The sequence below is a fragment of the Pelmatolapia mariae genome, linkage group LG23 (genome assembly GCF_036321145.2).
Source record: "Pelmatolapia mariae isolate MD_Pm_ZW linkage group LG23, Pm_UMD_F_2, whole genome shotgun sequence".
Taxonomy (NCBI): Eukaryota; Metazoa; Chordata; class Actinopteri; order Cichliformes; family Cichlidae; genus Pelmatolapia; species Pelmatolapia mariae.
In genome coordinates, this window is record NC_086246.1 from 35,472,363 (window position 1) to 35,530,418 (window position 58,056).

The following is a 58,056-nucleotide window of genomic DNA, read 5'->3' on the forward strand; positions in this document are numbered from 1 at the left end:
CCAAATATAATGTCTCAGAACACTCCAGCTCACATGTTAGTCTGCTCCAAGCATTTCCACAAAGGTAAGTGTTTTGTAGTAGTTAATACGTCATTTTTCATAACATAATTGGTGATATAGGTTACAAGCAAGTCTGGCGCTGAACAGAAATTGTCGCGCTATGCTCCTTTATTTATTGTGCATAAATAGTGAATTGTACTGACAGAATATTGCGTTTCGCTTCAGTTATTACCACGGTACATTGACAAAAACGTATACTTTTATTCACAGGATAAAACAGTTTTTTGTATCACTAATTGCCCAGTACGATTACAACATACAATATTATTGTCACTGCTACATTTCTGTAATGCGTACCAGAAATTATTTCCACTACTAATTAATTACCGTTGAGCTCAAAGGTTATATTAATAAACGGTTAACGAATGTGTATTTATGAAGACGATTTGTGAGACTGGTAAACTTACGATACGTATGATGGTCTTTCGTTCTACACGGTGCATTTCAAGGTCCTGTACCCATCCGTCGGTAAACTGTACCTGGGCTTGTTGCAGTGACCTGAAGTTACTAAAAGCTTCATGAGTGTATGCACTCACTCCAAGAACCGTATAATTATAAATCTGAGCGTGGTGAAAGTTGGGCAGCACGCTAACGTCTTTTGTCCACTCTGTGTGCTCCTAAGGGTCTGACCCTTTCACTCCTTTGATTTTTTCCTCGTACCTTTTCTTTGCCTTTTCGTCGAGTCTGTCTTTGTACGGTCCGGCATTGTTCTCTTTAGTTTTGTACATTCCTCTTTTGGGGGGCAAAGAAAAAGCAAGAAGGTACTGAAACCGGCGAATGAACGTTTTGTGGTGCTGCAAATGCTTGCATTTGATGCGGTACTTTGATTGTTTTGCCACGGGTTTCCGGCATGCAATGCGCGAAAGTCACGTGGTCTGTCAATCTCTATGGAGCAAAATATGGGTGTGTGTGGTTGGAGGATGTGTTTGTGCGTGTGCGTGCGCGCGAACATTTTTCTTGTAAACAAAGGGGGGCCCAGCAAAAAAAAGTTTGGGAACCACTGGACTATAGAAACATATGTTTTTACACTGGGTCTGCAAAAAAGGGACATTTTCTGTGAATTAACAGAGACTTTCTTTTTTAGATGATGAGCTACCAGGATTGTTTTTCTGTAATTTCATACTTTTATTTCTGGCAATTTAAGCCAAAATAGTCTTTCTTCCATTAATGAGAGCAGCATTTCTTTAGCATGTGGAAAAACTAAGTTGCACTGTTGCAATTACTCTTCTTTTTCTCATATTAAGATAGTTCTTGTTTAGTATTAAGATATTAAATGTTTATTTAAACTTATTTTCACTGACAGAAAGGGGAGTTTCACTGGTCTGGCCCTCTTAAGATCAAAGTGAGCTTGTGACCCATTATAACAATGAGTTGAAATTCCTGTTTTAAAACCATGCACGTTGGCTAGATTAATTAGTGATTCAAAACTGACTGTAGGTGAGAATGTGAGTGATTGTTTCTCTTTTTGTGTTTGTCCTGTGATTGATTGGCAATCTTACCAGGGTGTAGAAAATGGATGGATGAACAGTTTTTAAACTTTTGGGTAGTGTGGTATTAGCAAACATGATTTAGATGCAAAAAATCAAAAAGTTGGCTACAAGATGGAGGAAATTGGAATTTAGTATTTTAGGTAAGTATAAAGAAATTTGGACAATTATGAAAAAATATGGCAACACGGAAGGGCATCTTTATAGAAAAAACTCCAAGACTGCCCCTCAAGTACAATTTTGACCACGTGGTATGGGAATGTCCTGAAGTGTCCACTATTTGTAAAATGGTTAAGAAAAATCTCTCTGCATTGTTACATATTTTTGTGTATGTATATGCATTTTGAATTTTTTTTTTTTGGCTCGGTCGGATGAACCGGAAGTGCTTTTTCATGGTCTGACCTCTGCAGTAACGCTGACAGGGCTGTATGAAGCTGAAACTCAGCTCAGCGGAAGGCGGTCAGGGTTTATCTTTTGATATAAAGTAAATACTTTTCCTTTCTACGGCCGGGAAAACGGGACTTTGACACCATGAGTACCATGTTCGCAGACACCATTTTGATCGTCTTCATCTCCATTTGTACAGCGTTGTTAGCCGAAGGTGAGCCAAATCCGTCTGACAGGTCGAGGCAGGCGTTTTACCGTGCTCCAGAAAACAGTTATAGCTCAGAATATTACATTACTCTGGATTATATGGTAGGGAAACGTCTTCAGTGTTATTAATATTCATTAATTCGCAATTTTGTTGCTTTTGTTGACCTGTACTTTGTTAATGACTGATTACAGCTTAACGTTTGTGTCTTCCGGTTAAAATTTCGCAATAAAAGCCTTGACTTACGTTTGACACGCTTTCCTCGGGGAGAATATTGACTTCCTCGCTATCTACATCAATGACTGTAGAAAACAGTCAGACTAACCCTGTTTTCTACAGTCATTGATCTACATCAACAATTTGAAAAGAATAAATTTAAAAAAATCATTTGTTACAATTTAATTTTTAATGTTTAGTTTAGATACGGAAGTAAGACATTATTTAACCACATTTGTGTATGATTTACATTCCAGAGTAGACGTAGAGGTAGAAGTCTTTTTGTTGTATTTTGTCAGCATATTAGAGTGAGTGATGAAGAGAATAAAGAATTTAAAGATGGCTAGTCCAGAAGACATACCTGTGGCAGTATGGAGATGTCTAGAAGGGAGAGAGGGCAGTGGACTTTTTAAGTACATTGTTTAACACAATCTTAGAAAGTGAGAGGATGCCTGAGGATTAGAGAAGACGTGTACTCTACCAGTTTTCAACAACAAGAGTGATGTGGAGAGCTGTAATAACTGCAGAGAGATAGAGTTGATGAGACATGCCATTAATCTATGGGAAAGAGTTGGTAAAGCTGGTCTAAGAAGAGAACTGATCATCAGTGAGCTGTGTGGACCGTAGAGGAAGTCCATGGATAGAGTGAAGGAGGAATGCAGAGGGTGGGTGTGACAGAAGAGGATGCAAAGCTTATTGGATACTGTGGTTGCAGAAATTTCTTCTGATTCAGGAAAAGGTTTCAGAAATGTGCAAAAATTTCACATATGTGATCAGTGTGAACTGTTGGAAACTTCAGTGGCAGTTTTCAATGTTTTTTGGGTTTTTCTTCATTTAAGCAATCGTATTTTCTCCTCAGGGATTACCTGGGTTTTAGTGTATCGGACTGAAAAGTACAAGAGGCTAAAGGCTGAAGTGGAAAAGCAAAGCAAAAAACGTAAGTGACTCAAGTGTTGTCTTGTTAACTTGCTATTTTTCTTCAGATTGTTAAAAGATTAATTTTGTCCTCTCTGATACTAGTTGAGAAGAAAAAGGAAACCATAACTGAATCTGCTGGACGCCAACAAAAGAAGAAGATTGGTAAGAACCCTCTAAACAAACCGGTGTTCTGTGTTATAACAGAAAGACCTCAGTGGACTACTTTTATGATCAGCCCTTCTCCTCTGGATAACAGTGTTTTGTGTATGATTGTGTTGCAGAAAGGCAAGAGGAGAAGCTGAAGAACAACAACAGAGACCTGTCTATGGTGAGAGGTGTTTTGTTTCCAGTTAATATGCAGCCCGGGCTTAATGTTTGATACTGCAGTTGTCTAGTTATCTTAGTTAAATTGTAGTTTAGTGAGGTCATTCCATTTACAACTAACTGAATCTGAAAAAAAGTTCCCACATGACCCCTTCAGAATGACCATTTTGTTTTCATTTCAACAACTGTAGCATTTTTATTTTTTTTATTTTATTTTTTTTTAAATTTAGTAAGTAACAGACCCTTAAATCAGTTGAGAGGCGGGTCAAAATTTTGCCCTCTGATCATTCCAGTCAAACCTTATATATTTTAATTTAAGTGTTTATAGTTAAATGTATGTGTTTTAAATCCTGAGTGTTTGTTTTGTAGGTGCGGATGAAATCCATGTTCGCCATTGGTTTCTGCTTCACAGCTCTCATGGGCATGTTCAACTCCATGTAAGTTACTGCAGGGTAAAATACTGTTTCACATTTTGTTAAAAAGCTTTCTCTTTTCATAAAAAAAACAAAAACGCATCAGGCAAAATATAAGAAAGTAACTTGTAACTTGTCCAGTCCACTGTTTTAAACAAGTTCCCTTTTTGGCTTTTTATGTTACGTTCAGTTTCGATGGAAGAGTTGTGGCCAAATTGCCATTTGTGCCACTGTCGTATATCCAGGGACTGTCACACCGCAACCTGCTGGGCGAGGATTACACCGACTGCTCCTTTATTTTCCTCTATATCCTCTGCACCATGTCCATCAGACAGGTAAGTCTATACTTTTACTGTATATCAGTGGACATACTCACCAGGAACAAGTCTGACTTATTGATGGCAATATGGACAGAGCTCTCACTGCAGCTGTACAAGGACTAAATAGCTTACTGTTACTCAGATTCAGCATAAACACCTCCAGAGGATATTATCTGGTTTCCACAGGGAGACCAAGGCAGTTGAGTTAATTTAAGTAACATGCTGTGTTCTCTACTGCCACCCTTAGGACAAATTCTGTATTGTTTGTTAAATACACATCCAACTGTTCCATTGGTTAGTGGTGTTAGCAGGAAACTGTATGTGTAGAATAATATACAGCAATATATCAGGGTTAATATCGTGCATACTAAGTGTTATCAAATGTATATTCTGTGCTGGTTTGGGTATTTGTTTTAGAGTTTCTGCTGTTTTTTTGTTTTTTGTTTTTTCCTGTAGAACATTCAGAAGATGCTCGGTCTTGCACCCTCCAGAGCTGCAACCAAACAGGCCGGAGGCTTTTTAGGACCTCCTCCACAAGCAGCTAAGTTTTCGTAATCAGCAGCCCAGATGTTCCTGCACTGCTGCCTGCAGTCATAGCGCCCCCACCAGCGCACAGACAGAACTGCTCCTGCTGAGGTTAAAAGTCTTACCTGTTGCAGCTACAGTACCACTACTTTCTGTTTGATTTCTTATTCATTTTGTTGTTTATTTAACATTAAACATTACATCTGTTTTGGTTAGAATTATAGGAAAATTATAGTTCATTCTGTTGATTATCAAAGGTTACAAATGTCAGCTGTGCATTTAGCACAATTCATGGAGTGTTTGGAGATTTTAAATTAACGATTGACACAGTAACATCTGATCCAGTTTCAGTATTATTGTATGTCATTGTGTACTGTTGTGTCATGCATATTAATAAAGTTTTATGATTATATTTCAGGCATATCTTTTTTTTTGTTGTTTTTTTTGTCTCTTTGTACTGTCATCTAATTTAAAGGGAAGCTATGGAGTGAAACTCATTTGAGTGAACAAGATATTTTTAAGAGAAAACAAACAAGAGTATGCCGATGCTGCTGAACTAAATTAAGACCAGATCTTTTTTTTTTAAATGTCAGTGATTAAAAGTTGAAACTAAAAATTGTGGGATGTGGCACAAAAACTATCCTTCCCATCTAAAATCTTACCAGCTATTGTCAAGTAATTTTAATTTTCAAGAAAAGTGTTTACTGAAGTTGTACATTGAGTAGGATGATGGTCCCCCCCCCCATCGACTTCTATATGCAGTAACTGGCTTCTTTATGCATCTCCAGGAGTCACTTCCTGCTGGCTTTAAGAAAACGTGCAAGTTTAAAGCACCAATCAGAAGCCACGGCCATGTTTTGCATACAATCTGAGGTCCCGAAAAGTGATCTCTGGGATATTACATAAGCAGGTGTCCACCTTATTAAATTATCAGTGCATTCAGTTTAGCACAGGTGAACTCCACACAGGCTGTGGATACATTTCATGGTTGTATGAAACAAGCAAGATGCCACAATCTGGCCAGAAATTAAAGCAACGGCAAAAACATCAAACATCAGTTCTTGCTCCTTTCATAAATTTGCTAACAAAAATAAAGTAATGAAATTCTCAAAGTATTCCGGGTAAACACTTAAAACTAGTCTGAATAGTACTTTCATATAAAGCTCTTTAATCCCTCTAAGTTTACTTGGGCTCTGATTAACACAAATCTCTCTTTTATAATGTGCTAGTTATTATATTCTTTGCACCCGTCACACTGCGGGGTGGTAGCATGAAGGAGGCGTGGTCTTCTGGCCGCTAAACTGGCTGTGAAATGCTAGCGTTTGCCTTCATTTCCAGTCCTTCTGCGGGAGCATAAGCGGTAGTACTTCAGCTACTTTTACTTGTTTGCTATCATATTTAAAATCTGCACGCTCTGCCTTTCTTGTGCAAGTTTAGCTAACTTAATGTCGGAGCTAGCTTCACGTTAGCAAAGGGAGCGACCCGGTTTAAATCACTTGTCCTAAGTTGCACATCTGTTTTATAACTTTGCTACATAATTCCCAGCAGGCACTTTGTATCTGGAAATGGCCCAGTCAACCCTCGACACGATGCCCGGAGCCTCGACGGGGACCGTGGTTGTCACGGAGCCTCTGAACTTCTGGGGTGGAAAACGAGTGAAACCCAGGGAGGAGAAAAACGCTGAGCCCGTGTTTGAGCCTGCAACTGGTGAATATACTGCTCTTTAAAATCTGCTTTAGCCTTAATGCTCCTGTAAGGACACGTATTCTGGGGAAAAGAAGTGATGGTGGTGTAAAGGCCTGCAGTTTTTCTGGAATTATTTGAAAGAAGAGCACTACTGTTAGTGAGGGTGTTTTTACTGATTCAAGTTAAAAATGACAATTGTTAGAAATGGAAAAGAGATTTGGCGCATAGAAAAATGCATGGTGTAGAGCTCTGTAACCTGGTGTTCTTCTGGTCTCTGCAGGCCGGGTCCTGTGTCAGATGGTGCCCTGTGGGGCTGAGGAGGTGGACGAAGCCATACAGAGTGCCTACGCCGCCTACCAGAAGTGGAGCAAGATGGCAGGCATGGAGAGGGCTCGGGTGATGTTAGAGGCTGCTCGCATTATCAGGGTGAGACGGTCAAGCTGTTGTGTAATAACCACCAGCAGTCCAGGAAACTGTCTAGTTCAGTGTTTGCGCAATATAAATTGGAGTTGACTGTTGGAAGCCTGCAATAAGACATTAGTTATTCATTAAAATGCACCCCTCCCTCCACTGCTGGCCTACATTTGAACCAATTTAACCTTTTGTGTGTCTCTATTGTCTCTCTGTCATTGCATAATCTTAAAACAAGACATCTTGTTCCACAAAATTACTGATGAGTGTCAATTAAAATAGTTCCATGCTTTTTTTTTCCCCCTTTATGCATGTTAAAAAAATAGGAAAGGAGGGAAAAAATTGCAAAGCTGGAAGTGATCAACAATGGGAAATCCATCACTGAGGCTCTGGTGGATATTGACATTGCCTGGCAGAGCATTGAGTACTATGCCGGCCTGGCTGGTACACTTGCGGGTGGGTGCACCAATGCTTCTGTGTTTGTCAAAAGTTGCAAAAACCTCCATTTGGTATTGTTTTTAACCTTGTGCTGTCATTTTGGTGCAGGCCAGCACATCCAGCTCCCTGGGGGAGCATTTGCTTACACTAGACGGGAGCCACTCGGTGTGTGTGTGGGAATCGGTGCATGGAACTACCCTTTCCAGATTGCATCATGGAAGTCTGCTCCTGCTCTAGCATGTGGTGAGTTTTATAACAGCATGTATATCATCTGCTGTCAGTAATCTGTACAACAGAGGATTGCGACATATAGGAGAGCAGGGGACTGAAACAAGACAGGCTAGAGAAGACATACTTTTTCATAGATGGGGGGGGGGGGGCACAGAGACAAAACAACAAATGTCCCTCTTTGTCTGTGTGTCTGTTTTACAGACACACACAGACAAAGCTTAACAGAGAACAGGTTTATATCATATTTGAAAAACAAACAAAAAAAAACAGTAGGACATCCTCAGTGAGCAGTAATTGGTGAGGGTCTGTTTACAAGAAGAGCCATCAGCTTCAACTTGCTGCGAGTGTGAAAGGCAAGAAAAGAGTGGAGAAAAACAAGAGTGAGAGAGACAAAAGCAAAAGATTGGCAGTTTAAAATGGGAAGAGCCTGCTAAAAATAATGTAGCAGAGCCACAGAGCCTCTGTCACATCACTGATGAACACCAGTCCTATCAATCCACCTGTTGTACAGCTTGTTTCTGTCTGTTTGTCTTGTCTCATGTGACCATTCACAAAGATAGCTTTGCAGGATTTAAATTTGGTTGGGTTTTCAGGTAATGCCATGGTATTTAAACCCTCTCCAATGGCTCCGCTGACTGCCGTCATCCTGGCTGAGATCTACAAAGAGGCTGGGGTACCTGACGGGCTTTTCTGTGTGGTCCAAGGTGGAGCAGAGACCGGCAGCTTGCTCTGCCATCATCCAAAAGTTGCTAAAGTCTCTTTCACGGGGAGTGTTCCTACAGGCAAAAAGGTACACAGACCAGTACAGCATTGTTTCCCACACATGGACTGTAACTGGGCTGCCCAGATACACTGATGACCTTCAAAGTAATTTTTTTTTAACCCGTTTAATAAAGGAATGTGATCTGTTTACTAATATAGAATATTTTAGCTTAGAACATAGAGAGTATGATAGATGCACATAGGCACTGTGATGTCTCCACGTTAAGCATTAGCATATTGTCTGCTGCTATGATGTTTTTTGTTTTGACAGAAGACAGAAGTTGCCATATTTGGATAAGCAGGTAGAATGCTAAGTTAGCAATATACTAAAACGGAAACTGTCCATAGAAGTCAGTAGTAGTAGTAGTAGTAGTCGTCGTCATAATAATGATAATAATAATAAGAAGAAGAAGAAGAAGAAGAAGTAGTAGTATTTTATTTCATTCATTTATGTATGTTTCTCAACCATGATGTAAACTAAATTTAGTGCTGTGGACTTGGACATTTAAACATGGGAATTTAGGATGGCTCCCTTTTGGACTCACTTATTGGGTATTTATACTCCTGTGGGGAAATCTACACCGTAGCTATGTTGGAACCACAAACCCCTCTAAAAATCCTACAGTGCGACCTGATCTGCACCTCCCTAGAAATGTAGTGTTATGGAAATTTTAACAATAACCTGCAAACACCTCGATGAGCATTATTTGAAGTGAGTTTAATAACATATTTTAATATGAAGAGCACCACTCCAGTCAAGCACTAGGGTGATTTCTGAATTGTGGCCGCTGCCCTTAAATGTTATATACCCCATCACAGACACTCTTAAACAAAGAACATTCCATAGCATATCATACATCTCTATTCCTTCAGTCCAGCTCATCTCACGGGGGGGGCTATACCATCAGCCCCATCCTTAAACCCACTCCCTCACGGAAAGAATTATGACCTTGTTTTCTGCTTGGCCGTCACCTCCTTAAGAGTAGGATGTCTGCAGATCTTCAAGTCTACAATGAACCTTCTGTGAAGGTGCAATAAAACTTGAGGCCCAGTTGTGATAAGATTCCACATGCATGCATACAATTGGTGTCATGAGTTATCTTGCTATACTACCTTGCTATACTGCTTTACTAGCTATACCGCTATTGTGATTGGCCTGTTCAACAACTGTTAATTCCTCATGTGCATTTCAAGTTACTATTTTTTAAACTTGTCAATGAGAGAGTAACAGTCATCATCTCAGTATAAGAAAGAAAAAATCATAGCATCAAATTTCAGCCTGGAACGAGAACTGAAGTTATAGGAACTGACATGACGGAACGTACAAACAAGTGAAACAATGTCAGTTACAAATATGTTTGCCCCTAAAAAGAAAACTGACTGCAGAGAGAGAGTGGGGACCCAGGAGGATAAAAGAGTCCCAGTGTTTTGTTTCAGTCAACTGGTACTGCATATAAAACACCAGGATGCAAACACACTGTAGTTAACACATAATGTACCACACACAAGCATTAATGCCGCAGGCTCTACAAAGATTTTCTGCAGAAATCTAAATGAGTCGTCATCCTTAAGTGACCACCAGAGTTCCACCACTTCTGCATTGGCTTCACTTTTCATCTTTCAGGATGTTGTATGAATTGGACAGACTCAGAGTACACCGACCTGGAGGTGACAACAGTAGCCCTTGTTCTGCTCTGGAGATCTCCTGCAGGCTGGAGGGTCACCCTAACCAGCCTTAAAGATCTGCTGCTTTATTTTAAGCTAAAGGTGACTTTGTTATACAAGCCCACAGACCATGGCTGCTCTCTTTACTTTCAGGTCATGGAAATGTCTGCAAAGAGTGTGAAGCAGGTGACTCTGGAGCTTGGAGGGAAATCTCCTCTCATCATCTTCAAAGACTGCGAACTGGAGAATGCAGTGAAGGGGGCACTAATGGCGAACTTCCTGACACAGGGACAGGTGAGTCTGTACGTTGTACTTTTGTGTACTGTGCAGCCTGGTGAAAGACAGACTCTTGAAGGTTTTGGTGTATTAACTTTGTGCTGAAATATGCAGGTGTGCTGCAATGGGACCAGAGTGTTTGTGCAGCGGGAGATCATGCCACAGTTCCTAGAGGAGGTAGTCAAGAGGACCAAGGCCATCCCTGTTGGTGACCCCTTGCTCGAGAGCACCAGGATGGGAGCTCTGATCAGCAAACCACAGCTGGAGAAAGTGCTGGGATTTGTCAGTCAGGCCAAGAAAGAGGTGCTTTTCATTAGAGGGAGTGAATTAGCTTTAATAGTTTGTGGTTTCTCAGTTAAGCACAAAGAATCTGTATTACTGTGGGTGTTCTTTAACGTTGCTCTTGTAATTATTTATTTATTTATTTTTTTGCTAGGGAGCCAGAGTGCTTTGTGGAGGAGATCCCTTTGTCCCCAGTGACCCCAAACTGAAAGGGGGGTATTTCATGTCGCCATGCGTACTCGGTATGTCTGACACTTTGGTTAATGGTGGTACAGCACACGCACACTCAGCTTTGTTTTTTAACACACAAGGTCTCTCGACACAGATAACTGCAGAGACGACATGACCTGTGTGAAGGAGGAGATTTTTGGCCCTGTCATGTCCGTTTTGCCTTTTGACACAGAGGAAGAAGTGATCCAGAGAGCCAACAACACCACCTTTGGACTGGCCTCTGGGGTCTTCACCAGGTCAGTTTGTCACGAGTCAGCAGTGTGGTGCAACAGTTGAAGGCTTGCTCTTTTAAGATAATGAGTTTATTGCGTTCTGTTGGCTGTGGCTCAAGGTCTTCACAGTGCGGCCAATTCACTGCACAGTAGCAATTTCAAGTTGCATACTGACTGCTTTTCTCTGTATAAAAGTCAGTTCTTTTCCGCCTCCTACAGGGACATTTCTCGAGCCCATCGCGTGGCTGAGAACCTGGAGGCAGGGACCTGCTTTATCAACAATTACAACATCAGCCCTGTAGAGGTGCCATTTGGAGGATACAAGATGTCGGGTAAGATGCTGTGAGCTTTTCATGGTCCAGGTAAATGCTGCATTTGCTCAATAAATTAACCAGTTCTCTCCTGATCCCTGCAGGCTTTGGCAGAGAGAACGGCCAGGTGACCATCGAGTACTACTCCCAGCTGAAGACTGTAGTGGTGGAAATGGGTGACGTCGAAAGCCTCTTTTGAAGTTTTACACCGCTGTGCCAGAACTGTGACTAGAGCTCTTCACTTCTCCCTTCTTAGTGTGTTAGGCTGACACATAATTAATGCAGAGTGTGTGGAACATGATGTAGACAAGCATAGATGCCGAGCACTCTTTTTTCCCCCCCAAGTATTCAGTACTTTAGTACTTCATTATTACATCAGTAAGTGAAGGATACCTGGATTTAAAAGTTGGTCTTTTCTGAGGAAACACACAAGCGTGCAACATTGGGACCAGCATTAGAGGAAGACTTCTTTGTACTGTTGTTTGGACAGCTGCTCCTTTGTATCAAAATAAAATTGTAGAAGCAAATTCTTTTTCTTTGTTGCTTGTGAGTTGAACTGTGAGAATATGCAATACCACGGTGGCCCTGAGAGGCCAAACGAACTGCAACTTAAGAAAACACCAGCAATAAGAAAAACGCAGCAAAAGCACACAAAACACAACGGAAATAGAAAAAACGAAAACAGAAATGGGGAAAAACAGAAGAAGCTCCTCTTGAGTCTCTCTGTCCTTGCCCGGATGATGCGGAACCTTCTACCGGATTGCAGAAGTTGGAACAGTTTGTTGCCAGGATGGGACGGGTCCTTCAGTATCTGCGCTGCTCTAGTCCGGCATCTCCTGGTGTAGGTGTCCTGAAGCGAGGGGAGAGCAATCCTGCAGCAGCGTTCTGCTGTACGGATCACTCTCTGGAGAGATTTTTGGTCCTTAACACAGCTGTTCCCAAACCAGGATGTGATGTTCTGTGTGAGGATGCTCTCCACAGCGCCTGTATAGAAAATCCTGAGGATCTTTGGAGAGACCCTGAACTTCCTCAGTTGTCGTAGGTGGTACAGGCGCTGCCTAGCCTTTTTGGTCTGGACCTGAATGTGGCCAGACCATGTCAGGTCTGAGGAGATGTGGACACCAAGATACTTGAAGGACTGCACCCTCTCCACTGGAGCTCCATTAATGATAATGGGCTTGTAGTCTCTGTGCTGACTCCTTCTGAAGTCCACCAGCAGCTCCTTGGTCTTGCTGACGTTCAGTTGGAGGTGGTTGTCCTGGCACCATGATGCCAGATTCTTCACTTCATCCATGTAGGCCGCCTCATCGTTGTTGGAGATGGCACCCAACACCACTGTGTCGTCAGCAAACTTCACAATGGTGTTGGAGCCATGGGTGGCCACACAGTCTGAAATGTAGAGGGAGTAGAGCAGTGGCGAGAGGACACATCCCTGTGGTGCTCCTGTGTTGATGGTGATGCTGTTAGAGACGCATCTACCCACCCTCACCACCTGAGTTCTGCCAGTGGGGAAGTCCAACACCCATGCACACAGACGGCTGTTGAGTCCCAGATCCCTGAGCTTTGTGAACAGTCGGCTGGGCACTATTGTGTATTTTGGTTCCTGCAACTGGTCCGTCTGGTTATTGTCTCCCCAGAAACATTTCCCTTGTGCTTTTGGAAATCTGCTTTTTCCTATTTCAGTTTCCGTTTTTCCCATTTCTGTTTTCGTTTTTCCTATTTCCGTTGTGTTTTGTGTGCTTTTGCTGCGTTTTTCTTATTGCTGGTGTTTTCTTAAGTTGCAGTTCGTTTGGCCTCTCAGGGCCACCGTACTATACTGAAATCACGTCAACAGTCATCTCAAGGTGGTTTATATTGCAAAGTAAAGACTACAATATTAGACAGAAAATGCCAACAATCAGCGATCCCTCTGTGAGCGAGACGAAGAGCTTCCTTTTAACAGGAAGAGACCTCCATCATAACCAGGTTTTGGGAAGAGCAGCCATCTGCCTCAACTGGAAAGATCAAAGGACAGCAGACCAGAGGATGAAGTTAAACTACAACATGGTGCTGCTGCCTTATCAGTAAAGCGGTTATTGTTTAACTATATGGACCTTGTTGTCATAATCACAACATCATAAAATCACACTCGTTTTCAGAGAAAGTGTCACTTATTTATAGACTTAAGAAGACTGTTTAAAACAAATGTTAAAAATGCCAGACTGACCTGGACATGCCATCATCCATCCTAAAGGTAATACAGAAAGACCATTATTCATATACACAGACACACCAGTTAACCTAACATGCATGCTTCTGGGAGGAAGTGTAAGCACACAGGACCTTCAGGCTACGTCCACACGTACCCGGGTATTTTTGAAAACGCAGATTTTTCTATGCGTTTGCACCTTTCGTCCAGCACACAGTACACCGACCTGGAGGTGACAACAGTAGCCCTTGTTCTGCTCTGGAGATCTCCTGCAGGCTGGAGGGTCACCCTAACCAGCCTTAAAGATCTGCTGCTTTATTTTAAGCTAAAGGTGACTTTGTTATACAAGCCCACAGACCATGGCTGCTCTCTTTACTTTCAGGTCATGGAAATGTCTGCAAAGAGTGTGAAGCAGGTGACTCTGGAGCTTGGAGGGAAATCTCCTCTCATCATCTTCAAAGACTGCGAACTGGAGAATGCAGTGAAGGGGGCACTAATGGCGAACTTCCTGACACAGGGACAGGTGAGTCTGTACGTTGTACTTTTGTGTACTGTGCAGCCTGGTGAAAGACAGACTCTTGAAGGTTTTGGTGTATTAACTTTGTGCTGAAATATGCAGGTGTGCTGCAATGGGACCAGAGTGTTTGTGCAGCGGGAGATCATGCCACAGTTCCTAGAGGAGGTAGTCAAGAGGACCAAGGCCATCCCTGTTGGTGACCCCTTGCTCGAGAGCACCAGGATGGGAGCTCTGATCAGCAAACCACAGCTGGAGAAAGTGCTGGGATTTGTCAGTCAGGCCAAGAAAGAGGTGCTTTTCATTAGAGGGAGTGAATTAGCTTTAATAGTTTGTGGTTTCTCAGTTAAGCACAAAGAATCTGTATTACTGTGGGTGTTCTTTAACGTTGCTCTTGTAATTATTTATTTATTTATTTTTTTGCTAGGGAGCCAGAGTGCTTTGTGGAGGAGATCCCTTTGTCCCCAGTGACCCCAAACTGAAAGGGGGGTATTTCATGTCGCCATGCGTACTCGGTATGTCTGACACTTTGGTTAATGGTGGTACAGCACACGCACACTCAGCTTTGTTTTTTAACACACAAGGTCTCTCGACACAGATAACTGCAGAGACGACATGACCTGTGTGAAGGAGGAGATTTTTGGCCCTGTCATGTCCGTTTTGCCTTTTGACACAGAGGAAGAAGTGATCCAGAGAGCCAACAACACCACCTTTGGACTGGCCTCTGGGGTCTTCACCAGGTCAGTTTGTCACGAGTCAGCAGTGTGGTGCAACAGTTGAAGGCTTGCTCTTTTAAGATAATGAGTTTATTGCGTTCTGTTGGCTGTGGCTCAAGGTCTTCACAGTGCGGCCAATTCACTGCACAGTAGCAATTTCAAGTTGCATACTGACTGCTTTTCTCTGTATAAAAGTCAGTTCTTTTCCGCCTCCTACAGGGACATTTCTCGAGCCCATCGCGTGGCTGAGAACCTGGAGGCAGGGACCTGCTTTATCAACAATTACAACATCAGCCCTGTAGAGGTGCCATTTGGAGGATACAAGATGTCGGGTAAGATGCTGTGAGCTTTTCATGGTCCAGGTAAATGCTGCATTTGCTCAATAAATTAACCAGTTCTCTCCTGATCCCTGCAGGCTTTGGCAGAGAGAACGGCCAGGTGACCATCGAGTACTACTCCCAGCTGAAGACTGTAGTGGTGGAAATGGGTGACGTCGAAAGCCTCTTTTGAAGTTTTACACCGCTGTGCCAGAACTGTGACTAGAGCTCTTCACTTCTCCCTTCTTAGTGTGTTAGGCTGACACATAATTAATGCAGAGTGTGTGGAACATGATGTAGACAAGCATAGATGCCGAGCACTCTTTTTTCCCCCCCAAGTATTCAGTACTTTAGTACTTCATTATTACATCAGTAAGTGAAGGATACCTGGATTTAAAAGTTGGTCTTTTCTGAGGAAACACACAAGCGTGCAACATTGGGACCAGCATTAGAGGAAGACTTCTTTGTACTGTTGTTTGGACAGCTGCTCCTTTGTATCAAAATAAAATTGTAGAAGCAAATTCTTTTTCTTTGTTGCTTGTGAGTTGAACTGTGAGAATATGCAATACCACGGTGGCCCTGAGAGGCCAAACGAACTGCAACTTAAGAAAACACCAGCAATAAGAAAAACGCAGCAAAAGCACACAAAACACAACGGAAATAGAAAAAACGAAAACAGAAATGGGGAAAAACAGAAGAAGCTCCTCTTGAGTCTCTCTGTCCTTGCCCGGATGATGCGGAACCTTCTACCGGATTGCAGAAGTTGGAACAGTTTGTTGCCAGGATGGGACGGGTCCTTCAGTATCTGCGCTGCTCTAGTCCGGCATCTCCTGGTGTAGGTGTCCTGAAGCGAGGGGAGAGCAATCCTGCAGCAGCGTTCTGCTGTACGGATCACTCTCTGGAGAGATTTTTGGTCCTTAACACAGCTGTTCCCAAACCAGGATGTGATGTTCTGTGTGAGGATGCTCTCCACAGCGCCTGTATAGAAAATCCTGAGGATCTTTGGAGAGACCCTGAACTTCCTCAGTTGTCGTAGGTGGTACAGGCGCTGCCTAGCCTTTTTGGTCTGGACCTGAATGTGGCCAGACCATGTCAGGTCTGAGGAGATGTGGACACCAAGATACTTGAAGGACTGCACCCTCTCCACTGGAGCTCCATTAATGATAATGGGCTTGTAGTCTCTGTGCTGACTCCTTCTGAAGTCCACCAGCAGCTCCTTGGTCTTGCTGACGTTCAGTTGGAGGTGGTTGTCCTGGCACCATGATGCCAGATTCTTCACTTCATCCATGTAGGCCGCCTCATCGTTGTTGGAGATGGCACCCAACACCACTGTGTCGTCAGCAAACTTCACAATGGTGTTGGAGCCATGGGTGGCCACACAGTCTGAAATGTAGAGGGAGTAGAGCAGTGGCGAGAGGACACATCCCTGTGGTGCTCCTGTGTTGATGGTGATGCTGTTAGAGACGCATCTACCCACCCTCACCACCTGAGTTCTGCCAGTGGGGAAGTCCAACACCCATGCACACAGACGGCTGTTGAGTCCCAGATCCCTGAGCTTTGTGAACAGTCGGCTGGGCACTATTGTGTATTTTGGTTCCTGCAACTGGTCCGTCTGGTTATTGTCTCCCCAGAAACATTTCCCTTGTGCTTTTGGAAATCTGCTTTTTCCTATTTCAGTTTCCGTTTTTCCCATTTCTGTTTTCGTTTTTCCTATTTCCGTTGTGTTTTGTGTGCTTTTGCTGCGTTTTTCTTATTGCTGGTGTTTTCTTAAGTTGCAGTTCGTTTGGCCTCTCAGGGCCACCGTACTATACTGAAATCACGTCAACAGTCATCTCAAGGTGGTTTATATTGCAAAGTAAAGACTACAATATTAGACAGAAAATGCCAACAATCAGCGATCCCTCTGTGAGCGAGACGAAGAGCTTCCTTTTAACAGGAAGAGACCTCCATCATAACCAGGTTTTGGGAAGAGCAGCCATCTGCCTCAACTGGAAAGATCAAAGGACAGCAGACCAGAGGATGAAGTTAAACTACAACATGGTGCTGCTGCCTTATCAGTAAAGCGGTTATTGTTTAACTATATGGACCTTGTTGTCATAATCACAACATCATAAAATCACACTCGTTTTCAGAGAAAGTGTCACTTATTTATAGACTTAAGAAGACTGTTTAAAACAAATGTTAAAAATGCCAGACTGACCTGGACATGCCATCATCCATCCTAAAGGTAATACAGAAAGACCATTATTCATATACACAGACACACCAGTTAACCTAACATGCATGCTTCTGGGAGGAAGTGTAAGCACACAGGACCTTCAGGCTACGTCCACACGTACCCGGGTATTTTTGAAAACGCAGATTTTTCTATGCGTTTGCACCTTTCGTCCACACGTAAACGGCGTTTTCGGTCACTGAAAACGGAGATTTTTAAAAACGCCTGCCAGGGTGGATATTTTCGAAAACTCCGTTTTTGCATTTACGTGTGGACGAGAAAAACGGAGAAAACGCAGCGCCAAAGGTGTGCGCCTTTTTTGACGTCACACTGTGCGCCACGTTATTGTTTCGGTGAAATGAATTTCTACAATACTGTTACTGTTAATTGTACTCTCTGCAATGTTTAAATGCTTACATATACACACACAGTTACTAGGGGTGCAACGATACACAAAATTCACGGTTTGGTTCGATACTTTGGTGTCACGGTTTGATATTTTTTCGATACAAAAAATGTTCATGCTTTTTAAATTTGTCATTTATTAAAATTATAAACATATATTTTAACTCAAAAGTACAGTTTTTAAATTTAATGTTGCTGAAACGACAAAGTAATAAAAAAATAAATATCTGATGGAGAAATCCCTCATCTTTGGAAAAGAGAGTTTATTACAGAGAAATGGCTCTTTCCAAAATAAAAGCTATACTATAGCTTCTTCTGGGCTATATTCTCAGCAGCATATTAAACATATCAGGTCCCCATAAGGAGAATCATGTGCTAACGGCTGTCGAAATGACACGGGTAAAGTTTGTAGCATGCCTGCTTGTTGTTTTTGTCTGCTTCCACTTGTCTTTGCACTAGGATGATGTCGGAGTAAATGTGCAGTCATATTCATTGTGTTCCCACTAGTGCTGTCAGCGTTAATCTGAAATGACATTAACGCCACAACACGGCAAATCTCCGTTAACGAGCTACCGCGGATCACCCCGTGCATGGGGCTGGACAGCGTCAACACGTTAACTAGCAAACTGCGCTAACGCAGTAGTTCCCACCCATGTAATTGAGCATTGTGTGGCACATCCGACATACTGTTTTACTTTTGTCCATGACGCGCTTACCTTCAGGGTCATACTTCACATGAAGACCAAAATAGTTCCAAAGGCCAGATCTGAATGAGGGTGGGGGAGGTTCAATTTGCCATGTTGCAACGAGCTTAGCTTCTGTCTTGCTAGCTTGTGCTGCGCTCAGTGGATCTGCGCTCGACAGTGCAGCCTAGGCGGAGTAGTCGAACGCAGATCCACTGAGCTCTCAACACAGACAGCATCGTCAGAAGAAAAGTTGATAAAATAAATTTAAAATTTTGTATTGTTCGATACACATGCGTACCGAACCGAAAGCACTGTATCGAACGGTTCAATATCGATACGAGTATTGTTGCACCCCTAACAGTTATTGTCCCTCCACACATACGACTGGGCTGTGCTTCTATGCCCCATCTTTGTTTACTATTTCCTACCGAGGCTTCTAGACTTCTGATTGGCCAACATTTCTACACGGTTAGGAATATATCGCCACCTGTTGCTTTGGCACGTTCCTAGCAGCGTTTTCCTTCATTTCTGCGTTTACGTGTGGACGGGATTATTTTTTAAAACGAAAACGGAAAATCTCCGTTTTCAAAAATACCCGTGGACCTGTGAACGTAGCCTCAGTTTGCTTCAAGATGCAGCACATAAGAATTGCAGATTATTATGATTGAATGATCTGCAATTTTAGAAAGCACCTAATAGCATATAATATCAAATACACTGTCAAAGTTTGTGGTTGTACACCACCATAATTCTCATACTACCTGCTAATTAGTATTACCAACAATAATAACATCAGTTATAGAATCACTAAAATGTCAATTAATAGTACCATTTTCCACGTACCAGGAACAGAAAAGAGAGATCATATTTCTCCCATAGCTACTCTTCACAGACTCCCTGTTAAAAATCCAGATAAATAAATCCTTCTCCTCACATCCAATAATAAAAAAGTCTAGCTCCCATGGTATCTTTTTATTATATTACGTCAATACAGTCAATACAATACTCTTGACGCCCTCTCTGCTTTTGAATTTGGCCTTGAAAGTTTTTATAACACGTAAAGTTAGTGCAGGGTCACCTGACTAAGCTCTAACTCTACAGACCAAGCTTGCTCAGTGACTTCCCATAGTAAACTTATTTAACATATTAGTTTAAAGTATTTTTTCTCCACTCAGCTCTTTTCACTCATGTATTGTATGTTATTAAACATTTTTTAAAAGTAATGCAATATTATCTTTTCCTGGTAATTAGTTACTTTTATAAGATTGTAACTTAGTTACTAACTCAGTTACTTTTTTGAAGAAGTAACTGTAACTAAACTATAACTAATTACTTTTTCAAAGTAACCTGAACAACACTGGTGAGCACTGAAGTGCCCATGGGTGGTTATTTTCAAGCATTATCTAAATGATCTCTAGAACATGAAAGCTGTATGTATAGAATCAACATACAAATCTGGTTAAAATGAGGTTTGTTCGCTTCCCCGATCGTAATGTTTTAAAGAGCTTTTTAATCCCTCCAAGTTAATGCTTCTGCCTGGTTCTCCCATAGATTTCCATTTAGGGCTTGTGTTGTTATAGCTTGAATGTGTTAATATGCTTTTGTTTTGTATGATTTGGCACCCTCTTGTGGCCACAGTGGTACTTGCGAAGCTTGTTATGCCGAGCTAGTTTGATACAAGTGCGCAGTAGAGGTGAAATCTGTGCCCACGCACATTACATAACCTTACTATTTGATTTGTGATGCATGTGTAATGCGAGTATATTGAGTTACTGTTTCAGCTGTGTGGCTATTACTCATTTGTATATCTATTTTTGTGCTAGCGACTATATATTAGCATGTCTTTGTTAACTTGTTATGAGGAATAATGCTAGTTCACTGAAGGTTATTTAATTTAGGCAACTTTAAGATTTATGTTGTTGCTGGTTGTCATTAAAACTCTGTTTCAGTTAATACATTATGTATGCTCAGTGAATGAGAAGGTAATGATCCGTTTTGGTTTAGTTTCACAAAAGAAAGTAACATGACGGAGATGCAGACCAAAGTAAAAAAGAATCTTCTTCTCACTATCTGTCAAACTGGATAATCTAAGTCAAACCCACATCTAGTGAGGACAGAACAATACTGTCTTTGATTCTGCTGCTGGTTCTCTTATTCTTTACATAACTAATAAGTCACCTTGTGATAAAAACCATCCAATTGCTCCTACTCAGCAGAAGTGAGTGAGTCAGCAGAAATGAGGGGTGGTAGCATGAGGGAGGCGTGGTGAAACAGACCGTGAAGAGTCCTTCTGCGGGAGCATAAGCGGTAAAACTTAAGCTACTTTTACTTCGTTGTTTTCATATTTAAAGTGTGCACGCGCTGTTTTTCTTGTGCAACTTTAGTTAGCTTAATGTCCGTGCTAGCTTCACGCAAAGCAAAGGGAGCGACCAGTTTAGATCGCTTGTCCTAAGTTGCACATTGTTACACATCTGTTTTCCAGCTTTGAAACATCCTTCCCTGTATTCCTGTAGGCGCTTTGTATCTGGAAATGGCCCAGTCGACCCTCGACTCGATGCCCGGAGCCTCGACGGGGACCGTGGTTATCACGGAGCCTCTGAATTTCTGGGGTGGAAAACGAGTGAAACCCAGGGAGGAGAAAAACGCTGAGCCCGTGTTTGAGCCTGCAACTGGTGAATATACTTCTCTTTAAAATCTGCTTTAGCCTTAATGCTCCTGCTAAGGACACGTATTCTGGGGAAAACAAGTGATGGTGGTGTAAAGGCCTGCAGTTTTTCTGAAATATATTTGAAACGTTCAGATTCTGCTCAGACTTCTGTTAAGTATTGTAACACAGACATTTTGCCTTAACTGTGCGCAGACTACTAGACAAACAAAGGACTATTTTTTTCCTTTACTTGATATTAGTATAAAGTTAACTGGATTTCATGCTTTCAGGTTATAAAGGTTTATAAAATGAATATGCACAGTAATGACAGGCAGGCATAAACATTTCTGAAGATTAAACAATGCAAGGGTCTGTTTTACATTTTAATGTTGCACAAAGAAGAGCACTACTGTTAGTGAGGGTGTTTTTAATGATTCAGGTTAAAAATGTCAATTGTTAGAAAAAAGATTTGATGCAGAGAAAAATGCATGATGTAGAGGAAACCAGCTTGCTTTTCATTCGTAGCTCAGCTCTGTAACCTGGTGTTCTTCTGGTCTCTGCAGGCCGGGTCCTGTGTCAGATGGTGCCCTGTGGGGCTGAAGAGGTGGACGAAGCCATACAGAGTGCCTACGCCGCCTACCAGAAGTGGAGCAAGATGGCAGGCATGGAGAGGGCTCGGGTGATGTTAGAGGCTGCTCGCATTATGAGGGTGAGGCGGCCAAGCTGTTGTGTAATAACCACCAGCAGTCCAGGAAACTGTCTAGTTCAGTGTTTGCGCAATATAAATTGGAGTTGACTGTTGGAAGCCTGCAATAAGACATTAGTTATTCATTAAAATGCACCCCTCCCTCCACTGCTGGCCTTGTTGCGTGTTACACATACAGTGACCTGCAGTGAAACTGGACCCCTTTCAACCATACATACATAGCACAAACATTCACATTGGGAAGACAGGTCAGAGAGAGGTAGAATGTAAGAGAAACAAAGAGAAATACCCAACATCAGGGACAAGAGGAGAAAAAAAGATCTCTACTCAAACTGAGCTCCTAGTGGGAGAGCAGTTTGAGAACAGTAAAAAAAAAAAACAGCTCAGCACAGAAAAGCACATGGATCTTCACATCTTACACCATGTAAAAAGGACGTGACATGGGGGGGGGTATGAAGGAGTGAGCCAGTGTAGACAACAGCCATCCTGTCCTGCAGCTATTCTCCAGCGCGGGACGCAGACCCGCCATCTTCATCGGGTGGAAGTAAGCATCGAAGGCGTTTGGAAGGGGGAGGGGAGTGTGTGTTTGTGTCAGTGTACATGCATACTTATGCGTGCATGTGTGTGTGTGTGTCCCGTGTTATATTGAGAGAGAGTGTCCTTTCACCTGGTTAAGCGAAAGTCAACAGTCCTACAGCCGACACAGGTGGCCTTTTAAGGATAGGGTCAGAGAGTCACAGCACAGTCTTGTAATCTGGGAGAAATTGTTGTTCCAGCCAGCCATTCAACCTTGGAGCCATTTGACCTTGGAGCCTTCTAGCTAAAATTTAAATTTTTATTTTATTTTTATTTATTTATTTAAATTATTGATCGATTTATTGATTAGCATTCAAATATCTCAGTGAATACAGAATAAAGATTACCACGAAGCAAGAAAGCACAAGACAAGACTAATCAAAAGGTGTTGGCTGAAGCATATGCTTGTTACGCCAACCCTTTTAACAAAAGATCTTTTAGCATGCAGCTCATGTACATAGGGCTGGAAGCAAAGAATAAAACAAAACAAAGCAAACAAACAAACAAAAAACAAAACAAACTTTGCACCTTAGATGAGTAACTACATTAAATTAAATTTCATTAAAATAATCAAAGCAAAACAACCAAGGGTTTCAGCATTATTATTTTTGCTCTTTTCATTCTTGATTTATATATTTTTCTAATACTCTATTTTTAAACAAGGAAAATGAACTACACCTTTTTAAATCACTGTCATAACTATTCCACAAGTTAACTCCTCTAACAGAAACACATTTCTGCTTTGTGTTGGTCCTTCTCTTGTTTTTTTTTTTTAAAGAAATCTGTTCCCCTTAAGTCATATTGACTCTTTCTAACTTTAAACAGCTTCTGAGTACTGCGGCAAAGCAAGTTATTTTGTGCTTTATACATTATCTGTGCCATTTTATATTCAACTGAATCATAGAAAATCAGGGTATTCAGATTAATAAACAAAATGTTAGTTGGTTCTATATAGTTTGATTGATTTATAATTCTTATAGCTCTTTTTTGTAACTTGAAAATAGGAAGAGTATTTGTTTTATATGCATTACCCCACATCTCTAGACAATAAGTCATATATGGAAGCAACAGAGAACAATAAAGTGTGTATAATGATTTCTTGTTCAGGACATGCTTTGTTTTGTAGAGAACAGCAATGGTTTTTGAAATTTTTGTTTTCAAATGGTTTATATGAGACTTCCAGCTCAGCTTATCATCAATTATCACTCCAAGAAATTTATTTTCGTGTACTTTCAATTTCAATTCCATTAACCCTGATTTTAGATACATTTTTCATTTGTCTAATGCCAAACATAATACATTTTGTTTTGTTTATATTTAATGATAACTTATTTATATCAAAACAGTTTTTTAATATATTTAACTCCTTTTCCATTGTAGTCAGAAGCTGTTCTAGGTTTTTACCTGAGCAATACAGAGTGGTATCATCAGCAAACAATACACATTTTAACAGTTTTTAAACACTACATATGTCATTTATATATATAATATGAATAATTTAGGGCCCAGCACAGAGCCCTGAGGAACGCCACAAGTTACCTTCAACTGATTAGATTTTACATTATTGATTTTGACATATTGATATCTGTCATCCAGGTAACTTTTCATCCACTTGTATGACATCCCTCTTATACCATATCTCTCTAGTTTATTCACTAATATAGAATGATCAATTGTATCAAACGCCTTTTTTAAGTCTATAAAAACACCAACAGTATATTCCTTATTATCTATTGCAGTAGATATCCCTTCTACAAGTTCCATCACTGCCATCCAAGTGGACCTTTTCGCTCTAAAGCCATATTGGTTATTACTTAGGAGATTATGCTTCTCAATATATTTATCAAGTCTATTAACAAATAACTTTTCTACAATTTTTGAGAACTGTGGGAGTAGTGATATTGGCCTGTAATTGGTAAATTGACATCTCTCTCTGTTTTTATGGATTGAAATAACGTTTGCTATTTTCATTTTTGAGGGAAACATACCACTAGCTGGCCCTGGGCAGCTGCATTTGAATCAATTTAACCTTTTTTGTGTCTATGCAATGATAAAGAGACAATACAATCTGAAAACAAAACATCTTGTTCCACATAATTACTGAAGAGCTTCAATTGAAATAGTTCTTTTTTTTTTCCCTCTATGCATATTTAAAAAAAACAGGAAAGGAGGGAAAAAATTGCGAAGCTGGAAGTGATCAACAATGGGAAAACCATCACTGAGGCTCTGGGAAATATAGACTTTTCCTGGAAGAGCATTGAGTACTATGCCGGCCTGGCTGGTACACTTGCGGGTGGGTGCACCAATGCTTCTGTGTTTGTCAAAAGTTGCAAAAACCTCCATTTGGTATTGTTTTTAACATTGTGCTGTCATTTTGGTGCAGGCCAGCACATCCAGCTCCCTGGAGGAGCATTTGCTTACTCTAGACGGGAGCCACTTGGTGTGTGTGTGGGAATTGGTGCATGGAACTTCCCTTTCCTGATTGCAACATTGAAGTCTGCTCCTGCTCTGGCGTGTGGTGAGTTTTATAACGGCATGTGTATCATCTGCTGTCAGTAATCTGCACAACAGAGGATTGCGACATATAGGAGAGCAGGGGACTGAAACAAGACAGATTATAAAAGATATACTTTTTCATAGATGTGGGGAAAAAACAAAAGAACAAATGTCAGTCTTTGTCTGTGTGTCTGTTTTTGTAAAAATATTCACATTTGAAAAACTAGTTATTTTGCATGTGCTTACCTTGAATAGCTTAACAGAGAACAGGTTTTATATATCATATTTAAAAAGAAAACAGTAAGACATCCTCAGTGAGCAGTACTTGGTGAGGGTCTGTTAACAAGAAAAGCCGTCCAACACAACCAGGAAGGGACAGCCGTCAACTGCAACTTGCTGTGAGTGTGAGAGGCAAGAAAAGAGTGGAGAAAAACAAGAGTGTAGAGAGAGAAAAGCAATAGATTGGAAGTTTAAAATAGGAAGAGCCTGCTAAAAATAATGCAGCAGAGCCACAGAGCCTCTGTCACATCACTGATGAACATGTTGTTCTTTTAATAAATTACTTTTGGCCTGTTTAATACTGGACTCTACCACACATTCCTATCAATTAGTCTGTTGTACAGTCTGTTCGTCTTGTCTTGTGTGACCATTCACAAAGATAGCTCTGCAGGCCTTAACTTGCAGGATTTAATTGTGGTTGTGTTTTTTAGGTAATGCCATGGTATATAAACCCTCTCCAATGGCTCCCGTGACTGCTGTCATCCTGGCTGAGATCTACAAAGAGGCTGGGGTACCTGACGGGCTTTTCTGTGTGGTCCAAGGTGGAGCAGAGACCGGCAGCTTGCTCTGCCATCATCCAAAAGTCGCTAAAGTCTCTTTCACAGGGAGTGTTCCTACAGGCAAAAAGGTACACAGACCAGTGCAGCATTGTTTCCCACACATGGACTGTAATTGGGCTGCCCAGATACACTGATGACCTTCCAAGTAAATTTTGTTCTTTGTTTTTTGTTTTTTTTTTGACCTGTCCAATATTGGAGTGGGATCTGTTTACTAATATAGAATATTTTAGTTTAGAACATAGACAGTATGATAGATGCACATAGGCACTGTGATGTCTCCATGTTAAGCATTAGCATTTTGTCTGCTGCTATGATGTTTTTTTTTAAGACAGAAGTCAAGCAGGTAGAATGCAGTTAGCAAGCTGCCAAAACTGAAACGGTTCAAAGAAGTCAATAATTCTTCTTCTTCTTCTTCTCATTATTATTTTCAACCAGGCTGTAAACTGAATTTAGTGCTGGGGACTTAGACATGAAAGATGGGAATGTAGGGTTATTGGCTCACTTTTGGAGTCACGTATTGGGGTATTTATTCTCCTGTGGGACACAGCCCCGACCTAGTGTGATTCGCCTGTTTAGCAACTGTTGATTCCTCATGTGCATTTCTAGTTGCAATTTTTGAACTTGCCAATAAAAGAATAACAGTCATCATCTCAGTATAAGAAAGAAATAGAATCAAATTTCAGCAAATTCCTGGAATGAGAACTGAAGTTATAAGAACTGACGTGAGGGAACGTACAAACAAGTGAAACGATGTCAGTTACAAATATTATTGCCCCGAAAACGAAAACTGACTGCAGAGAGGCAGTGGGGACGCGCGAGGATAAAAGAGTCCCAGTGTTTTGTTTCAGTCAACTGGTACTGCATATAAAACATCAGGATGCAAACACACTGTGGTTAACACATAATGTATCACACAAGCATTAATGCCGCAGGCTCTACAAAGATTTTCTGCAGAAATCTAAATGAGTCGTCATCCTTAAGTGACCACCAGAGTTCCACCACTTCTGCATTGGCTTCACTTTTCATCTTTCAGGATGTTGTATGAATTGGACAGACTAAGAGTACACTGCCCTGGAGGTGACAACAGTAGCCCTTGTTCTGCTCTGGAGATCTCCTGCAGGCTGGAGGGTCACCCTAACCAGCCTTAAAGATCTGCTGCTTTATTTTAAGCTAAAGGTGACTTTGTTATACAAGCCCACAGACCATGGCTGCTCTCTTTACTTTCAGGTCATGGAAATGTCTGCAAAGAGTGTGAAGCAGGTGACTCTGGAGCTTGGAGGGAAATCTCCTCTCATCATCTTCAAAGACTGCGAACTGGAGAATGCAGTGAAGGGGGCACTAATGGCGAATTTCCTGACACAGGGACAGGTGAGTCTGTACGTTGTACTTTAGTGTACTGTGCAGCCTGGTGAAAGACAGACTCTTGGAGGTTTTGGTGTATTAACTTTGTGCTGAAATATGCAGGTGTGCTGCAATGGGACCAGAGTGTTTGTGCAGCGGGAGATCATGCCACAGTTCCTAGAGGAGGTAGTCAAGAGGACCAAGGCCATCCCTGTTGGTGACCCCTTGCTCGGGAGCACCAGGATGGGAGCTCTGATCAGCAAACCACAGCTGGAGAAAGTGCTGGGATTTGTCAGTCAGGCCAAGAAAGAGGTGCTTTTCATTAGAGGGAGTGAATTAGCTTTAATAGTTTGTGGTTTCTCAGTTAAGCACAAAGAATCTGTATTACTGTGGGTGTTCTTTAACATAGATCTTGTAATTATTTATTTATTTATTTCTAGGGAGCCAGAGTGCTTTGTGGAGGAGATCCCTTTGTCCCCAGTGACCCCAAACTGAAAGGGGGGTATTTCATGTCGCCATGCGTACTTGGTATGTCTAACACTTTGGTTAATGGTGGTACAGCACACTCAGCTTTGTTTTTTAACACACAAGGTCTCTCGACACAGATAACTGCAGAGACGACATGACCTGTGTGAAGGAGGAGATTTTTGGCCCTGTCATGTCCGTTTTGCCTTTTGACACGGAGGAAGAAGTGATCAAGAGAGCCAACAACACCACCTTTGGACTGGCCTCTGGGGTCTTCACCAGGTCAGTCTGTCGTGAGTAGGGATGGGTATTGTTTAGGTTTTATCCGATACCGGTGCCAAATCGGTACTTATGAAACGGTGCCGGTGCTTAAACGGTGCTCGAACCAGTGCTTAAAGAATGGAGAACACAAACTTCGTCCAAAAACCTCTCATGTTTTTATTTTTAGCAGTCTCTTTTTTTCTGCAAAATGATAAGAACCGTAACAACATATAAACATCATCTGTGCAAAGATTTATGTTTTTAAAGTGAAAGAGTGAAAAATTACAGCGCTGTCAATACATGAATATCCAGACGTTGTACAAAAATGTCCAATTCTGGCACACAATTGGACACCATGCCAGTTGATTTTTTTAGGTATTTAAGAGCAGACATTAATTAATTGTATTAACATGCCTAAAAATGCTTTTGTTAAAAATACGTTTTTGAAGAATTAACCACACATTTACATGGTAATGGGCCTTTTCTGCCATGGAGCGCTTAATTGGCCTCTGGCCCTTTAAACTCTGAGGGGCTGTAACTTTGGTTTCTTTTGGTCAATTTGCATGATTGACACCGCTTTTTAATTGTTTGAGCCAATAGAATCACAGTAACGATGCCACGTTCACGTTACTTCAACCAATCAGACGTTCCAAGGCCAAAACCCACGTGGGCCCAAATTTACTGCACGTGACGTCTGTCCAGTCACGTGTCTATAGGTGGGTCTAAAATGGAGGTTGTTGACGGAAAACGACTCTGATGCGGCTAGGTAGGTGTGGTAACTGCTGATAATCACATGGCTACCGGCGAAAATAACGGAGGAAATCTGGACGGTAAGCCAATTTCTGTCTTAGCGCATTAGCGCCGCTGTGTGTTTTTGTGGTCTTCTTTTGCGGCTCATTCAGTGAAACTTGGTGTTTGGAATTGGTGATAGCTCTGGAAGATAACCAGCTTTTCTTTAGCCGGTTACATGAAGTCTGGAGAATTTCTGGTTCGCCTTGTTTGTTTAGCGGACTTTTGCGCATTTACGTAACTGCTCGTTTAATCATGGCTTGTTTTCGTTGAGTTTGGTGGTTGTAGAAATGGTTTATATGACATTTTAGCTGAGATTCCGAGGTTTCTGTGGATACCACACATGTCTGGACTTATATTTCTCACCCCGTGTTATAACCGATTAAACGTGATCTCATCCTTTTTGCTCGCGGTACCGGGGGCGTGGGGCTTAAAGCACTTGTTGCAGGCTGCTGAGTTTGCATCTTTTGCTGTGAAGTACAGCCAGACTTTTGACCGCTTCGCCTTGGGCATTTTTAATCTGTAGCTCTGCTCTAAAAGAACATACATACCTGGGCCCCCCTACTATCCTTGTAAAGGTAAAATGATTGGCTAGAATCCAAAGTGTATGACATCTCAAGAAAAAAAAAAGCACCGAAATAAAGAACCGAAATGTGCGCTGCTTTTCGGTCTGGTTACTACCGTTTATGTCAGAACCGGTGCCATAATGGCACCGGATACCGGTACCCATCCCTAGTCGTGAGTCAGCAGTGTGGTGCAACTGTTGAAGGCTTGCTCTTTTAAGATAATGAGTTTATTGCATTCTGTTGGCTGTGGCTCAAGGTCTCCACAGTGTGGCCAATTCACTGCATAGTAGCAATTTCAAGTTGCATACTGACTGCTTTTCTCTGTATAAAAGTCGGTTCTTTTGCTCCTCCTACAGGGACATTTCTCGAGCCCATCGCGTGGCTGCGAGTATGGAGGCAGGGACCTGCTTTATCAACAATTACAACATCAACCCTATAGAGTTGCCGTTTGGAGGATACAAGATGTCGGGTAAGATGCTGTCAGCTTTTCATGGTTCGTGTAAATGCTGCATTTGCTCAATAAATTAACCAGTTCTCTCCTGATCCCTGCAGGCTTTGGCAGAGAGAACGGCCAGGTGACCATAGAGTACTACTCCCAGCTGAAGACTGTAGTGGTGGAAATGGGTGACGTCGAAAGCCTCTTCTAAAGTTTTACATCGCTGTGCCAGAACTGTGACTACAGCTCTTCACTTCTCCCTTCTTACTGTGCTAGCCTGACACATAATTAATGCAGAGTGTGTGGAGCATAGATGCCGAGCACTTTATTTCCCCAGTATTCAGTACTTCAGTATTTCAGTATTACATTAGTAAGTGAAGGATAGCTGGATTTAAAAGTTGGGGTTTTCTGAATAAACACGCAAGTGTGCAACATTGAAGTAATCAGAAGAGAATTTCTTGCTTAACAGCTGTCACATTTATGTACTGTTGTTTGGACAGCTGCTTCTTTGTATCAAAATAAACTTGTAGAAGCAAATTCTTTTTCTTTATTGCTTGTGAGTTGAACTGTATGAATATGCTATACTGAAATCACTTCAACAGTCATCTCAAGGTGCTTTATATTGCAAGGTAAAGACTACAATATTAGACAGAAAATGCCAACAATCAGCGATCCCCCTGTGGGCGAGATGAAGAGCTTCCTTTTAACAGGAAGAGACCTCCATCACAACCAGGCTTGTGGAAGAGCAGCCATCTGCCCCAACTGGAAAGATCAAAGGACAGCAGACCAGAGGATGAAGTTAATAACATACAATACATGAGTGAAAAGAGCCGAGTGGAGAAAAAATACTTTAAAGTAATATGTTAAATAAGTTTAATATGGGAAGTCACTGAGCAAGCGTGGTCTAGTGCAGGGTCACCTGACCAAGCTCTAACTTTATGAGTTATAAAAACTTTCAAGGCCAAATTCAAAAGTAGAGAAGGTGTCAAGAGTATTGTATTGACGTAATATAATAAAAAGATACCATGGGTTAGCTAGACTTTTTTTATTAGTATATGTGAGGAGAAGGATTTTAAGTTCCGGATTTAACGGAGTCAGTAAAGAGTTGATAGTATGGGAGAAATATGATCTCTCTTTTCCGTTCCTGGTACCTGGAAAATGGTACTATTAATTGACATTTTAGTTATTCTGTAACTGATGTTATTATTGTTGGTAATACTAATTAGCAGGTAGAATGAGGCTTTTGGTGGTGTACAACCACAAACTTTGACGGTTTATTTGATATTATATGCTACCAGGTGCTTTCTAAAATTGCAGATCATTCATTCATAATGGTCTGCAATTCTTATGAGTTGTGCTTCAGGTTGAAGCAAACTGAAGGTCCTGGTTTCTTTCTGCGTGCTCATGCTTCCTCCCAGAAGCATGCATGTTAGGTTAACTGTTATCTGAATGATTGTCTCGTGACAACAGGGTCCATATTGTTAAACGATAGCAGCAGCACCATGTTGTAGTTTAAAAGCAATTGTATGTTGCTGTATACATAATATATAAAGTATATAAATATATGGAGTATTAATAAAAATATAAAGTAGGAATTTAGAACCTGCAAAACCTTTTTTTTTACGTTCATACTGTAATTTTTATTTAGTTTTTACATATATCACATTTAAACCCTAAATTGTAAACTGAAATGTTTGCTTAAATGTCGCATAAGTTGCGTGCTTTGGATTATTTGTTTACGAGAAAAAATCCTATAATTAACCGTTATAGCGTTTCCGTCATGTTTAACCTGCAGGCTTTTACTTTGACAGCGGTGAACCGGAAGTGCTTCTACGTCCCTTGAAGTCGGCTAGATTCTACTTTGCTGGACACCAAGCACAGGGGTCCATGATGAGTGGAGGTCCAACCTTACGGCAGGTCACTATTGGTGGGGGTTCAGGCCAGCAAGCAGGTATGGGAGGACCTGTGGCTCAACAGCAGCAAGGACAGACAAGTAGGAGACTTGGAAAGCTGAGTTAGTATTTTACCTGAGCACAGCATCACAGTTATGTGAGAGCCAGCCATAGAGTGCTTTGCTGTGTTTCTTTAGCTTTCTTCAGTTTCAACACTTTACTGATGAAAGTCATTAGTTTTTGAATTATAATGAATTAAGTGTGATGCTCCATTTAAAAATTATGGTCACTTTAAGAGGTAGGAAGGGGAATTATACAGGATATGTTAAAGACAAAGTTTTAAAACACCAGGCTGATAGCAAACATGCTCTGCTCTAGGCTTCATAACAGGATACTCAAACAATCTTACATTATACTGCAGTTTAAAAAACTGCCTATTCCAATATTTAAAAAAACAATAACATTGCACAAATGAAAAAACATTCTCAAGCTAATGTGCCCATTTTCCCCATGCAATAATCCATCTATGCTTCCACCCAAATGCAGAGGCTGAAGAGACCGTGTTAAGTACATGGACATGATTTAAAATAGTAGATGGCATTATGTCATAAATTTGGTAGAAATGCCAACATTTCCGAATAGAATTCATTTCTGTGGTCTAAGTATAGTTGTTATCATGTAGTTTACAGCTTAAAAACATGTTAAGGTGTGCACTACCTGTTTAATTTAACTAGAAATGTACTTTTACTTCAAAGTAATCTCCACGTTAATGCCAGGAAAATTCCCACCAAACATTACATTGTAATGAGATGATAGTGTTGATTTTCATATGAAAACTGCTTGTTTGTTCAGATGTATCGATACTACTTTGAACTCTACAGATGTAAATTATTTTTCACTTTTGGACTGCGAAACTTGCACATTGACTGCTAGCGAAGATTGTCACAATACTAGGATTTATTTAGTATATACTCAGTGAACTACTAAATGCCAACTACTAAATAACATTAATTCTTTCCTCTCTGATACTAGTTAAGAAGAAAAAGGAAACCATAACTGAATCTGCTGGACGCCAACAAAAGGAGAAGATTGGTAAGAAACCTGTAAACAAACCGGTGTTCTGCTTTTATGATCAGCCCTTTTCCTCTGGATAACAGTGTTTTGTGTATGATTGTGTTGCAGAAAGGCAAGAGGAGAAGCTGAAGAACAACAACAGAGACCTGTCTATGGTGAGAGATGTTTTGTTTCCAGTTAATATGCAGCCCAGGCTTAATGTGTGATACTGCGGTTGTCTAGTTATCGTAGTTTAGTGAGGTCATTCCATTTACAACCAACTGAATCTGAAAAAAGTTCCCGCATGACCCCTTCAGAATGACCATTTTGTTTTCATTTCAACAACTGTAGCATATTTTTTGTTCTTAAATCTGTTGAGAGGCGGGTCAAAATTTTGCCCGCTGATCATTCCAGTCAAACCTTATATAGTTTAATTTGAATGTTTATAGTTACATGAATGTGTTTATTCCTGAGTGTTTGTTTTGTAGGTGCGGATGAAATCCATGTTCACCATTGGTTTCTGCTTCACAGCTCTCATGGGCATGTTCAACTTGATGTAAGTTACTGCAGGGTAAAATACTGTTTCACATTTTGTTAAAAAGCTTTCTCTTTTCATAAAAAAAACACATCAGGCAAAATAGAAGAAAGTGTAACTTGTCCAGTCCATTGCTTTAAACAAGTTCCCTTTTTGGCTTTTTATGTTACGTTCAGTTTCGATGGAAGAGTTGTGGCCAAATTGCCATTTGTGCCACTGTCGTATATCCAGGGACTGTCACACCGCAACCTGCTGGGCGAGGATTACACCGACCGCTCCTTTATTTTCCTCTATATCCTCTGCACCATGTCCATCAGACAGGTAAGTCTATACTTTTACCGTATGTCCTGGTAATTAGTTACTTTTATAATATTGTAACTCAGTTACTAACTCAGTTACTTTTTTGAAGAAGTAACTGTAACTAAAATATAACTAATTACTTTTTCAAAGTAACCTGAACAACACTGGTGAGCACTGAAGTGCCCATGGGCGGTTATTTTCAAGCATTATCTAAATGATCTCTAGAACATGAAAGCTGTATGTATAGAATCAACATACAAATCTGGTTAAAATGAGGTTTGTTCGCTTCCCCGATCGTAATGTTTTAAAGAGCTTTTTAATCCCTCTAAGTTAATGCTTCTGCCTGGTTCTCCCATAGATTTCCATTTAGGGCTTGTGTTGTTATAGCTTGAATGTGTTAATATGCTTTTGTTTTGTATGATTTGGCACCCTCTTGTGGCCACAGTTGGTACTTGGGAAGCTTGTTATGCCCGGCTAGTTTGATACAAGTGCGCAGTAGAGGTGAAACCTGTGCCCACGCACATTACATAACCTTACTATTTGATTTGTGATGCATGTGTAATGCGAGTAATGTGAAGAATAATGCTAGTTCACTGAAGGTTATGTTTAATTTAGGCAACTGTAAAGATTTATGCTGTTGCTGGTTGTCATTAAAACTCGGTCTCAGTTAATATATTATGCATGCTCAGTGAATGAGAAGGTAATGATCTGTTTTGTGTTTATTTAGTTTCACAAAAGAAAAACAGAAAGGAGAGACAAAGAGGAAAATGGATAAAGGATACCATGTATAGAAAACTCAAAGTAACATGACATTGTAAACTGGAGATGCAGACCAAAGTAAAGAAGAATCTGATTTGAAAGCATTCTCTTCTTCTCACTGTCTGTCGAACTGGATAATCTAAGTCAAACCCACATCTAGTGAGAACAGAAGAACAATGCTGTTTTTGATTCTGCTGCTGGCTCTTTTATTCGTTACACACGTTACACTGCCAGTATTAACGAATAATTCACCTTGTTTTAAAGATCATCCTTCCGAAATTGCATCTGTTGTTTTGACCTCTTAGTCAGAGTGATTCAGCAGAAATGAGCCGTACGCGGGGGGTGGTAGCATGAAGAGGGCGTGGTGTTCTGGCTGCTAAATCTTCATAAGTGTTTTGGGTTTGCCATCATTTCCAGTCCTTCTGCACATTGTTGCACATCTGTTTTCCAACTTTATCCCTGTATCCCTGTAGGCACTTTGTATCTGGAAATGGCCCAGTCAACCCTCGACTCGATGCCCGGAGCCTCGACGGGGACCGTGGTTGTCACGGAGCCTCTGAACTTCTGGGGTGGAAAACGAGTGAAACCCAGGGAGGAGAAAAATGCTGAGCCCGTGTTTGAGCCTGCAACTGGTGAATATACTTCTCTTTAAAATCTGCTATAGCCTTAATGCTCCTGCTAAGGACACGTATTCTGGGGGAAACAAGTGATGGCGGTTTAAAGGCCTGCGGTTTTTCTGGAATTATTTGAAACGTTCAGATACATGGCCAGAAATGCTCAGACTTTTGTTAAGCAGTGTAACACAGACATTTTGCCTGAACTGTGTGCAGACCTGTTGTGCTTAGTAGACAAACAAAGGGCTATTTTTTTCCTTTACTTGATATTAGTATAAAGTTGACTGAATTTCATGCTTTCAGGTCATTTATAAAATGAATATGCAGAGTAATGACAGACAGGCATCAAAATATCCGAAGATTAAACAATGCAAGGGTCTGCTTTACATTTTAATGTTGCACAAAGAAGATCACTACTGTTAGTGAGGGTGTTTTTAATGATTCAGGTTAAAAATGTCAATGGTTGGAAATGGACAAGAGATTTGATGCATAGAAAAATGCATGGTGTAAAGGAAACCAGCTCACCTTTCATTCGTAGCTCAGCTCTGTAACCTGGTGTTCTTCTTGTCTCTGCAGGCCGGGTCCTGTGTCAGATGGTGCCCTGTGGGGCTGAGGAGGTGGACGAAGCCATACAGAGTGCCTACGCCGCCTACCAGAAGTGGAGCAAGATGGCAGGCATGGAGAGGGCTCGGGTGATGTTAGAGGCTGCTCGCATTATGAGGGTGAGACGGTCAAGCTGTTGTGTAATAACCACCAGCAGTCCAGGAAACTGTCTAGTTCAGTGTTTGCGCAATATAAATAGGAGTTGACTGTTGGAAGCCTGCAATAAGACATTAGTTATTCATTAAAATGCACCCCTCCCTCCACTGCTGGCCTACATCAAGTCAGTCTTTATTTGTCACATGCAAAGTTGTGCATTACACGTTGCGTGTTACATGTACAGTTACCTGCAGACCCCTTCCGACCATACATACATAACACAAACATTCACATTGGGAAGACAGGTCAGAGAGAGGTAGAATGTAAGAGAAACAAAGAGAAATACCCAACATCAGGGACAAGAGGAGAAAAAAAAGAACTACTCAAACTGAGCTCCTAGTGGGAGAGCAGTTTTAGAACAGTAAAAAAAAAAACCCAACTCAGCACAGAAAAGCACATGGATCTTCACATCTTACACCATGTAAAAAGGACGTGACATGGGGGAGGGTATGAAGGAGTGAGCCAGTGTAGACAACAGCCATCCTGTCCTGCAGCTATTCTCCAGCGCGGGACGCAGACCCGCCGTCTTCATCGGGTGGAAGTAAGCATCGAAGGGCAGTGAGTGTATGTCTGTGTCAGTGTACATGCGTATGCGTGTGTGTGTGTCCCGTGTTATATTGAGAGAGAGTGTCCTTTCACCTGGTTAAGCGAAAGTCAACAGTCCTACAGCCGACACAGGTGGCCTTTTAAGGATAGGGTCAGAGAGTCACAGCACAGTCTTGTAATCTGGGAGAAATTGTTGTTCCAGCCAGCCATTCGGTCTTGGAGCCATTCGGCCTTGGAGCCATTCGGCCTTGGAGCCTTCTAGCTGGCCCCGGGCAGCCGCATTTGAACCAATTTAACCTTTTTTGTGTCTATGCAATGACAGAGAGACAATACAATCTTAAAACAAGACATCTTGTTCCACATAATTACTGAAGAGCTTCAATTGAAATAGTTCTTTTTTTCCTTTATGCATATTTAAAAAAAAAAAAAAACAGGAAAGGAGGGAAAAAATTGCGAAGCTGGAAGCGATCAACAATGGGAAAACCATCATTGAGTCTCTGGTGAATATTGACATTGCCTGGAAGATAATTGAGTACTATGCCGGCCTGGCTGGTACACTTGCGGGTGGGTGCATCAATGCTTCTGTGTTTGTCAAAAGGTGCAAAAATCTCCGTTTGGTATTGTTTTTAACATTGTGCTGTCGTTTTGGTGAAGGCCAGCACATCCAGCTCCCTGGAGGAACATTTGCTTACTCTAGACGGGAGCCACTTGGTGTGTGTGTGGGAATCGGTGCATGGAACTTCCCTTTCGTGATTGCAACAATGAAGTCTGCTCCTGCTCTGGCGTGTGGTGAGTTTTATAACAGCATGTGTATCATCTGCTGTCAGTAATCTGTATAACAGAGGATTGTGATATATACTCAGTGTTGGGAAGGTTACTTTTAAAATGTATTCCACTACAGATTACAGAATACATGCCCCAAAATGTATTTTGTAACGTATTCCGTTATGTTACTCAATGAGAGTAACGTATTCTGAATACACTGGATTACTTAATATATTATCATGCTTTTTTATAACTACATGAATGTACTATTGCTGTGTGATTTATTACTATTACTGAAGGTTACTCGCCATACCAATACCAACTAGATTTTTAAATCTTAATATAAAACAAGTAACAGTAGGGTGGACATTAGGTAAGGCTGCACTTTTGCAGCGATCTCGTATAGAAAACTAGGAACAGAATTTATTCCATTTGACAGACTAGTTACACAATATGGGATCAACAAGAAAAGATTTTTAGAATATCAACAAATTAAATCCATAGTAAAAAAGAAATTTAAACCCGGTCAAGTTGAACTACAAACACCATCAAGTGTGGTTCAATTTCTTACTCTTAAAACCCCAAAATTACTTTCCAAAATATACAGAATGCTTTCTAAAACAGATGAATCAATATCACTTCCTATTGCAAAATGGGAACCGGATTTATCAGTTAACTTAGACCAAAACTTCTGGCCTCAGATATGCTTAAAAACCTTTCATTTAATTAGGGGGGCTGTTACATCTTGCAGGAGGTCTCCTCTCTCCAGGAACTCTCTCCAGGAACTCACTCTGCAGGAGGTGGAGGAAGAACTCAGCCTGGGTGTCTGTTGTCTTGTGTAGTCTGGAAGATGAGTGGATGACTGGGTGGGTGCAGTTTTCTCTGTGGTGGGGTCGGGTGGGCTGTCCCGGGCTCTGTGGGGCCGGGCAGTGCTGCTGAACTGGGCCCCGGTCCGGATGGGCCTGGGCCCCCTTTCCCTGGTGGGTTGCAGAGTATGGGGGTGCCTACTGGGGTCAGCGGGGGAGCTGGCCCCAGGGAGGGGCCACTTGCCCCTCCCTTCCTTCCCTCCCCATCTCCAGCTGCCTCCCTCTTCCCGCTCCACCACAATCACCCACACATGCAGGGCATTGGGGTAAAGGTGTGTCACCAGGGTGCAGGGGAGGCATCCCCCCCTCTGTCCCCTTCTGGCTGCCTGTGCCTCAATTTTATCCCACAACTTAGACATTCACATTACTCACACTTTCATAACATATAGGACCTTGGGGGTGGGCACGCTACATGACATCCAGAAGACCATCAGGGTGTACAACCTCACCCTTGGCGTCGTTGCCCACCTCTCAATTTTAAATACATGTAGACATTGAGGGCTATCAGGAGGGGCTATGCGCTTACCTGCTGCTCTCTGGCAGGTAGCTCCATGCCCTCCTGGGTTTTAATTGCACCTTAGAACACATATACATCAACACTACATATGAGCGGGCAGAGGGAGGTTTGGAGTCTTCACACACCCCCGTTCTCTGCTGCCTGTTGGGGCGGGGGGGCTGGGAGGAGGAGTTGGCCATCCGATTGGGGTTTGGAATGTGGGGCCTCCCTGCTGCTGCGGAGTCGGGGCGGTCTGCTTCTCTCCACCCCAGGGAAGAGGGTAACACCACCTGGGTCTGGGTGCAGTTTCCCCCTCCAGGGGCAAGGGTAGCTAGACCTGGGGTATAGAGTACGCTTGGGGAGTATGATTGTGTGTACAGTGTCTATTTATGTCTGTCTCCACTTTGGGTTAGTGCTGAGTAATTGCATATGAGAGCATGAGGGTGGGAATGGATGTTTGTATCTGTGTGTGCCTGTTTGTTTGTGTCTATATGTCAGGTTGGGTATCAGACGCCACCTCTCTAGGGACATCTCAGGCCCTCCATGGTATGGAGGCCTATCTCCCCCCACCACTTCCCCTGCCAGTGGCAGACGCCCTCAGACATCGGTTCATTTGTGTCCGGGGATGGGCGTCCAGGTACGCACCGGCTCACTCCTGGTGGCTACTTGTCGGGGCCTCGCTCGGGCCCCTTCGGGCAACAAAGTAACTAGCTTTACTTTGTTGTCTGGGTCAACTTTGCTAGAGAGAGACAGAGAGAGGCGTTGAAAGGCTGCTCCAACGGAACTTTTTGGCTGCAGTGGTTATTTCTACATTTACATGCTTCCATCTCCCGTTTCTGCTCGGTGACAGCTCGTACTTTTCGACTCTCCTTTTTCTCCCTCCTCGCGCTCACAGACACATAACGGGTATGGCAGTCCATTCTCCCTGCAGCACGGACTACACTGCCCATGAGGCTACATTCTTTAGGGTGATGCCTGTAACACTCTGCCTATTGCCTTCATATTAAATCATTTAAAAAAATATTTCTTCACATCATTATCAGACGCGAGATTGAGACACAGACATTTGAGCCTCTTAATGCGTGTTTTGTTTGGGTTTCCAACGGCATGGAATTACCCAAAAATAGAGGGGACAGCCTAACATATGAAACAGGAAAAGACCACGTGTAATCCCTTTAATTCAACAAAGTAACTGTATTCTCAATACCCCTTTTTTAAGCGGTAACTGTAACGGAATACAGCTACTGAGAGAGAAAAGCAATAGATTGGAAGTTTAAAATAGGAAGAGCTGCTAAAAATAATGCAGCAGAGCCACAGAGCCTCTGTCACATCACTGATGAACATGTTATTCTTTTAAAAAATTACTTTTGGCCCATTTAATACTGCACTCTACCACACGTTCCTATAAATCAGCCTGTTGTACAGTTTGTTTCTATCTCTTCGTCTTGTCTCGTGTGACCATTCACAAAGATAGCTCTGCAGGCCTTAACTTGCAGGATTTAATTGTGGTTGTGTTTTTTAGGTAATGCCATGGTATATAAACCCTCTCCAATGGCTCCTGTGACTGCCGTCATCCTGGCTGAGATCTACAAAGAGGCTGGGGTACCTGACGGGCTTTTCTGTGTGGTCCAAGGTGGAGCAGAGACCGGCAGCTTGCTCTGCCATCATCCAAAAGTCGCTAAAGTCTCTTTCACAGGGAGTGTTCCTACAGGCAAAAAGGTACACAGACCAGTGCAACATTGTTTCCCACACATGGACTGTAACTGGGCTGCCCAGATACACTGATGACCTTCCAAGTAAATTTTGTTCTTAGTTGTTTTTTTTTGACCTGTCCAACAGAGGAATGTGATCTGTTTACTAATATAGAATATTTTAGTTTAGAACATAGACAGTATGATAGATGCACATAGGCACTGTGATGTCTCCACGTTAAGCATTAGCATTTTGTCTGCTGCTGTGATGTTTTGCTGCTTCTGTTTTAAGACAGAAGTCAAGCAGGTAGAATGCAGTTAGCAAGCTGCCAAAACTGAAACGGTTCCAAGAAGTCAATAATTCTTCTTCTTCTTCTTCTTCTTCTCATTATTATTTTCAACCAGGCTGTAAACTGAATTTAGTGCTGGGGACTTAGACATGAAAGATGGGAATGTAGGGTTATTGGCTCACTTTTGGAGTCACGTATTGGGGTATTTATTCTCCTGTGGGACACAGCCCCGACCTAGTGTGATTCGCCTGTTTAGCAACTGTTGATTCCTCATGTGCATTTCTAGTTGCGATTTTTGAACTTGCCAATAAAAGAATAACAGTCATCATCTCAGTATAAGAAAGAAATAATCATAGGATAAAATTTAAGAAAATTCCTATTAACGAGATCTGAAGTTATAGGAACTGACGTGAGGGAACGTACAAACAAGTGAAACGATGTCAGTTACAAATATGTTTGCCCCTAAAAAGAAAACTGACTTCAGAGAGGCAGTGGGGAACCAGGAGGATAAAAGAGTCCCGGTGTTTTATTTCAGTCAACTGGTACTGCATATAAAACATCAGGATGCAAACACACTGTGGTTAACACATAATGCACCACACACAAGCATTAATGCCGCAGGCTCTACAAAGATTTTCTGCAGAAATCTAAATCAGTCGTCATCCTTAAGTGATCACCGGAGTTCCACCACTTCTGCATTGGCTTCACTTTTCATCTTTCAGGATGTTGTATGAATTGGACAGACTACGAGTACACCGACCTGGAGGTGACAACAGTAGCCCTTGTTCTGCTCTGGAGATCTCCTGCAGGCTGGAGGGTCACCCTAACCAGCCTTAAAGATCTGCTGCTTTATTTTAAGCTAAAGGTGACTTTGTTATACAAGCCCACAGACCATGGCTGCTCTCTTTACTTTCAGGTCATGGAAATGTCTGCAAAGAGTGTGAAGCAGGTGACTCTGGAGCTTGGAGGGAAATCTCCTCTCATCATCTTCAAAGACTGCGAACTGGAGAATGCAGTGAAGGGGGCACTAATGGCGAATTTCCTGACACAGGGACAGGTGAGTCTGTACGTTGTACTTTTGTGTACTGTGCAGCCTGGTGAAAGACAGACTCTTGGAGGTTTTGGTGTATTACCTTTGTGCTGAAATATGCAGGTGTGCATCAATGGGACCAGAGTGTTTGTGCAGCGGGAGATCATGCCACAGTTCCTAGAGGAGGTAGTCAAGAGGACCAAGGCCATCCCTGTTGGTGACCCCCTGCTCGAGAGCACCAGGATGGGACCTCTGATCAGCAAACCACAGCTGGAGAAAGTGCTGGGATTTGTCAGTCAGGCCAAGAAAGAGGTGCTTTTCATTAGAGGGAGTGAATTAGCTTTAATAGTTTGTGGTTTCTCAGTTAAGCACAAAGAATCTGTATTACTGTGGGTGTTCTTTAACGTAGATCTTGTAATTATTTATTTATTTTTTGCTAGGGAGCCAGAGTGCTTTGTGGAGGGGTTCCCTTTGTCCCCAGTGACCCCAAACTGAAAGGGGGGTATTTCATGTCGCCATGTGTACTCGGTATGTCTAACACTTTGGTTAATGGTGGTACAGCACACTCACACTCAGCTTTGTTTTTTAACACACAAGGTCTCTCGACACAGATAATTGCAGAGACGACATGACCTGTGTGAAGGAGGAGATTTTTGGCCCTGTCATGTCCGTTTTGCCTTTTGACACGGAGGAAGAAGTGATCCAGAGAGCCAACAACACCACCTTTGGACTGGCCTCTGGGGTCTTCACCAGGTCAGTCTGTCGTGAGTCAGCAGTGTGGTGCAACTGTTGACGGCTTGCTCTTTTAAGATAATGAGTTTATTGCATTCTGTTGGCTGTGGCTCAAGGTCTTCACAGTGCGGCCAATTCACTGCACAGTAGCAATTTCAAGTTGCATACTGACTGCTTTTCTCTGTATAAAAGTCAGTTCTTTTCCTCCTCCTACAGGGACATTTCTCGAGCCCATCGCGTGGCTGCGAGTATGGAGGCAGGGACCTGCTTTATCAACAATTACAGCATCAGCCCTATAGAGTTGCCGTTTGGAGGATACAAGATGTCGGGTAAGATGCTGTCAGCTTTTCATGGTCCGGGTAAATGCTTCATTTGCTCAATAAATTAACCAGTTCTCTCCTGATCCCTGCAGGTTTTGGCAGAGAGAACGGCCAGGTGACCATCGAGTACTACTCCCAGCTGAAGACTGTAGTGGTGGAAATGGGTGACGTCGAAAGCCTCTTCTAAAGTTTTACACCGCTGTGCCAGAACTGTGACTACAGCTCTTCACTTCTCCCTTCTTACTGTGCTAGCCTGACACATAAAAAATTTCTGCCTAACAGCTGTCACATTTAGGTACTGTTGTTTGGACAGCTGCTTCTTTGTATCAAAATAAAATTTTAGAAGCAAATTCTTTTTCTTTATTGCTTGTGAGTTGAACTGTATGAATATGCTATACTGAAATCACTTCAACAGTCATCTCAAGGTGCTTTATATTGCAAGGTAAAGACTACAATATTAGACAGAAAATGCCAACAATCAGCGATCCCCCTGTGGGCGAGATAAAGAGCTTCCTTTTAACAGGAAGAGACCTCCAGCAGAACCAGGCTTGTGGAAGAGCAGCCATCTGCCCCAACTGGAAAGATCAAAGGACAGCAGACCAGAGGATGAAGTTAATAACATACAATACATGAGTGAAAAGAGCCGAGTGGAGAAAAAATACTTTAAAATAATATGTTAAATAAGTTTACTATGGGAAGTCACTGAGCAAGCGTGGTCTAGTGCAGGGTCACCTGACCAAGCTCTAACTTTATGAGTTATAAAAACTTTGAAGGCCAAATTCAAAAGTAGAGAAGGTGTCAAGAGTATTGTATTCACTGTATTGAGATAATATAATAAAAAGATACTTTTATTACTGTGAGGAGAAGGATTTTAAGTTCTGGATTTAACAGTCAGTAAAGAGTTGATAGTATGGGAGAAATATGATCTCTCTTTTCCGTTCCTGGTACCTGGAAAATGGTACTATTAATTGACATTTTAGTTATTCTGTAACTGATTTTATTATTGTTGGTAATACTAATTAGCAGGTAGAATGAGCATTTTGGTGGTGTACAACCACAAACTTTGACAGTGTATTTGATATTATATGCTACCAGGTGCTTTCTAAAATTGCAGATCATTCATTCATAATGGTCTGCAATTCTTATGAGTTGTGCTTCAGGTTGAAGCAAACTGAAGGTCCTGGTTTCTTTCTGCGTGCTCATGCTTCCTCCCAGAAGCATGCATGTTAGGTTAACTGTTGTGTCTGTGTATCTGAATGATTGTCTCGTGACAACAGGGTCCATATAGTTAAACAATAGCAGCAGCACCATGTTGTAGTTTAAAAGCAATTGTATGTTGCTATATATACAATATATCAACTATATAAATATATGGAGCATTTATAAAGTAGGAATGTAATTGAGAACCTGCAAAGCGTTATCTGACACACACACACACACACACACACACACACACACACACATACATATATACATATATATTTATATATATATATATATTTGAGTTAAAATAAATATTTATAATTTTAATAAATGACAAATTAAAAAGGCATGAACATTTTTTTGTATCGAAAAAATATTGAACCGTGACACCAAAGTATTGAACCGAACCGTGAATTTTGTGTATGTTGCACCCCTAATATATATATATATACACACACACACACACACACACACACACACACACACATAGAGAGAGAGAGTATACAGTCAATGTACAAATTAATTACTATATTAATATAGATATACATTCATTTTTTACATATATCGCCTCTGTCAGTGCGCCCCAGGGTGGCTGTAGCTACAACGTAGCTTGCCATCACCAGTGTGTGAATGTGTGTGTGAATGGGTGGATGACTGGATGTGTAAAGCGCTTTGGGGTCCTTAGGGACTAGTAAAGCGCTATATAAATACAGGCCATTTACCATTTATTTATATATCACATTTGAACTCTAAACTGAAATGTTTGCTTAAATGTCGCATAAGTTGTGTACTGGATGTTACGTCCCTCTGCATCCCCTAATCTCCTCAATGTTTTCAGCTGGTGCTAATTGGCCACACCTAGTCAGGTGTGGATAAAAGCATACCTGAGGCAAGCTTCCCAGGGAGCTCACTTGCTTTTGCTTTGGTGTCACCAGCCATTTCAGTCAACCTCCTATCCATTATAAGATAAAACCTCTTCCTACCTACACTCTGCTATTCGTCTCCTTTTTTTATGTTGCGGCCTCGAGCCGGGTCGTAACACTGGATTATTTGTTTACGAGAAAATTTTGAATAAATAAACGTTATAGCGTTTCCGCCATGTTTAACCTGCAGGCTTTTACTTTGACAGTGATGAACCGGAAGTGCTTCTGTGCCGCTTGAGGTTTGCTAAATTCTACTTGAACAATGCAGGTAATAAATATGAATATATATTCTATACGACAGTATAATGCCTTCTTAGATGCAGTAACATTCATTAAAATTTTTATTTATTTTGTCTGACTCATTTTCTTCTTAAGTGACTTACCAAGGTTATGCACTCTTTAGCCGTTTGGCTAGCACAACTGTGTATTTGCAGTGAGTTTGGGAGGTTTTTAATGCTTTTGTTGTCTTTTAGCAACGAGAAGAGAAACAATTAGAGGCGTCAGTGGAGTCTCTCATTTCGCGGGTGGCTCACGTTAAAAATGCTCTGCACAGTTTCATTTACAAACTAGAAAACGAGTACGAGCGTTTGACGTGGTGAGTAAAATTGTTTTCAATGTAAAGCAGGCTGTTTTGTTTTAAAAGAAACGCGACATAGATTTAAGTCGAGTTAATACTTTGTTGTTCAAGCAGTTTTTGACAGCAACATATAAACACATTGTGTTCCTTTTATTTACAGGAGCAAATTTGACAGAAACTGTGGAAAATCTTGTCTTGTGGATATACAGATTTGATCTGAAACGCGTGCTTTGTGGATTATTTTGAGCTCTCACAGATGTGCCCTTTTTTTTGTCCTATAGGCCTTCTGTTTTGGATAACTTCGCCCTTCTGTCTGGTCAGCTGAACACCATCAATAAACTGCTCAGGAACGAGAAGACACCGTCCTTTCGCAACCAAGTTATAATTCCCCTGGTCCTGTCTCCAGACCGAGATGAGGACTTGGCAGTGAGTACCACAGCTGATAACACGTTTCCTCTTTTGAAAAAAGAAGTAGTTTCTCTGAGCTGTCTGTTTACCTGCTCCCAGAAACTCACGGAGCAGCGCGTTCCAGTGTTCAGCCATGAGATCGTACCCGACTACTTGCGGACCAAACCTGACCCAGAGGTGGAGGAGCAGGAGAAAACGCTGAGTACAGAGGCAGCACGTATTGGCCCCGATGTGGCCCAGGTTAGTTTGGACTCACATAAAATAAAATATTCTGTCATTTTTGGGAATATTTTGCAATTTTTGTTTAAGCCTTCAGGTTTTATTGTCATGAACAGAAACAGATCCAGGCTTTGAATAAGATGTGCACTAGTCTGCTGGAGAAGCTGAGCAACCCTCGTGAGGACAGAGATGCAGAAAACGCTGGTATGTTGCACTTCTGCTGCAGTTTTCTTTAATAAATTACACAAATACAATGGTGACTCTCAAATGTTTTTGGTTTTTTTTTTTTTTTACACAGCTATGCGACAGAGCAAACCGTCTTTCAACCCTGCTGACACTAACGCATTAGTTTCGGCCGTTGCATTTGGAAAGGGACTTTCCAAATGTAGGCCTCCTGGTCCCGTGGCCCCTGGACACCAAGGACAGGGGTCCATGATGAGTGGAGGTCCAACCTTACAGCAGGTCACTATTGGTGGGGGTTCAGGCCAGCAAGCAGGTATGGGAGGACCTGTGGCTCAACAGCAGCAAGGACAGACAGGTAGGAGACTTGGAAAGCTGAGTTAGTATTTTACCTGAGCACAGCATCACAGTTATGTGAGAGCCAGCCATAGAGTGCTTTGCCGTGTTTCTTCAGTTTTCTTCAGTTTCAACACTTTACTGATGAAAGTCATTAGTTTTTGAATTATAATGAATTAAGTGTGATGCTCCATTTAAAAATTATGGTCACTTTAAGAGGTAGGAAGGTGAATTATACAGGATATGTTAAAGACAAAGTTTTAAAACACCAGGCTAATAGCAAAAATGCTCAGTTCTAGGCTTCATAATAGGATACTCAAACAATTTTACATTGTCATGCAGTTTAATAAACTGCCTTTTCCAATATTTAAAAAAACAATAATATTGCACAAATGAAAAAACATTCTCAAGCTAATGTGCCCATTTTTCCCATGCAATAATCCATCTATGCTTCCACCCAAATGCAGAGGCTAAAGGGACCGTGGCGCGTACTGATGATTAGCCCTTATTAGGGGGCATTAACAGCCATATCTGATATATATTTTATGATGTTAAGTATTACAAAGTAGTTGACTGTCATCCCTGGCTTTCCAAACATGGACATGATTTAAAATGGTAGATGGCATTTTGTCATAAATTTGGTAGAAATGCCAACATTTCCGTATAGAATTCATTTCTGTGGTCTAAGTATAGTCGTTATCATGTAGTTTACAGCTTAAAAACATGTTAAGGTGTGCACTACCTGTTTAATTTAACTAGAAATGAGCTTTCACCTCAAAGTAATCCCCATATTAATGCCAGGAAACTTCCCACCAAACATTACATTATAATGAGATGATAATATTCATTTTCATATGAAAACTGCTTGTTTGTTTAGATGTATTGATACTACTTTGAACTCTACAGATCATTTTCAAGAGTTTATGGACCTCGAAACTTGCACATTGACTCCTAGCTAAGATTGTCACAATACTAGAATTTATTGAGTATATACTCAGGGATAGTGCTGGGCGATATGGAAAAAATATTTATCACGATATGAATTATTTTATATCACGATAACGATATATATCACGATATACGACCTGACCTGTGGTCATCTAGAAAGTACGCAGTCTGTAAACAGCGAGTGCCGAGGGTGCAGTCTTTGTTTTGAGTTAGCGTAAAGTATGTCGCAAATCCGGGTGCACGTAAAGCAGCACCAGCTCGCAAACCACGAGACGGAGTTTCTTTGCGAAAAATATCTTTTTTTTTTTTTTATACTTTATTTTTTCTTGCATAAAGTTAAGAGCATGTATAGTGAGAAGACAACACTAATATATTTGCCACAGGCTATTTAACCCTTTAAGACCTACCATAGAACCAAGTCCGCCAGAGCTTCTTTATGTTTTTACATGCTGTAGTGCCACTTGTGGGAGTATTTCAAGTTTCCTTATATCAATACAACCGTTATAGCCCAAATTTTAATAATATGTATGCATTAAGTCCATAGTAACTACATAAATTGCAAAAACTTGTAGTGCAATAAACTACAAAAAAATTGAAAATCGTTTTTGTTTTGTTTTTTACATATATTTCTAGTTAAAAAATTTTTTAAGAGGTGTATCCCTCAAAACTGTAAATACAAAAGTTTCCAACCACAAGAAATTTATTTTGAGTGTCTTCATAGTTTTATTTTTGAGATACACTAATTTTTATATACTACAGGAAAAATGAAAATAAATATTATAATGCATCAAAATAAACTATTTCCAACAGTGTAATTTGAGTTCTAAGCATCCCAGAAACGATACAGAAAAGCATAAAGTCAAACATGACTTTTAAAAACACCAACATAGCCTTTCGCGAAAATGACGTCACTTCCGGTTTCGGGCAGGTAATGGCGGACATGCGATAGTTCGCGCTGACGTATATGCCAACTCGTGTTTCTGGAATATTATCTTTTTGTTGCTGCAAGTTTGGAATATTATGTTTTTGCTGCTGCAAGTGCTTTTTATGCAATTTTTGCAAAGCTATATGTGGAAGGAAACCGTGACCTTGGACAAGCTAATGGCATTAGATGTAAGTACACCCTCCTCCGGTTTCACGTGCAAAAAAAAAATATTGCACTACCTTACGTGGTTCCAGTTCTACAGGGGTTTAAAAATAGTTAGGTAAAACGGAGCGTGCCTTCTCCGACCGGTTGTAAAGGGTTAATTATATATTTTATGTAATAATTTATAAAATTTGGGTTAGTACGATATAAACGATAGAAGACAAATGGCACGATAGACACTTTTCTATCGTCCACACGATATATATCGTCATATCGCCCAGCACTAATCAGGGAACTACTAAATACCATTTTTGAGACCATGCTGAAGATTTTGACCCCATCCTGCAACAATAGTAAAGAAAAGTAACAGTGAAGAACTCACATTTCAAAAAACATGTTGAATTTTTGCAAACTTTTTCAATAATAAGTTGGATTCAACAAATAGGTTTTTAAGATTCATCTGATTTCTTTTATTAATTTAAAAATTATTTTTTCTTCTTGTCCACAATTGCATGCAGCCTCTCTGTCATCCACCATCCACTCTGCAGCTTTTTGCATTCTCAGCTCTGCTCTTCTGGCCTGAAACCCACCTGAATAAGCTACTCTTCTCCAGATTTGACTTTTTATTTTCTTGGATTATCCACTCATGGCTGTGCAGAGCAGCCTACTCGATTCACCATGTGTCCATAACCCGCCTTGCCACAACTCTATATTCAGTATGCCATCTGTCATTCATAATCATTACAGGCTAACTACAGCATGCTAGCTGCTAAGTTAATGAACTGTTAAATACTTCAGTGCTGTTTAAACAGACGTTTTACTGACCTCTGAAATTCCTCCTCAGGTGTTGTTCAGTGTTATGAACGCTAACAACTTTAGTTGTTAGTGAGGGGAGGAGCTGTGTGTGTGTCACTGTCTGCAGACTGTCTTCAAAGATGGCACTGTTTGTATCGATACTATGGCAAATGAGTATCTTAATTTGATAGTTATTTTGGAGTTGATTAATATTGGAGTATTAAATTAATTTTTTTTGACAACCCAGCTGCTAACACAGGATGTTTTGAATGATTTATATCTAAACTTGAAGAAAGAAAAAACCTTAAAGATGCATATATAGGGTTGATCTCTTCCCTTTCTTTTCTCTCAGGAAAAATGCCAAGCAGCATCAAGACAAACATCAAATCTGCGTCTGGGTCAATGCATCCTTACAACCGATGAGCGGCCTTCTTCTCACCTGTTACCATTCGGAGACTCATCTTCAGAGGTGCCAGCATTTACAGTAGAAAACTGTCACTTCTGTTTACTGCAGGGGTGGGCAAAACATTTTTCCAAGGGGCCTCATGAAAAACTGGGACTGTTGCGTAGGGCCCCATTTATAACTTGAACTGATCATTATGAACTCATTATGAACATTATGATCTCATTACAAGGTTATTGGTACGTCCTTCCACAAGTTCAAGTTTCTTTTGTGGCGTCTTGGAGAAATGATTTCCCCATGCCTGTTTTAGTGCGTTATTTTCATGGAGAATAATAAATACAAAAACAGCATGGGGATTTTTTTTTTCACATGTCACTGAAGCTGTTGTGGTTTTTGATGTCACATCTAAATGTCAGTGTTTGTTTGAACCACTAGATGGCAGTCTGCTTTCATTTATGGAATTATAGTTTTGGAACTGTAATCAGGACACTTTTTTTCAATTAAAAACAATGTGCTCAAAAGAATTCCTTGTTGTGTAATTAATCCACTGTTTACTGTTATTTAATTATTATTAATACACTGAAGGTTTCTGTAAATTAATAAATCTTAGTGCCTTGATGCGGAAGCTCTCGTTCTCATCAAATGACCATCCCCACATGTTAGATGTGCACTATGATCTGATGTCTGTTTCACATTTTTGCCCTTTATTTCTTCTTCTGCTCCTCTTTGTCCATTTGGCTGCAGTACCAAAGGTGAGAATAATGAGGGTGGACGTTGCTCTGTGTGGCCTGATAATGTCAAAGTGTTTAAGGGGGGAAATGAGGAAGTATCGGTGCTGACGTGTAAGGGGGGCCTCTCTCTGTGCCGGCTCTCTCTGTCCACTCCAATCCCTGTCCTGCTGCACAGCACAGTGACCGTGCTGCTGTCACAGCATGCAGACCCATGCCTGACCTACATACACCCTCTGTCCCCAAACAGGCGGACGTCTCGCTGTGTCAGCCGCCGTGGTCAGATGCTCTGCTGAGACAGCTCAAAGCTGCACAAGGTCACACTTGTGTCCGTGGATGAGGTCTAAATTTTAAACAAAGAGCTAACGGGCAACATCCTGCGAACATCACAAAACAGAAAGGTTCAGCTGAGGTTATCTGCCAAACTATTATCCAAACTTAGAGACTGAAGAGGACACACTAGGATGGACTGTTTTCATACCATCCTAGTATTAAATTTGACTTTATACACAGAAAAAACTCCTAGATTCTTTGCAAAATGTGTTTGTTTTTTTTCCTTCATGATTTCTGCAAGTAAAGTGACAAATTTGTGAGACTCTGTGCTTTTTCCTGTTTTCTTAGATGGTCCAATTACATATAATTGGCATATTCCAAATAGTATTAGATATGATGATAATCCAAAACCAGTCCCCCCAAAAAAGAACAAATGATTTTAGGTTACTATTTTTTCATATATAAAATACTCTATATTTTGACATATAAATCTACTTTTATTTTTATTTTAAGCAGTGATATTTACTTGCTGTCTCTGATGCTTTTATCTGCACTTCAGTCAGTTTTTTTTTTTCTTTTCAAACCAACTTTTAAAGGGTAAAAATATATTTAAGTGCTTATTTTTTTTTAATCATTGCTAATACTAAATCTAAATAATCTGCTAAAGACCCCTCCATTCCAGTCAGCAGGCCATCCTGCTTCAGATTTCAAAATGAGTTGAACAAATAGTTTACTTTTCCTCTTTAGTGGTAGCTCATATTTAAAGATGGCCATGACCAAGTTGACCATGCTTCCATTCTTATAAATTTCTGTTGAACATTATAAGAAATTTTCTTCTTCTCATATAATAATGGCATATTGTAAAGAAAGCATTGGCTTTCCTGATTGTCCAATCATTTAAACAGCTGCAGCGATGTAAATTGCACTCCCTGGTGAGTGCACATATAGTTCTGACACACTATCAGTGCCCCGAAACCACTGTCGCCACCACATCTGAACCTTATTACAACAGCTAATCGTCTCTCTGTTGTGCAATTAGAGCGTTCATTTACTCCCCGTCATAAAATATGAATCTGAACAAAATCCATTTACGCTGTGGTACAAAACCAAAGTGAAGCAGTTTTATGAATTTGGTAAAAGTTATATTGGCACCAGAATCTGATTTTGTGCCTTACTACAAAAATGATTTTGGATTAGACATGCAATGTAAAGTCAAAGTCAAGTCTTTATGGCAAAACAGCATAAAAAGTGTAGGAAAAACTGTGGATAACACAAACTGATGATGTAAACCTTCAAACTTTTCCCTGCATCATCTAAAAGAAAAATAGTTTTGACACTCTAGCCTTTTAGTAATTTAAATGATCATAAATAAATAAACAAATAAAACAGTAGCTTAATTAGCAGCCAAGGTAATACAACATTCATCTCATACACTAGTTTTGCTTAAAGCTACAGACTAACTTTAAACTTTGCAACTTTGCAGGAGGAGAGCAACTCTTAAATCACATCTAATTAAATATTTCATTTAGCTGCCTTATTGGTTAAAATATATTTAAGCAGCATATTTGATACAGATTTCCACGGAAGCCCGTTTCCGCTACTAAAAAAAAAAACTCCAAAATTTCGACTTATTTTCTTGAAATTTCGACTTATTAACTCCAAATTTCGACTTATCAACTCGAAACTTTGAGAAAAGTAATTCAAAATTTCGAGTTAGCTCTGCCAATCAGTAATCTCTCTGGAATGCGCACTAAAAATCCCGATCGCAACAAATTGGCGCTTTTCGAGAGTACGTTTGCTGAGAGTAACTCCATGTGATTCAGCTAATAACACAAGGATTTCATCATTTGTGAAGCTACACTGAAAATAATCAGCAATTTGTGCATTCATGACTGGCTGCAATACTGGTAGCTTAGCTATAACATTTGTAGCTTAGGGCTTCAGCTTCTGGGTAACAAGGAAATGACATCATTCACGTAGATTACTGATTGGCAGTTAATATCGAGATATTAACTCAAAATTTTGAGAAAAGTAAGTCAACATTTCGAGCTACTTTTCTCGAAATTTGGAGTTAATAAGTCGAAATTTCTAGTTAATAAGTCGAAATTTCTAGAAAATAACTCGAAATTTTGAGAAAGATAACTCAAAATTTCGAGTTATGGATAATTTTTTATTTTTTTTTTAGTGGCGGAAACAGGCTTCCATAGATTTCAGTCCACTCTTTATGAAACAGATAAAACTAAACTTCAGTGGCTGCAGTCTGGCTAGATAAGGCTTATTAACCCACCTTTTCTTTAAAAGTAAATAGTTTTGATGACCCATGTTATCAGAGAGTGAGTTTATATTTGAAGTAGCTCTGCTAAAAGTGAACTGGTCCACAGCTGAATATGTACATTTTGGCTTCATACTTATATAAAAACAGTATTATGAAACCAGTTCTCAAATTTGTTTTTATTTATAAAAAGAAAAAAAAATTCTTTAAAAACTACTTTATTCATTTAATCTTAGAGTAATAGAAGCACTTTCTGTGTCAGTATTCAATTATACTAGAAGTTGTCTGTATTTGGTACTGAGTTACTGTTCCTTTTGCCAAATCAATATGTTTAAATAAAGATTTATTTTGGTTAGCTGGCCTAGCCTAGCCATCTCATTAGCGGTAACTACCCTGTCATAGCTCATTACTCTTTTCAAATTTCCATGATTTAATGTTGCTAAGCTTAGTTTAAACCCAATATAATTAAAGGCTAATTGAACAACTTAATTATTTATTTAATTTTTAAACAACACCTGCTAAAAGCGGAGTTAGCTTAGTTGAGTAGCAGAAAGTTGCCTCTGTCACTGTGATTAATAAGGAATAAATGCTAAAGGTGAAGTTTAACTTGTGTAACACAGGTGACACGTAAAAGGAAAACCAAAGCAAGACTCTTTTTTGTCTTTGGAACTGTTTGAGGAATTAACACCATTAATCCAAAGGATTTTTCCTCAATTGGGGTTTCGGTGGTGATGGAGGAGGCCGAGACTGCTGTGTAACGTGTTGGCCCAAAATCTCCAGTCTGTGTTTAGTTGCACTGATGTCTGGTGTCTATGGAGGCTATAACAAACCACTCACAGATCCCTCATACCCTGTAGATGGGGGGCATGTCACCGTGGAAAAGTACACTCTTGTCAGGATAGAAATACTACAACTATAGATGAGCAGTACTTTGTAATGAAACAAGTAACATGCCCCCTACTCCATGAAAAATTCCACCAGATCCTCTCATTATTCGAGGCCCATTTGTGCCAGTATCTGTTGCACATTTTGTATATGAGCCTTCACATGATGTTTCATAAGCTTTTTTTCTCATCTCCATTGTTTCCTTTAATGATTCTGCCTTTGTATGACACATCAGGTCACAGAGACCATAACAGGGGTCATCAGCGTTTTATTTTGGTGCACACTGAGGTTTGGGATTTGGCCCATTCTGTAAAATGATCCCTGAAATTACTGTTTTGACAATTAATTGAAATTCATAAAATCAAGGCTGTGTGTGCGAGGAGAGCCTCAGAGAGGTTTTATATCACATCCAGTGCCAACTGCCTCTGAGCCTCGCTGTACATAGTGGATAATGGGAAAACTCAATATGACAGCTGCCTCCTAAATTACAGTATACACTATATAGCAGGGTACACAGAGCAGGGGTAACTAGACGGTTTTTAACCAGACACAAATCCGTCCTGACAACATAATCAGCATTGCTATCTTTTGAAAAGACAGGATTTCCCTCTGAAGCGACACACTGCAGTGACCAAATGTGTCAAATGACTTCATGTCCAGAAATGCAGGAAAAACATTTAAGAAGATAAAAACACAGAGACACAAACCCCAAATAAATGAGCTCACAGAAACAAGCGAGCAAGAGAGTGGACGTGAATAATCCTTGCATATGACTGAGCTAATTATTCCAGCAGCCCTGGATACGGATGTTCTTCATTAAATATTTTTTTGTTTCATTTCTGATTTATGTTTTGGAGAGATAACTTTCTCATTTATTTAATAAGAGCATCTCCTGGCACGGTTTTAAAGGTTTTCTTTATTTTTCCTGTAATTGAAGAACACGATAAGGTCCATAACTTGCTCATTATGGAAGCTTAAGGCAAATATAAAGAAAGAGTTTACAGCCTTAAACTCCCACACCCCAAAAAAGGCTCAAATATTCTGCAGAGTCTAATTCAAATGTTCCACGGTTGAAGTCACTTGAAAGGCTCCGATGACGCACGCGGATCTGTGAAATCTTTTCCAAATGTCTTCTTTATGAAAGTTGGGATCAGAGGAATTCATTAAGGATCTGTGGGTGGCATAGGCAAAACGAGTACTGAGGCTTTGCCAAACTGAACTGTTTCCAAATCTGAAATCTGCAACGCTGACTGGAACACACCCACAGTCACTAATTACTTGACCCTATTCCTGCGCAGCCTTGTGGAGTTATTTTGTGATTCATATACGGTCTATCAGGAGGCAAGACGACTTGTTTCATCTTATTAATGCAGAAGGCTTCCTTGAGACAAAGCTTCTCCACCTCAGACCTTACATCGTCTACTTCAGAAACCATTCCCTCAGGCGCATGTGTGCAGCCTTGTGAGTGTGTGTGTGCATCGTGTTGGCAGACGCTGTATCGGGTGCACATTATGCATTGTGAATAATCCTGCCTCTTGATGAGCCTTATATTGTCATCGATACAATGTGAGCCCTGAGCCCTCCTGCATGTGCCACATGCATTGTGGTCATTGTGGTTGGAGAAGATTGATATGAAATTCCATTGTTGAGAAGGCTTAGATGTACTAAGATGAGGTCAAAGAAGGCAGATGTGATTATAATGAATGTTTGTTTTAGCCTATAGAGAGACACTATCCTGTGCTTTGTCCCTGTCCGAGTGTACAGGGCAGAGAGCTGGATTAGACTCTTAATCTAATAGACACCAAGGTGCTTTAATTAATTCATGAATTTTTTCTTTCAATCAAAAATGCATTTTTACATTTAAATTTCTTCCTCGAGATCTTAAATTTCTGTTATTTTCTATTTTTAAGAAACAGCATAAATGAGAAGTCTCCCTAGTTATGATTAAACAACATGGAAAGCTGTAGTTGCACATTAATCCTATACACCATTTTATTGTATTGCATCTTATCACTGTTCAGAGATGAATGAAAATGAAACTGCAGAGTTTGTGGTCAAACTGGAAAGGGACCATGGGATACATCCTTGGCTCAACTGGTAGAGCTGGTTTGATCCCCTGTCTCTCCACTTGCTGAGAGTCTCAGGCCACCAAACCCCAAGTTACCCTGCAGGGCAGCAAAACACCTTGCATGGTTATGTATGTGTGTGTGTGTGTGTGTGGATGAGAAACACACTTCAAACACTTTATAACACTGCAAAGTTTAAAAGGACTATATAGGTGCTGGCTATTTAAAATTTTATCCTGCTGCCACTGTGACCAAGCTCCCTATAAGCAGCAGAAAATGCCTTTCAATTAATGAATCATTACTCAGACAATTAATCATTACTTCCTCTCAGTGCACAAAAATACAGCAGGAATTTTGGGAAACGGATACAGACATTTTACACCATTTGCATCATTTATCATCAGAGTCTGTACAGTAGTGATCAACATGTACAGTCCATCCAGACTGTGACATCACCCATTGGTTACAGAGTCCTGCTATGAATCCTCAAGCTGAGTGATTTGACAGTTACCAGAGATCACAAGTGACAGATCTGATGGCAATGCTACACATTCATACGGCAGCAGACAAGGTAGAGCTTACACTGCTTTATCTCTGATTTGACTCTAGTAAGTAAAGTTTATTTATGAAGGGCTTCACAGACAAACAGTCACAAAGTGCTGTACACAGAAAGAGTAAACTAAATAAGAACTTTAAGTGCCATAACAGCCAATAAAAAAAACAAAACAAATAAAAACATATTTTTTATTTAGAAACGTCATGTATTAATTGAGACTCAAATCTAGTGACTGAGACCCTAAAGTCATCTGGGAAGTGTTTCCTGAGGTCAGGGGGTAAAGGGAGCTCAACGTATTTTCTAACAGACGTTTATACTATTGGACTTCTTTTTGCAGTCTTTTTACGGCCTTAAAACATCTATAACAATTTGCTAACAGTTTGCTACTTTGCGGATTTCACTTATTGCCGGTTATTTTTGGAACGTAACTCTCGCGATAAACGAGGGATTACTGTAATTTATATTCTTAATGATTGGCTGTGCAGTGTGAAGTAATGCTTTGCTTCATGTGAAACACTAACCCATCTCTGCATGTTTTTTTACCTGGCTGTCCTTGCTGCTGCTGACCCACAGCTCCTCCCATACCTGCTTGCTGGCTTCATCTTTCACACTCGGAAACTCCACCTGTCTTTTTAAACGGTCATTGGTGGATATGAGATGTTGAGGTTCCACCTCCAGCCCAGGTGATATGCCAGCTATATACCAGCTTAAATCGCTCGATTTAAGATGGCCAACTGCCTTGAGCCATCATGAATGCTCAGTCTATATTTATAATTTACAAACTAGCTAGCCACATGTGCATCACCTACCAATTTGCTATCTGTGCTCTTAACATAGTAGTAACAACATGACTTACTATTTATCAGCACAAACTTATTACTGTAGAACGGCACCGTTTTTGGTACAGTTAAGTAAGGATAAATTGTACAGTTAAGTAAGGAACAGCCCTTCGTCATGTTTGAGTATAATTCCTGAGCATAGCTCAACAGACACGTTAACAACTACTTCTTTTACAGGCGGCGTGGGGTTTATGATCTCTACAGCACCTAGCCACCAGGGGGCAGTGTAGATATGTTGCCAGTGGCTCTGTTGTACATTGTCATTACACAAAACTGACAGCACATGAACTAGCAGGTACAATACCAGGAGCAGCAAAATGAAACGGGAACTTTGATTTTTCTTTCTTTCTTTCTTTCTTTCTTTCTTTCTTTCTTTCTCTGTGCATCCAAATGCCTTTTGTTTTTATGTTGGTGAAATGAGAAAAGGTAGGAAAATATTTCCTCACAAACTTAATATATAATAGGTATCATATACATTAAAAACCGTTGCTTATTAATGAGTTTTAACCAGGACAGCAAAGATTTTAACTTGCGAATCACCAAGTAAATGATTACTGTGAATGGTATGCCCTTATTACATAAAAATATAAAAACCTGTCAATGGATTTTTATTAGTTTTAAAAAAGGATTTAAACCAGTTGAATTTAAGTTTTAAAGAAAGAAAAAATAGTGGGTTTTCTTAGGGTAATGTTCTTTAATTGCTCTTAATCTAAATCCCTTCCCAAGGTAAGGTTAAAAGAGTTAAGGAGGTCCAGATTCTGTTGCTGATTGGATTTATACTTTAATGATGTAAAACAAACAATGATCAGTGTAGTCTTCATAAAAACCTGCAGTGCATTTGTCACGGTACAGCATGTTTTACAGCCTTTTTTTGTTAAAGGACTCAGACATTCAAAAGAATGCACAGAGATTTTACTCAGAATGGGATTTACACCTTTTCACCATGTAATGACTGAATCAGTCTCACAATGCCTTTTTTGGTTTGCAGGAGAACATGAATAAATTAAAGCTACACGTCCAGCACTTTTTGCCTTTCATTCCTGAACACTGGCTAAAAGAAACCCTTTGATAGAAATAAGGAGGCCTCTCCATGTAATTACACTTGATCATGTTTGCATATGTCACTCCCACAGTCTCTGTCACGCTCCCTGATTTTGGATGCTCCTGGGAACCTCTTCCTAATCCAC

General features: G+C 40.7%; 6 protein-coding genes across 8 annotated transcripts; all 6 read left to right on the forward strand.

The window, feature by feature from the left end:
• Positions 1 to 1,949: 1,949 nt before the first annotated feature.
• Positions 1,950 to 5,267, forward strand: tmco1 (transmembrane and coiled-coil domains 1). The gene is made up of 7 exons (XM_063466646.1): positions 1,950 to 2,148; positions 3,215 to 3,292; positions 3,376 to 3,435; positions 3,555 to 3,601; positions 3,967 to 4,034; positions 4,201 to 4,345; positions 4,787 to 5,267. The coding sequence occupies exons 1-7, from the start codon at positions 2,079 to 2,081 to the stop codon at positions 4,883 to 4,885; spliced, it is 567 nt and encodes a 188-aa protein (XP_063322716.1). The 5' UTR covers positions 1,950 to 2,078; the 3' UTR covers positions 4,886 to 5,267.
• Positions 5,268 to 6,100: 833 nt separating this feature from the next.
• On the forward strand, positions 6,101 to 11,887 carry aldh9a1a.1 (aldehyde dehydrogenase 9 family, member A1a, tandem duplicate 1). Of its 3 annotated transcripts, none has more exons than XM_063465873.1 (12): positions 6,101 to 6,215; positions 6,401 to 6,562; positions 6,822 to 6,967; positions 7,279 to 7,408; positions 7,499 to 7,633; positions 8,215 to 8,411; positions 10,202 to 10,342; positions 10,439 to 10,627; positions 10,761 to 10,848; positions 10,932 to 11,073; positions 11,269 to 11,381; positions 11,465 to 11,887. In XM_063465873.1, the coding sequence occupies exons 2-12, from the start codon at positions 6,421 to 6,423 to the stop codon at positions 11,557 to 11,559; spliced, it is 1,518 nt and encodes a 505-aa protein (XP_063321943.1). In that variant the 5' UTR covers positions 6,101 to 6,215; positions 6,401 to 6,420; the 3' UTR covers positions 11,560 to 11,887. The 3 variants fall into 3 exon arrangements, with proteins under 3 accessions (XP_063321943.1, XP_063321944.1, XP_063321942.1); XM_063465874.1 differs by having other exon boundaries at positions 6,127 to 6,215; positions 6,404 to 6,562; XM_063465872.1 differs by lacking the exon at positions 6,101 to 6,215 and having other exon boundaries at positions 6,238 to 6,562.
• Positions 11,888 to 13,630: 1,743 nt separating this feature from the next.
• Positions 13,631 to 15,616, forward strand: LOC134621070 (4-trimethylaminobutyraldehyde dehydrogenase-like). Its single transcript, XM_063467493.1, has 6 exons — positions 13,631 to 14,071; positions 14,168 to 14,356; positions 14,490 to 14,577; positions 14,661 to 14,802; positions 14,998 to 15,110; positions 15,194 to 15,616. The coding sequence occupies exons 1-6, from the start codon at positions 13,646 to 13,648 to the stop codon at positions 15,286 to 15,288; spliced, it is 1,053 nt and encodes a 350-aa protein (XP_063323563.1). The 5' UTR covers positions 13,631 to 13,645; the 3' UTR covers positions 15,289 to 15,616.
• A 4,985-nt stretch (positions 15,617 to 20,601) lies between these two features.
• LOC134620712 (4-trimethylaminobutyraldehyde dehydrogenase-like) lies at positions 20,602 to 30,052 on the forward strand. The gene is made up of 12 exons (XM_063466981.1): positions 20,602 to 20,708; positions 20,915 to 21,073; positions 21,612 to 21,757; positions 24,494 to 24,623; positions 24,714 to 24,848; positions 25,537 to 25,733; positions 26,893 to 27,033; positions 27,130 to 27,318; positions 27,447 to 27,534; positions 27,612 to 27,753; positions 29,444 to 29,556; positions 29,640 to 30,052. The coding sequence occupies exons 2-12, from the start codon at positions 20,932 to 20,934 to the stop codon at positions 29,732 to 29,734; spliced, it is 1,518 nt and encodes a 505-aa protein (XP_063323051.1). The 5' UTR covers positions 20,602 to 20,708; positions 20,915 to 20,931; the 3' UTR covers positions 29,735 to 30,052.
• Positions 30,053 to 32,956: 2,904 nt separating this feature from the next.
• On the forward strand, positions 32,957 to 42,503 carry LOC134620771 (4-trimethylaminobutyraldehyde dehydrogenase-like). The gene is made up of 13 exons (XM_063467063.1): positions 32,957 to 33,024; positions 33,180 to 33,324; positions 34,536 to 34,694; positions 35,253 to 35,398; positions 36,416 to 36,545; positions 36,636 to 36,770; positions 39,631 to 39,827; positions 41,006 to 41,146; positions 41,243 to 41,431; positions 41,560 to 41,647; positions 41,731 to 41,872; positions 42,068 to 42,180; positions 42,264 to 42,503. The coding sequence occupies exons 3-13, from the start codon at positions 34,553 to 34,555 to the stop codon at positions 42,356 to 42,358; spliced, it is 1,518 nt and encodes a 505-aa protein (XP_063323133.1). The 5' UTR covers positions 32,957 to 33,024; positions 33,180 to 33,324; positions 34,536 to 34,552; the 3' UTR covers positions 42,359 to 42,503.
• Positions 42,504 to 44,494: 1,991 nt separating this feature from the next.
• med8 (mediator complex subunit 8) lies at positions 44,495 to 49,760 on the forward strand. The gene is made up of 7 exons (XM_063466384.1): positions 44,495 to 44,565; positions 44,771 to 44,892; positions 45,156 to 45,300; positions 45,382 to 45,522; positions 45,618 to 45,705; positions 45,800 to 46,039; positions 49,200 to 49,760. The coding sequence occupies exons 1-7, from the start codon at positions 44,560 to 44,562 to the stop codon at positions 49,268 to 49,270; spliced, it is 813 nt and encodes a 270-aa protein (XP_063322454.1). The 5' UTR covers positions 44,495 to 44,559; the 3' UTR covers positions 49,271 to 49,760.
• Positions 49,761 to 58,056: the final 8,296 nt, after the last annotated feature.

What these genes read in the sequence shown, in the direction of transcription:
- tmco1 (XM_063466646.1), top strand. Translation starts at nt 2,079, where the DNA reads ATGAGTACCATGTTCGCAGACACCATTTTGATCGTCTTCATCTCCATT. An exon ending in TACAGCGTTGTTAGCCGAAG is followed by an intron (nt 2,149 to 3,214) that starts GTGAGCCAAATC and finishes TTTTCTCCTCAG; the next exon opens with GGATTACCTGGGTTTTAGTG. An exon ending in ACAACAGAGACCTGTCTATG is followed by an intron (nt 3,602 to 3,966) that starts GTGAGAGGTGTT and finishes TTTGTTTTGTAG; the next exon opens with GTGCGGATGAAATCCATGTT.
- aldh9a1a.1 (XM_063465873.1), top strand. Translation starts at nt 6,421, where the DNA reads ATGGCCCAGTCAACCCTCGACACGATGCCCGGAGCCTCGACGGGGACC. An exon ending in CGTGTTTGAGCCTGCAACTG is followed by an intron (nt 6,563 to 6,821) that starts GTGAATATACTG and finishes TGGTCTCTGCAG; the next exon opens with GCCGGGTCCTGTGTCAGATG. An exon ending in GTGTTCCTACAGGCAAAAAG is followed by an intron (nt 8,412 to 10,201) that starts GTACACAGACCA and finishes CTTTACTTTCAG; the next exon opens with GTCATGGAAATGTCTGCAAA.
- LOC134621070 (XM_063467493.1), top strand. Translation starts at nt 13,646, where the DNA reads ATGCATGCTTCTGGGAGGAAGTGTAAGCACACAGGACCTTCAGGCTAC. An exon ending in ACTTCCTGACACAGGGACAG is followed by an intron (nt 14,072 to 14,167) that starts GTGAGTCTGTAC and finishes TGAAATATGCAG; the next exon opens with GTGTGCTGCAATGGGACCAG. An exon ending in TGGAGGATACAAGATGTCGG is followed by an intron (nt 15,111 to 15,193) that starts GTAAGATGCTGT and finishes TGATCCCTGCAG; the next exon opens with GCTTTGGCAGAGAGAACGGC.
- LOC134620712 (XM_063466981.1), top strand. Translation starts at nt 20,932, where the DNA reads ATGGCCCAGTCGACCCTCGACTCGATGCCCGGAGCCTCGACGGGGACC. An exon ending in TGCTCCTGCTCTGGCGTGTG is followed by an intron (nt 24,849 to 25,536) that starts GTGAGTTTTATA and finishes TGTGTTTTTTAG; the next exon opens with GTAATGCCATGGTATATAAA. An exon ending in TCAGTCAGGCCAAGAAAGAG is followed by an intron (nt 27,319 to 27,446) that starts GTGCTTTTCATT and finishes ATTTATTTCTAG; the next exon opens with GGAGCCAGAGTGCTTTGTGG.
- LOC134620771 (XM_063467063.1), top strand. Translation starts at nt 34,553, where the DNA reads ATGGCCCAGTCAACCCTCGACTCGATGCCCGGAGCCTCGACGGGGACC. An exon ending in GTGTTCCTACAGGCAAAAAG is followed by an intron (nt 39,828 to 41,005) that starts GTACACAGACCA and finishes CTTTACTTTCAG; the next exon opens with GTCATGGAAATGTCTGCAAA. An exon ending in TCAGTCAGGCCAAGAAAGAG is followed by an intron (nt 41,432 to 41,559) that starts GTGCTTTTCATT and finishes ATTTTTTGCTAG; the next exon opens with GGAGCCAGAGTGCTTTGTGG.
- med8 (XM_063466384.1), top strand. An exon ending in GAGTACGAGCGTTTGACGTG is followed by an intron (nt 44,893 to 45,155) that starts GTGAGTAAAATT and finishes TTTGTCCTATAG; the next exon opens with GCCTTCTGTTTTGGATAACT. An exon ending in TTGGCCCCGATGTGGCCCAG is followed by an intron (nt 45,523 to 45,617) that starts GTTAGTTTGGAC and finishes TGTCATGAACAG; the next exon opens with AAACAGATCCAGGCTTTGAA.